The 55,363-nt window shown below is 39.5% G+C and overlaps 3 protein-coding genes and 2 long non-coding RNA genes across 6 annotated transcripts; 4 read left to right on the top strand and 1 right to left on the bottom strand.

Annotated features, from left to right (window-relative positions):
* Nucleotides 1-2,687: 2,687 nt before the first annotated feature.
* On the bottom strand, nucleotides 2,688-50,579 carry LOC111946917 (uncharacterized). Its single transcript, XM_023952268.2, has 2 exons — nucleotides 50,242-50,579; nucleotides 2,688-4,089 (listed from the first exon to the last, which is right to left on the bottom strand). Exons 1-2 carry the CDS (start codon nucleotides 50,537-50,539, stop codon nucleotides 2,819-2,821), a joined length of 1,569 nt encoding a protein of 522 aa, XP_023808036.1. The 5' UTR covers nucleotides 50,540-50,579; the 3' UTR covers nucleotides 2,688-2,818.
* On the top strand, nucleotides 18,643-25,926 carry LOC144989529 (uncharacterized). Its single transcript, XR_013653772.1, has 6 exons — nucleotides 18,643-18,782; nucleotides 19,927-20,047; nucleotides 24,559-24,721; nucleotides 24,936-25,128; nucleotides 25,221-25,298; nucleotides 25,849-25,926. It is a non-coding gene; the product is annotated as an uncharacterized LOC144989529 (long non-coding RNA).
* On the top strand, nucleotides 26,312-26,868 carry LOC144989530 (uncharacterized). The gene is made up of 2 exons (XR_013653773.1): nucleotides 26,312-26,397; nucleotides 26,791-26,868. It is a non-coding gene; the product is annotated as an uncharacterized LOC144989530 (long non-coding RNA).
* LOC144989527 (uncharacterized) lies at nucleotides 33,846-42,849 on the top strand. Of its 2 annotated transcripts, XM_078942141.1 has the most exons (8): nucleotides 33,846-33,931; nucleotides 34,638-34,743; nucleotides 34,905-34,975; nucleotides 35,054-35,080; nucleotides 36,360-37,082; nucleotides 37,164-37,334; nucleotides 40,782-40,874; nucleotides 41,680-42,849. In XM_078942141.1, exons 5-8 carry the CDS (start codon nucleotides 36,470-36,472, stop codon nucleotides 41,910-41,912), a joined length of 1,110 nt encoding a protein of 369 aa, XP_078798267.1. In that variant the 5' UTR covers nucleotides 33,846-33,931; nucleotides 34,638-34,743; nucleotides 34,905-34,975; nucleotides 35,054-35,080; nucleotides 36,360-36,469; the 3' UTR covers nucleotides 41,913-42,849. The 2 variants fall into 2 exon arrangements, with proteins under 2 accessions (XP_078798267.1, XP_078798266.1); XM_078942140.1 differs by lacking the exon at nucleotides 35,054-35,080.
* Nucleotides 50,580-50,829: 250 nt separating the features above from the next.
* Nucleotides 50,830-54,998, top strand: LOC101160702 (uncharacterized). Its single transcript, XM_004083105.5, has 2 exons — nucleotides 50,830-52,403; nucleotides 53,535-54,998. Exons 1-2 carry the CDS (start codon nucleotides 52,232-52,234, stop codon nucleotides 54,374-54,376), a joined length of 1,014 nt encoding a protein of 337 aa, XP_004083153.1. The 5' UTR covers nucleotides 50,830-52,231; the 3' UTR covers nucleotides 54,377-54,998.
* The last annotated feature ends 365 nt before the right edge of the window (nucleotides 54,999-55,363 follow it).

The following is a 55,363-nucleotide window of genomic DNA, read 5'->3' as shown; positions in this document are numbered from 1 at the left end:
ATAGATACGTTCTAAAAAGGAAAGTAAGGAACTCCTTAATGTGGTCCGGGGAGGGGGCTGTCAGGTGTCCTGCCTTAAATGTTCTCCCGCTTTCAAGCCCAGTCAATGTCACGCCCCCAAGAGTCATTTATCTCACTGTGATTGGTTGGTTCGTCAGCTCACGACAATAAAAAAGTGTCAATCACACAAACTGGTGGGCCGCATTAACATTAAACTTTCATATTACGGCGGGGGCCGCAAAATATCATCTTGGGGACCGCAAGTAGCCCGCGGGCCGCAAGTTTGAGACCCCTGCATTAGATAGATAGATGACTTTATTAATCCCACAACGGGGAAATTTCATTTATCTGTGGCAGCAAAAACAACATTCAGAAATAATCTATATAATATGACATCAAAAAAGGACATCACAAATGACATTCATATTAAATAATTAAAAATTATTATGAATATTATCAAAAATGAGATTCATATTAAATAAATAAATAAATATTAAATAAATACAGCTGCAAAAGCGTAAAAAACATGTGGTCTGCAAAACACGTGTTCAACTGTAAAAAACATGCAATTTTTTTTTCCAAATACAGAAATAAGTAATGAAGTTCACACCAAAAACAGACAACTGTTCAGGAGACAAAGTATATACATATAGTGTATACAATATATATATGTGTATACCATCCATCCATACATACATCACTATAAATTTCACTGAGAACAGACTAACATGAACTGAAAAAAAATGTTTTCCATGGAATTCATATGATACTCTAAATTTTTACAACAGTCTTTGTCTTATATATTCTTTACGCAACAATGATCAAAACCAAAAAAAAGAATCAATATATTTAAATCTGTGTAAAGATACTAGTTATAAAGATATTAGTTTCAAGTTTTTGGCAATACTTTGTGTAACCAGATGCTTCAATATTTAGTAAAATGTTTTTTTTTAATATTTAAAGAGTTTTTTAAATGTCCATCATAAGAGGCAGTTGATATTAGATGTATAGAAGAAATAAGATGTAAGTACTGACATCTGAGTAGGTTTCGTTGCTGTTGAATATTGGTATCGAAGGACAACCAAAAATTGGGGAGGACAACCATGTTTACTTGCCAGGTTGTCTGTAGGACAACCATCTTTTCCCCCTTATTTCTAACACTGATATTTATAGAAAAGTATGAAATGTCATTATTCAGTTGCACCCCTTAAAAAAACAGTAAAACAACAACCTGGTTAGTTTGTGAGATAATCTGAGTTTTTTTCTTTTTAAAAATAGGACCAGTAAGCACGCAATGGTCACATTACTGTATCTGCTAATCTGTGTGTCATTGTTTTCTTCCCTTTTCCAATAAGGTGTCAATCTTCAAGTCTTTACCTTCCATTAGGACCCTTAGGTTTGATGTCCGTCATATTCCACTTGTAGCTCATAAATAATTTGAAACAAGGCGTGTCAAGTGAGCAGTTTTATCCACAACCATCTTACATTAAGGAAAACTCTACTAACTGAACAAACGCTTCAAATGGTCACCAAGGCATCCACACACAAAATAACAAAAACAACAATTAATATGAAATTCTGATGTCTGGCTGAAAGGGAAGGATATATTGCCACCTGCTGGACAATAAGTTAAAAGACAAAACCGTAATTCATAATTTCTCCTTTATGATCAGTTGGGTCTTTTGAAAAGGATGCTATCCATATATCACTACCAATATCGAGCCCCTTTCTTGAAAAGGAGACTGCTTTCTTGAAGCTGACTTGTACCCGTTAAGAAAATAACCACAACCAAACAGACTGCAACAGTCAGCAGTTCAGCCCAGCTCAGGATGACACAGACTTAAGTTTTTTGGCGAAAAATGTTTCCAGAAAAATAAATACATTTTGTTTTGTGTTTAGTACAAGATCTTCTAAAATCACCATCAGGCTTTAGTTTACCCAAGGGTCTGCAACCTCAGGCTACAGAGCCACATGTGGCTCTTTTTGCCTCCAGTGACACTGAGACTAACTATAGTTTTACACCCTTGCTGACACCACACCAACTCGAAAGGCTTTGTGTGCTTTACCATCCCTCCAGAACGCAGAGATTTCATATACTGTCAAAAGTTTGATCTTCTCTGATCACACTTTTACTAGTTTCACTAGTTTTTTCATGCTGCACAACAATGTTTATTAGCGATGCAGAAGGGGGTTTCTAGATTTTTTTTTTAATATACCGTATCTGATGAATCTTAAACCAGTAAAGTCATGTTCAGGTTAAAAGGTAAGTTTTAACCTGCATCGTTTCAAACTTGTAGCACAGCATGTCTTCATTCAGATAAATCTAATCCATTATTCATTTGAAAGGAAATCATACAAGCCTTTGTCAAAACTAAAAAACAATTTTACATTTAGGGAAATGTTTTTTTCTTTATATTTCTGTTTTTATTCAAGTCCAAAATAAATTGTATACATTTTAAAAGTAACAACGATAAAAAAGCAGATCAGTATCAAACTTTTCAAACAAAGACTTTGAGAAACAGGACCAGCTCGCACTTCTATTATCAAAGGTTACAGACCCACCTGCCATAGCCGTAAGTTTGACCTTAAAAACCTATAATGTCAGTGTTCGGTCAGAACTCTGGCTGGACTAACTTTCAGCTGTGATTACAAAGATTAGGCACCAACACATTGAATATAATATCACACTTTGACACCATTCATAGTTTGTTTATTTAAGCAGGAAATGTGTTCAAAGATCCATTGAGCTCTTTGCTCCCTGATCTTCACTGTGGCTTTAATAACATCTTATTGTGGATGAGCTCTTAAACAGCATGTCCTTAATTTATGAACACGTCTTGTAGTTGAGTCATGGGATCTGGACTCCAAATCTTTTGCTCTGCATCAGGAGGCAGCAGGTTGCTTTTGCGCATCTGTAACACGTCCTCTGCTGACGCATGTCTCCTCATGTGTTCAGTAAAGTCCTTCCTTCTGCTGAAACTTACAGAACAAACGTCACAAAACATCTCCTCTAGGTGAGTGTTCATGTGCTTCTTCAGACTCGTTCTATGCGTGAAACTTTTACCACATTCCTCACAAGCAAAGGGTTTCTCTCCCGTGTGAATCCTCGTGTGACTTGTCAGAGTTATCTTGAGTGTAAAACTTTTACCACATACTTTGCAGAGGAAAGGTCTTGCTCCTGCGTGCGTCTTAATGTGATTGTCCAGCGTTGACCTTCGGTTGAAACTTTTGTCACATTCTTTGCAGGAGAAGGGCTTTGCGCCGGTGTGAATGGTCATATGGTTCCTGAGAGTGGTGCTCTGGCTGAAGCTTTTGTCGCACTCCTCACAGGAAAAGGGCTTTTGCCCGGTGTGAGTCAGCATGTGGCGTTTCAGGTTACAGCCATGGCGGAAGCTTTTCCCACATTCTTCACAGAATAATGTGGCCTCCGTGTGAATCCTCATGTGGCCGGTCAGATGACAGTTTTCACTGAAACTTTTCCCACATTTGTCGCAGACGAAGAGTTTTGCTGGTTTGTGGGCGAGGACGTGACTTCTGAAGGTAGACCTGAGATGAAAACTTTTACCACACTCTTCACAGCAGTAAGGCATTTCTCCGTTGTGGATTCTTCTGTGGTTGGTCAAAGTTGAAATGCTGGAATACTTTTTTCCACAATCTTTACAAGCAAATTTACTCTTCTTTTTCTTTGAGGTTTTGTCGCAGCTATTTCCTTCAGATGATTTGTCAGAGTCAGGATCACACTGAGGTTCTGATGCTTGAGAGCGTTCTACATTATGGACTGGACTTCTGCTGCTCTGAGGTTCTGCCTCTCCGTCTGTAGTTGATGCTTCCTGCAGGGCTTCTTCTTCATCATCAAACTCATCATTAAAGCTCTGAGTCTGGAACTGCTGATTGTTGAAATCTTCTATGAGCTCATTTTCCTCATGCAAAGTCACCATCACGATGTCGTCTTCCTGCTTCAGACCAAGCTGCTCTTCCTCCTGGCTGACGCTGATCTCTTCCTGTTGCTCCTTAATCCAAGGAAGTTCTGCTTCCTCCTGGTCCTCACTGGACTTTCTCTCCTGGTTCCTCAGATAATACTGTGGGAGAACTGCAGAAACAAACAGAACCTTTTCTGAAGTAGGGCTGTATATCACCAATAATTTCCAGAATCAATTCAAGTTTTGATTCTTTCCATCCTACGATTCGATTTAATTCAATTATGAATTTACACGGTTTACACATATTTGTATAGAAATACATTAATGATCTATATGTTTTGAAGTTACCGTATTTTCACGACTATAAGGCACACTTAAAAGTCATAAATTTTCTTCCGCCAGCAGGGGGCGCCCTATGAGCCGGTGTATGGAGAGAAATTAGACTCAGTCAGATTTGTGCGTGCGTAATTCTTGATTTGTGCGTAAATTAGGATTTGTGTATGCATATTCTTGCTTTGTGCGTGCGTAAATTAGGATTTGTGCATAAATTTGGATTTGTGCGTGATTTGTTACTCACATAATACGTTTTGTGTATAAGTTAAAAAATGTAAAATGAAAAAAGTACAAAATGCAATTTACGTATGCACAAATCAAGATTGCAACAGCTTGAAACTACTTACACACACATCTTTAAAAAACACACACGAATCCCTTGTTACGCACACACAAAGCCAAAGTTACGCACGGATCTACCGTGAGACTGTTTTCACGTCTCACAAATTCGTCCGTAAATGCTGCGTTTAAATACCAGTGGAATGCTCGGTCATTAGAATTTTCCTATCAGCCTTCCCTTCTAAACGTATCCAGACAATGACTCAATCAATACATGAAGACAGTAGATGTTAGTGTTGAACATAGAGGCTACTTACTTCGGGGCGTTGACCACCGAGATGGGCCGCCATTCTTCCCGTGACTCTCTCAGTCTGACTGCCTTTGATTTTTCCGGAAGAAAAAAAAACAGTGCCCCCTACTGGTCGTTCCTGTTACGCATTTTGTGTCAATTCAGTGTCTCGGAGAATAATATACTTTTAATATATATATTAGCGTTTAAAAGTGAACGTCACATTCTCAGATAATAATTTGTATTTTCCTTTAAAGTTTTTTTTAAGTCCTGCTACACCCACTGAAGGAAATACGTTTAGAAGGGAAGGCTGATAGGAAAATTCTAATGACCGAGCATTCCACTGGTATTTAAACGCAGCACTCACGGACGAATTTGTGAGACGTGAAAACAGTCTCACGGTAGATCCGTGCGTAACTTTGGCTTTGTGTGTGTGTAACAAGGGATTCGTGCGTGTTTTTTAAAGATGTGTGTGTGTAAGTAGTTTCAAGCTGTTGTAATCTTGATTTGTGCATACGTAAATTGCATTTTGTATTTTTTTAATTTTATATTTTTTTAACTTATACACAAAACGTATTATGTGAGTAACAAATCACGCACAAATCCAAATTTATGCACAAATCCTAATTTACGCACGCACAAAGCAAGAATATGCATACACAAATCCTAATTTACGCACAAATCAAGAATTACGCACGCACAAATCCGACAGAGTCTAATTTCTCTCCATACCGGTGCGCCTATTGTGTAGTTGTGGGTCGTAGAAGGAGTGAGGGAGGGAGAGAGACGTGAAGGCCACGTGGAACCTCACTGCAGTGCAACCATGGCCGGCCCTCCCTATACGCGAATTACGCAGCCGCGTAGGGCCCCCGTCACCACCAGGGCCCCGAAGTGGCGAAAAAATAAAATAAAAAAAAGACCCAAATCTGGCAACCTATTTCATAGCTGTGAATGTTGTGCAAAAGAAAGTTGCCTGCACTTTAATGATCCCCCTTGTCAACACACCTGAACCAATCTGGCAACCCAAATAATGACGTTACGCCACTCTCAGCAACGATTGGCCAACATCACTGCATTTAAGCCTGGCACAGTGTGCATTTACGAGCGCATTTTGTTTCAATAAAGTTGAGAAAAGAAAAAAAACGAGTGCATTTTGTCACGCTGATCAAAGCGACAACAAGAGCACTTCATGCCGAAGAGACTTTATCCATCAGGAGCTGAAAAAAGATGAACAACTTCAGCATCAATCACAAGGTAAGTTTGGAGGATGATGGGGCCATATTTTTTACATTATCCAGTATTTCTGTGCATTCGCGATTTAAAATACTAATTGATCCGAAGTTCGGTAAAGTTAGAAAGACAGGTGAAGTTTGCACATAAACGACCCCGTTTGTCGTAATTTCCAATGGAAAACTCTAAAATAATTCTGATACCCAAGTTTCCTGGATGAGGTCAGACATGACCTTCCAAAACGGCGAAGAGAAGATTAAATAACGACAATGGTGATGGCTGATAAATGTTTAACTCACGTTATTGTATTGTTTAATTGTTTTGCTAACACATATTTAGTGCGTTCTGCATTTTCCGGTTTATGTCAGTATAGAAACTGCTGTTTATCTGTTATAGACAGTCTGGTAGTCTGACTTTTTCAACAATGTGTCTTAAAATCTTGCATTAGCATGAAATATGGAGAATCAAAACTGCCAAATACATAGGAAATAAAGGTTCTAATTTATTAATGACAAATAAAATGAATGTACTCATTTTAAAATTATGAACATACAAAATAATAGAATAAGAAGTGTATAAATGCTTATATTTCCATTTATACTCAAATTATTATTCACATTTATTATTTATAAATAGGTACATTTCTTTCTCATTTGTATTTCACAGTTTTGGTTTTACATAATGAGGATGTTTTGCACAGTTCCGTGTCAGCCAACATTTTCTTCTGCTCTCAAAAAGTATCAAAAAGTATTGGAGGAGGTGCAGCATCCACATCCCTTCATGTGGCATGTAAAGTAATTTAAAAAACAGTGTCTGCATAACCCCTTTTTTTCCATAAACAGCGGCTGAAGAGTATGGAGCCCCAAACTGTTCTTAATAATAAATAAATATGATCTTGTGCAAATATATAATCAAACAATCTATTTCTCATAAATATATAAAAAGATCATGACATTGTGAAAAACCTGCACACAGATTTTAACTGAACCACTAAACTATTAGTAGTATTCTGCTATAGTTATTTTATTAACTTCATCAATAATTATTGTATAATGATTCTTGTTTTTTAGCTGCAGAGGAAACTCCTGTCACCACATCTTCTGTTGAAAGGGAAAATGTTGATGTTGCTGCTGGTAAGTTCAAATCTACCCAATATGGAACCCAAATCAAACTTATTGTTTCATTATTACTTAAAGGACAGTCATACATTTGTGCACAGACGCACAACAGTGAAGGCACTTCTTTCCAACATTCTGCACTAGATATATCTCATTTATATTACAACAACAGTTGCGTTTTGTTGGTGCTGCTGATCAGTTAGAGGGCCCACAAATTAAATCTCGCTTAGGGCCCCCGGAAGACCAGGGCCGGCACTGAGTGCAACTATCTATATTTTAAAGCCTTCTATGCTCCTTCTACCTCATAACCCTCAAACATTTCAGTACAGGAGTGAGCAGAGAAGCAGCTGGCCCACTGCTTTAAACTGCTGCTTTCGCTAGCGCAAAGGAGAAATGCAGAGACAGACTGGCGCAGTTCTGTGTGTGTGTGTGCGTTTGTTTTCCTGCATTAGCAGGACAAATGATCAGAATACACGCAACACTGGAAGGACATTTTGAATTAGTAGGACAGGGCCAGTGTCCTCCTAATTCTTAAGAAAATCTAAGACTGTAGAAGGGTTCCTATTGGTCTACTAACCCTATAGAACAAAAAAAAACAAAAAAATGAAAAAGACCTCTTAGTACATATATACCCGTTTTTGTGTCTCACCTGTGTATGACTCACTACGCCCCTAGAGGCTGCATGTGGTATAGCAGGACTTCATTAATATTCACACATGTGTGAATATTAATGAGTTATGTCCTGGTAATTATTACACTGTCCTTCTTATTCATGTATGGTGACTGTCAGCTGGAATACTGAGAAATGCTCATAATTAGCCTTTCAATTGTTGTTAAAATGACACATAAAGCTTTATATTATTTTTACATAGGTTTCAAGTATTATTAACTATCACACAAAGGAAATTAAATATACAAAGTGGTTTGAAAAAGTATTCAACACATTGCAAATTCTGTCTTGTTTTGCTTGAATAATGAAGCTTTATTTCTATAGCTCTTTACAATGCCTTTAGGTGAACCAAAGTGCATCGCAATAGAAGAAAAAACAAAGCTTAAAATTAGGAATGTTAAAAACCAAATAAAAACAGCATACAATTACAAAAAGTAGGCAACAATAAAATATATAAAAGACTAACAATAATGCAATAGAGCAAATTGAAGAAAATAAAAAACACCAACTTCTAATCATTAAAAAAAACTTCTAAAAAAGAATGTTTTTAATTTACATTTTGAACTGTTAAGGTCAGATATCATGCACATTTCTGCAGGAATTTTATTCCATAACTGAGGGCAAGATACAAAGGGGAAAGTACATTCACCCCAGCAATTCTGTTTTGACCTGGACACATTAAGCAGATACTGGTTAAAACTCAAGAATGGCCGTGGACAGTTAGCTCAGTTACGTAAACTGTGCCAAAACCACGAAGAGCTTAACATTAAAAGTGTAAACTAAATTCTAAAAAGAACAGGAAGTCAGTGAAGTGACCTGAGTACTGGAGTGATATGTTCATGTCTGGATGTTCTAGTTATCAGTTGTGCTGATGTATTGTGGACTAACTGGAGGCGGTTCAGTACATGCTGGCTGACACCAAAGTCCAGAGAGTTGCAGTAATTTATGCAGGAGGGGATCATGGTGTGAGTAACTATTTCAAGATTACTGCACCAGGAAGGTTTAGCTTTAGTTAAAAGGGGCAAGTGATAAAATCAACTTTTAAAGACAATGTCAATCTGTTTGTCAAATTTAAAACAACTGTCAAATATAACCCCTATATTTCTAACAGCAGTATAGTCTGCTGTAGAGGTGTAGAATAGAATATCCTTGCATATTTATCATCTGCTTTACACAATTTAGCGGAGACAAATAAGAGAAAGCTGCAAAAATATAAAATATAAAATATTCTCATTGATAAACAATGCTCTCTGTTTTTTCTATCTAACTTCTGTGATCTGCTGTGAAATACAGCCAGACGTTCAAGCTCTGCGCGGCATGCGCTCTCGTGCTCGCCTCGTCAGTGACCTACAATCACAGGAAAGGCAAAAGGATTGGCTATAACTTCAAAGTACTGACGAGAGTAGAAGTGATTGACATGTCAATCAAATTAAGCACCAAAATATGGCACCGTTTGTAGGAGTTTATTTCACACACTTGTGCACAACTGCCATTGTTGCTTATCACTGTAGTCACACCGTTTAAACACAAAGCTATGTCATGCTATGGTATACGCCTTGATGCTCCTTCACACACTCAATGGAAATGCTCACTTGAATAGCCTGGACCATACTAAACTGGCCAAGAGAGGACCAGTCCGGTCCGGATTGATCAGAAGAAATGTCACATTTTGCGATGAGCAGAAGTGTAAGGGCTGGCCCCAAAGAGAGCGGAAGGGTTAGCTAAAAAAAAGCTAGCGGGTTACTAAAATATTATCTCAGAATTAGCCCAAAATACCTCAGCATGTTAGCCAAAAAAGCTAACATGTTGCTAAAATAATATCTCAACTCAGAATTAATCCAAAGAACCTAAATATTTCCCAAATTAGCTAAAAAAAACTTACACGTTGCTAAAATCCTAGCTTAACTCATAATTCGCCCAAAAAAAAAGGAAGACAATAGAAAAGCTAGAATACTCATTGCTAAACTTTTATATTAACTTAGAATTAGCTGAACATTTTGATACCCATATTGCATAGGTTTTAAAAGTGCATAAAGTTTTTAAAGGATTTGAAATAATTACTATTCATTTTCATTGAGGTTAGTAAACTGTGAAAAAAAAGACTACTACAGTAAATTATTAGAAGACAACAGCAACAACATCAAGGAAACATGGGGAATAATAAAAAAGAATAAAACAGGCCCACCAGTAACTAATTATTTTGATAATGGACAAATGGAAATCCATGAAATAAATAAAATAGCAAATGAATTTAACAATTATTTTGTAAATCTTGGACCAAACTTGGCAAACTCTATTCCAAACAAACCGGACTATAATATTACTTCAAATATAAAGAATAATTCAAACACCATGCTATTATACCCAGTAACTAATGAAGAAATAAAAAAATGTGTAAAAGGGAGTAAGAACAAAAGGTCTACTGATTGTGACGACCTAGATATGACACTGATAAAAGACATAATTGACTATGTTATACATCCTTTAAGCTATTCTTTATTCTTTATCTTTCACACTCGGAGTCTTTCCAGACAAGATGAAAATTGGCAAGGTCTTACCACTCTACAAAAATGGAGATAAACATGTTTTTTCCAACTACAGGCCAATATCTCTGCTGTCCCAGTTCTCTAAAATACTAGAAAAAAGATATGTAGATAGACTAGACAGATTCCTGAATAAAGAAAATATTAAATGCAACAGTCAATATGGTTTTAGAGCAAAACATTCAACAACAATGGCACTAATGAAATATCAGAATCAATTGACAAAAAGAACCATCGCATTAGCATTTTTATAGACGTCAGAAAAGCATTTGACACAATAAATCACCAGGTTCTCCTTCAAAAACTTAGCAGGTACAGGATCAAAGGGGTGGCCCTAAAATCTAAAAGATCGACAACAATATGTACAAATAAACAACACCAAATCTAATTTATCTCATATCACCTGTGGTGTACCTCAAGGGTCAGTCCTCGGCCCAAACTATTTAATATCTATAAAAACGATTTAAACTCAATATCCCAAAAAATTGATTCCATTTTATTTGCAGACGACACAACCTTTTATTACACGGGAGACAATATTGAACATATGATAGAGGTGGTGCAGATTGAGTTAGGAAAAATTTAATCGTGGTTTGACGGAAATAAACTATCAATAAATAGTGACAATTCATATTATATGATATTTAGTAATAAAAATACAAATACAGTTAAATTAAACATAGATAATATTAATATCAGAAAAGTTAAAGAAGTAAATTTTTTAGGAGTTATTATAGACAAAAAGCCATCTTGGAAACCACAAATTAACAATGTCAAATCCAAAATAGCAAAAGCAATTGCTGTACTACACAAAGTAAAATGGTTCTCAGACAGTAGTTCATAATATATCTATTATATAATTCCTTGATTATGCCATACCTGAACTACTGTATAGAAATTTGGGGTACAACTTATAATAATAATAATAATAATAATAATAATAAACTTTATTTGTATAGCACCTTTCCAGATAAAAATCACAAAGTGCTTCACAGTACAACACGATAAAACAACAGTAAAACACAGTAAAAACACATGTTAAAAAGAAATTAAGAAAAAGCTATTTTAAAAAGATATGTTTTTAGCTGCTTTTTAAAAGAAAACACTGAGTCCACAGATCTGAGGCTGAGAGGAAGAGAGTTCCAGAGGGATGGGGCCACCGTGGCAAAGGCTCTGTCTCCTTTAGTCTTTAAACGGGTTCTCTTAACAGCCAGCAGACCCTGGTCACATGACCTCAGTGACCTGCTGGGAGTGTATGGCTGCACCAGGTCTTTTATGTAGACTGGTGCTTGGTCATTAAGAGCTCTGTATGTTAAGACCAGGATTTTAAAATGCACTCTGTAGTGAATGGGGAGCCAGTGCAGCTGCATTAACAACGGGGTGATGTGTGAGAACTTGGATGAATTGGTTAAAAGCCTAGCAGCAGCGTTCTGGACAATCTGGAGCCGTTCTAGAGATTTTTTACTTAAACATGTGAAGATGGAGTTGCAATAGTCGAGACGGGAGGATATAAAACTGTGAATGAGCATCTCCATCTCAGAACGGGACACAACTGGACTCAATTTTGCAATGTTTTTTAGATGATAAAAACAAGAGCGAACGAGTGACCCGACATGGGAGTCCAGGGATAAAACCGGGTCTAAAGTTACACCTAGGTTCCTGACAGAGGGCTTGATAAAAGAAGCAAGTGAGCCGAGCTCATGGATTATCTTGGGGAGACAACTGTCAGGAGCACAAACTAGGACCTCAGTTTTGGCTTCATTGAGTTGGAGAAAGTTGTGATTCATCCAGCTCTTAACTGAGTCCAGACACTTTTGTAAAGTCTGTATTTTAAAAACATCCTGGGGTTTAAAAGACACATAAAGCTGAATGTCGTCAGCATAAAAGTGATAAGAAATGTCATTAAAAGAACTTAAAATATGCTGTAAAGGCAGCAGATATAAAATAAACAATAAAGGTCCCAAAACTGAGCCTTGGGGCACACCAGAAGTGAGAGGAGCAGAAGAAGACTTAAACTTGGAGAAGACAACAGAGAAAGATCTGCCAGTCAAATATGATGAAAACCAGTTTAAGGCTGATCCGGAGACCCCAACCCAGTTTTTCAGCCTGTCCAAGAGGATGTTATGGTCCACAGTATAAAAACATATATTCATCCAATCTACATATTGCAATAAAAGCAATAAGAATTATTACAAAAAGTAATTATACGGACCTGTCTAATTCATTATTTATTAAATTAAAACTATTAAAACTTTTTGATCTTATAAACTTTAATATTTTGAAATGTATGTATAAAGTAAATATGAAATGCTTTCCTCCTAATTGAATGAAAAGATACATGAAAAAAAGTAAATTTAATCTAAAAGGACATGAGATATTTGTTGAACCAAAACACAGAATACTGCTAAAAGAACGATGTGTATCAATATATGGAGTTGATAAATGGAATAAATTAAGCATAGAAATTAAAAATGCTACAACGGTATCAAGTCTTAAAAACTACATTAAAACCAGTTTAATCAATTAAATAAATGAAAACTAAGACAAATAACAATTACTCATCCCTGAGGTACGGTGTTCATTTCACACTGGTTGATGTAATTATAAGATTTTGTTTTTTTTCTTTCCCAATCTTCTCTTATTGTATACTGAATCAGCCGAATGCTTGTGTGTCTGTATCTTTCTTTTTTTATTGATTGATTTATTGATTGTTAAAGGGCCAGACAAAATAAGTTTTTCCTGTTTCTGTCCCCTTTTCATTTTTTTTCCTTCTCTATCATGCTTGAGTTTACAACTTAAGTTTATATTATATGTTTTTATTAATGAATAAAAATTAAATAAAAAATAAAAATGGCATACCTTGCGAAAAATCATAATTGTAAAAATACAAATACCATTAATAAGGCAAGGCAAGGCAAGTTTATTTGTATAGCACAATTCGTACACAAAGTAATTCAAGGTGCTTCACAAAACAGAAAAATGCATTAAAATCACAATACATCATAGAAATAATCAACGTAAAATTTACTTTAAAAGAAAAGAAAAAATTTGAAAATTGATTTAAAAATAAAGGAAGGAGAGGAAAGAAAAGTGCAGATAGGACCTTTCAGTCATATGCACGGCTAAACAGAAATGTTTTAAGTCTAGATTTGAACATGAACACAGAAGAGGCCTGTCTTACGACTTCAGGGAGTCTGTTCCAGATTTTAGCTGCAGAATATTGAAACGCTGATTCCCCTTGTTTAGTTCTGACTCTGGGTATCAACAGGAGGCCGGCCCCTGAGGTCCTCAGAGTACGAGATGATTCATATGGCACTAACATGTCAGAGATGTACTTTGGTGCTCGGCCATGGAGAGACTTGTACACAAGCAGGGCTGCTTTGAAGTCTATTCTTTGAGGTACAGGGAACCAGTGCAGAGACCTGAGCACAGGACTAATGTGATCATACTTCCTGGTTCTGGTCAGGACTCGAGCAGCAGCATTCTGGATGTACTAAAGCTGTTTTACAGCTCGTTTGGAGAGGCCGGTGAGCAGGCTGTTACAGTAGTCTAACCTACTGGAGACAAATGCATGGATAAATATCTCCAGGTCTGGCTTTGACACTATGTTTTTGATTTTGGCAATGTTTTTCAGATGGTAAAATGCCGCTGATGTTACTGACTTGATATGACTGTTAAAGTTTAGGTCAGAGTCCATGATTACCCCTAGATTTCTGACTTGATTTGAGGGTTTAAGAGACAGAGAATGAAGGTAGCTGCTGACACTTTCTCTTTGTTTCTGTGGGCCAAAAATAATAACTTCGGTCTTGTTTGAGTTTAGCTGGGGAAAGTTGTTCTGCATCCACGCACTGATCTGTTGGAGTCAGTGGCTGAGTGTATCCACCGGCCCATATTCACCTGTTGTCAGTGACACATAGAGCTGAGTATCATCTGCATAGTTGTGATAAGATATGTTATTACTGTGTATTAACTGCCCTAGTGGCAGCATGTAGAGGTTGAACAGAAGGGGTCCCAGGATCGATCCCTGGGGCACACCACAAGTCAAGGCCATGTAGTCTGAGACACAACTCCCAATTTCAACAAAATATTTCCTGTCTTCTAGATAAGACTTGGGCCAACTTAGGGCAGATCCAGAGATGCCAACCCAGTCTTGGAGTCTGTGAAAAAGGATCCCATGATCAACAGTATCAAAGGCAGCACTCAGGTCTAACAGGATTAAGACAGAGACTTTGCCATCATCATTGTTCAGGCGGATGTCGTTGGTTACCTTGATAAGAGCAGTTTCTGTGCTATGATGGGGTCTAAAACCTGACTGTTAAACATCAAATGAATTGTTTAATAAGAGAAAATCAGTGAGCTGTTGGTAGACAACTTTTTCAAGGACTTTTCCTAAAAATGGCAGATTAGAGATAGGTCTGTAATTATTCAGTACAGTGGGATCAAGACCGCTTGTCTTCAGGAGAGGTTTAATGACTGCAGTTTTTAAGACCTCTGGAAATATTCCAGATTGAAGAGACATGTTAACTATTTGAATAATTGGTGGCAACACACTGTTCAGGACAGACTTTAGAAATCTAGTGGGTAACACATCAAGGCAGCATGTAGACGAGCTCAGACGGGTGATGGTCTCTTGGACAGTTTGGTCAGTGACAGGTACAAAGTGAGTCAGCTTAGAGTGAGTAGGTGGCCGTTGGATAGTTATATGTGTTGTGGAGTTGATGGCTTTTTTAATGCCCTGAACCTTGTCATTAAAAAATAAAGCAAACTCATTACATTTTGGTGTGCAAACCAGTTCTATTGGTAGCTGGGTTGGAGGGTTAGTTAATCTGTTTACTGTTCTGAACAGGACACGAGAGTTGCTGCTGCAACTTCCAATGATTTCAGAGAAGTACCTTTCCCTTGTTCTGCATAAGATCTGGTTGTAAGCGTACAACTCCCCCTTATACATTTCATAATGAACCTGGAGTTTTGACTTGCGCCACTTTCGCTAAGGTCTGCGGCACTGTTGTTTCTGTGCCCTGACTAGATCATCGTTCCTCCAGGGAGCTTTCTGTCTATGTTTTCTCAATTTAACCTTCATAGGGGCAATGGCATCCAGAACATTCAAGATGCTAGAAGTAACAGAAATCAGCATTTCATCAACATTGGCACCAGAGACTTTTCAGGGTCTATCATTTCTACAAACTGTGCCCTAGTGCTCTCATTTATTTGTCTCCTTTGGACAACTGCAGGGCCAGGCGGTGGTTTGGGAGCAACAGACAGGTCAAAGAATACACAGAAATGATCAGAGAGGGCAACATCAACCACACTGACGTTGTAAATATTAACCCCCTTTGTGATGAGCAGGTCCAGAGCGTACCCTCTGCTGTGGATGGGGCAACTCACATGGTGAATTAGATCAAAGGTTTCAAGGACAGCATTGAGCTCTTTTGCATTTCTGTCATTGACATTATCAACATAAACATTAAAATCACCTGTAATGACTAGACCATCAAAGTCTGTGCACACAACTGAGAGCATTTCAGTAAAATCATCAATGAAACTTTGGCTGTGCTGAGGAGGTTTGTACATGACTATGCAGAGTAAGGGAGGAGTTTGTTTTAACTCAATCTTAAAGGACACATACTCAAATGATGAAAACACACCAAATGATAGTCTGCGGGTTGCAATATTATCTCTAAACAGTGCAGAAACGCCTCCACGCCTTTTTATTTTCTCGTATTTCCGATTCATGTTTGTAGTTGGGGGGAGTTGATTCAACTAGAACTATGTTTCCTGTGTTTTTGTCAAGCCATGTTTCAGTTAATAACATAAAATCAAGATTAAAAGAAGAGATAAGATTATTGATTTAAAATGATTTGTTGCATAAAGATCTGACATTGAGTGCAGCAAGTTTGAGATTAGTTTCCTTGGGACTGGTCAAAACCTTCTTGCAGGGGATATGAACTAGATTTCTTTGATTGGACAGTCTAACTGCCCTTTTTTGCATTCTACATAGTGCAACTACAGGTATAGCACCAGAAGGAAGTTGTTCATCACAGGGCCCCAGTTTGACATAACCTTTCCTAGGACACTGGGGGCCCGTTTCATCCTAGCTCTGGGGATAGCACGTCTAGAGGTGCGCAGGAGAGGTTGAGTTGAGGGTAGTTTGGGTGATGGACCAGGAGGAGCGGGAGCTGGACGGGATTTGGGTGAACGACGGAGGGGGCGTGTTGGAGGGGCTTTGGATGAAGGACGTGTTGGAGGGACTTTGGGTGAAGGATAAGGAGGGGGCGCTGGAGGGGTAGGAGGAGAGCTCCTGTGTGGTGTGAGGCTCACAGGTGTTAGGGGAGCCATCTTAATTCCTGACTTAATCAGGCTATCAAAATGGCTAGGTAGGGCCATGGGTGAAAGTGGGGGGGACGAAAAGGAAAGTGAGTCTTCACTGGGAGTAAATGTAGCAGGCGGCGCCCACAGCTGGTCAGATGTTGGTATTTCTGGAGCCAAATCTGGTGGTTGTTGTTGTGGTTCTGCAGTTGGGTCCTTAGCTGGCGGTGGTTGTTGTGATGCTGGTGCAGCTGAGTCCTTAGATGGAGGTGGTTGTGGTGCTGGTGCTGCTGGATCCAAGTCATTGACCGGTGCTGGTGGAGGTAATTGTTGTTGCTGTTGTGCTGTGGTTCCTGGGACACTGGCTCGGTCCTTCCTTACTGCCTTGGCCTCTATGCCCCAGAGCGTGGAGGAGGTTCTTCACTAACTCTCTTGCTCCACCTCTGTTCAGGTGTGGGCCTCTTCCCATGAATAGGTCCTTTCGTTTCCAGAATGTATTGAAGTTCTCAATGTAATGGAATCCTCTGGAAGCACACTCTCTGGAGAGCCAATTGTTCAGCTGAAACAGATGGCTAAACTTGAGTGACACCCCATCGATGTTAGGAAGAGATCCACTGATGAATGCTTCAACCTCTACTTTGTCAATACAAGCATAAATGTGCTTAACTTGCTTAATGTTTTGATACAAATATTGGATACGCTTTAAAAGTGAACACATTTTGTAAAGGATTTTTAAAAAATTCCCATAATTTTCAATGAGGCTAGTAAATTAGCATAAATTGACTAAATTTTAAAAACCGTAAAAATTACGAATAACATAAGTACAAGCATAAATGTCTTTAACTTACTGAGTGTTTTGATACCAAAGGGTTTAAAAGGAAACACCGTTTTTAAAGGTTTTTAAAAAGAAAATCCTATTCATTTTCTAGGGAGCTACAATTGGTGTAAATTGTGTAATATCGTAAAGACCGTAAGGTTTTACCAATACCAAAAGACTAAGCATCCTTCTCCTGAGCGTGCTGAACATTTTGATACCAGGATTGCATAAATTGCTAAAAGTGTGCTCAAGATTTTATGTAAAAAAAATACAGAAAAAGATATAAAGAACAATACTAAAGGTAAACAGGGTCACTATTGTGCGAATGCTTTGAAGCATTCACACAATGAAGAATTCAGACCAGCTCCTCCAAGCTAAGGGAATTGGTAATTTTCAATGCCAACCCTGGTTGTGACAAAATAAATAAATACAAATAAAAAACTTTTTTTTAAAACATTTTTTATTTATGTATTTATTTATTTTTGCCCATTGTATTTTGGTTGGCATGCCCAGTATTTCACTTTGAATTTGTTTAGTATTTAGTATAAAAAAATTGTCAGTCATAATCAGTAAATCAGTGCTTCTCAAATAGTACTTTAATACAGGCACTTTAAACTTCTTTTCTGCTTAAGACTAGAACAGGGTTTCTGTGTGACAAAATAAAGTTAATATGATTTGAAATTTGAAAAAGGATTCATTTTTCTTTTTTCTTTTGTTAATGTTAAAAGATACAATTTTAAGTATACTTACACAATTTTTATAGATATTTACCTAATATATATATTGTCACTGCACGAGTGTGTGGGGGGGTGGGGGTTAGGTGGGCGCGAAACATTTTCTTTTTCCTAGGGGGGGCCTGGCAAAAAATAATTGAGAAGCAACTTGAAGAACTGTTTGGGAGCTGAAAGAGAGGGGTCATTTTAGGGAGTGGATAAAAAAAGCCAGTTGTCTATAAAAAGCTGAATTTTTCATCAATACATAACATCATCATTTAGTCTGGCCTTCCATTGGCCAGAAGGCCACCCGTCAAAATTGCAGTCGTGGGAGTTTTAAAGCTTGCAGACTTCTGGGAGACCTGATGGTTCACTAAAGATTCACACTCCACAGCAGTAGGGGGCAGTAGCGGACGTTTGCGCTGGTTGGTACGCACGTGTACGCCTCATCTGATCTGATCAAGAACTTTCGGCTAACGATCCTCGAGCGGAATAATTTCTTCTGCAGCCAGATTCTCTAGCGGAAAGGAATTAATGCAAAACGTATCACCTGACTGTGGACCAGGTAAGAACCATCATTTTAAGTAATGTGTGTTTCTTTTCACTTTCGCGTACTTTCGCCGCCTCTCTTTCGAACTAGCTCGTCCGCTTTTCATTGCGCTCGACCGCCGGCTTACATCTTTGCATTGACTTTCGTTTTGTGGTGTGAATTGCTTTGGTTTAATGTCGTATCACCTGACTGTGGACCAGGTAAGAAACATCCTTTCAAGTAATGTTTGTTGTTTTTCACTTTCGCGGACTTTCGCCGCCTCTCTTTCGAACTAGCTTGTCCGCTTTTCATTGCTGCAGCCAGGACCGCCGGCTTACATCTTTGCATTGACTTTCGTTTTGTGATGTTACCGAATGGCTTTGGTTTAATGTGTACCTTTTAAAAACCATTAAATTCATCAAGTGCTCTTTAAATAGTGCGGTTTTCTGTGTTCGGTGTTCATCTGTATGACTGGGGTTTTAACTTTTAGGTAAATACTGAGGTTCTTGTCAACTAGCTAATATCAATAATGATTGATTGGTATATTTCAAGCGTAAAAAATACAGGACAAAACACAATTATTTCAAACTCATCACAGAAACAATTAAATGCATTGATTAGAAAAAAATAAAACACACTTATGTCACATATGGTTCATTCATTTTTTGTGATAATTAACTAAAGTTAGTAGAGTTTGATTGCTTGAAAAGGAGTGGGAAGAAGCAAACTTATAAAATCCCACGCCTACTTAATTACTTAATTTACTGTTTTGCATAATTATGTAATCCGGTCAGTGCAACCTTTATGGCATGATTGTCTTTACAGGACTTTGTGGTGCTGGTTAGACATCCCTAAAATAAGTGTCTCACGGTGACTCTTGTCCCAATAGCAGTCGCTTAAGCCATTAAGGTTTTTAAGAAAAAGCTCAAAACTAATCTTTTTAGCGTAGCTTTTACTTGGTTCTTACATGCCCACATGATTTTATTGTATATTTTACTTGCGGGATGTGCATGTTGCTGGATTTTGATGTTTTTATGTATTTGTTTGTTTTTATTTTATTTATTTATGAATGCTTTTTCGTATTACTGTTATTTATGTTACTGTGGAAAGCACTTTGAGATGCTTGAAAGCAGGAAAAGCACTATATAAATAAATCTGAATTAACACATAGTCTTTGCAGGAGATGGCAGCACAGAGGCCACAGAGGGCTAGAAGAAATCCCAGACAAGATGCTTTGTATTATTGCTCCTTGGGTGAAGATAAGGAAGGATTTGATATTAGATACATTGATTCATTTAAAGGTGAGCCACTGAAGTATTTATGCAATTTTTATTCAATGTTTGAAATCAACATGAAAAACACATAATTTAGGTTCTTCTGTCATAGAGCATTATTTGCAGTATGTGATATTGATCCCAAATCAGATCCTCAATTAAGTTTTATCTAGATTATTTTTGGCATGGTCATTGTGTATTAGTTAAGTGTTTCATTTATATTGCGCAACCTAATTCACACACACTCCCAAAAAAAATCTACAATCAGAAAACTGAATTAAATAGACTATTCAGTTCCCACTATACAGGGCTCCAGACTAACTTTTTTTCACTAGGAGCACTGTGGCCCCCAACTAAAATTTTAGGGGCACAACCAGAAAATTTAGGGGGCATACCTTAAATCAACATTCTAACCAAATCTACTAATCTCCACTGTATTACGAATAAATACTTTAATAATAGATGCCGAAATTACAATGCGCTGTTTCAAATTCATTGTCACATTTTATTCTGCACTTTTAAAGATGCAACAAGCTAAACTGACAGCACCATCGCTGTCATGACAGTACAAATAGCAAACAAAATACCATAAATTTAGAATAAAAAAGTTTTTAGCAGCAAAGTGATTACCGTAGTAACCTTTTAGTCATTTCACAGTTTCAAACAATACTTAAATGTATGTACACATTAGAGGATGGAAATTCATGTTGGCGACACCAAATAGACTTTATCAGCGAATTTAGAGCAAGGAAGTGAAGACTTTAACCACTTCTGATTGGTCAGACTGATGACATGTGATTAAGATCCCAAGAATGATTGGTGGAAACAGTTAAAGGGGCGGAACTTTTCCTGACACAGCTGAAGCTGGGGCTAAATCGTGGTATTGTCATTCTTATCAAAATGTATTTAATAGAATCAAATAAACACAAAGAAAAAAGTATTTTACGATCTTTCATATTCCTAACTACTCAGTGTTTTATCAGGGCCTGTAGGGATGAACAAAGAACTGAAATCCTGGAGATGGAAAATGTTGTTAAATCAGTTAATGAGGGCAATTTACCACGGCACACTTGACCATCTCCCACGGCACACTAGTGTGCCGCGGCACACTGGTTGAAAAACACTGCATTATGGGACATGTGTCCTGATGGGTTTTTTGTAGTTCACTGATCAATTAAAATAATTTAAAATACCAACTGATTAAAAAAAGGCTACATACATTACAAAACATTAAAATAATTATAAAAGGTGCAATATCACAGATCATATTTAGGGGGAGAAGCATATTAAAACTAAATTAACTAAAGACAAATAATTTCAAGAAATATGACACCAGGAATCATCACTTTCTCCATCGTCTGACGTCACCTGAATAACAGCAGAGTTCTGACCTGCAGACAACTTGACCTCAACTTTCACCGCAGCTGATATCAGCTGAAGAAGGATATGGATCTGAATCTAATGTCTGCAGACATAACATCGAAGAGAACTATAAACTCTGTTTTGAACCCAGGAGATCAGCTGTTATCAGTAAAAGAAGAAATGCCAACCTTGGACAATTCGACAGTTTATGGACCCTTTTTATTTTTCCCCAACAGTATTACTTTATTATAAAAAAAAATATATATATATATATATATAAAAAGAGTAAAACAAATGATTAATCACTTTTGAAAATTTTTAAATTGATTGACTTTTGATGATATTACTTCACTAGCTCCTAAAATTGATAAATTGATTCAAAAATCTTTCCTAATGTAGCATAACTTTGCACATGTTTTTAACTTTTGATACTTGATGAAATTTTGCCATGAAAATTCCTGAAACAGTGTTGTCTATTTTACTGGTATAGTATTATTTTTTAAAGCATATGAATGACTTTTAAAAGTAACATAATTTGCATATATTTCAGATGCTGCATTTGCCATGTTAATTTCTAAAATAGTTATTTTTGACGTAGTACTTAAGTAATTCATCTTTGGCATGTGCTTTATTGATACCTTATGATTCTTAATTCTGTCTGATAAAACCTAGGAACCGGATATTGATAAATCATGTAATAAAATGGTTATAGTATAACGGGGTGGAATTATATAAGTTCGCTTCCTTCCACTCCCTTTCAAGCAATATTTATTAATTATGTCTAATTATCCTAAGTTTGATTAGTTACTGTATGAATGTATAACTGATGATTATATTGCTTCTGTGTATAACTTCTATTTGATTGCTTGAAATAAACCATTTCAAATAAAAAAAAATCAAATCAAATCAAAATTGAATGTTAAGGACAACTCCTAATTCCTGTTGTCCTTCAGTCTTGCTGCAGCTTTGCCCTCATGTCCCCCCCCCCCCCCCCCCCCCAGGGCACTGGTTCATCTTAAACACGTCTATTGTTGCACTTTCCCCGCCGGTTTTTTAAATCATGTTGTCGCTCACACGTGTTTAATGCTAGAGCCCCGTTAGCTGTCACGCATGAACGTGTGGGACATTTATTCTCCTCAGCTGACCATCTCCCGCGGGAGTGGTGTGCTGCCGTAACAGCCGTGCATGATGAGAGCCGTGGTTTGCTTTGCGAGTTAGAGACCCCTGCTGTAGACTGGCACTGGTACACTAGCCGCAGGTCAGAAGAACGAATCAATAGTTTGCTTGCTCATAGCTCAGACGCACATATCAGGTTGTGATGATATTTGTCTCTGTTTCCTTCCCACAGATGTTAACGCGCACTCGATTATCTCTAGGCCCCTCCCCCTCCACGCATTTTAGCCACTTACAGTAACTTTCCCTATTCTTCTCACACGCATTGCAGGGGTTGACATAGCCCAGAAATTTGCACTGGCCCACAGGGCCAGTAGTTTTTGAAACTTACTGGCCCTGCCTGAAAGTTACTGGCCCGACACCGCGCATAGCGGGACCCGCCGCTCCGCAGGTGCTTGCAACTTTAGGGGGGTCCGGGGGCATGCCCCCCCGGAAACTTTTAATATGGTACAATTTGGTGCATTCTGGTGACATCACTTATTTCTACACTTTTCAATGACTGAAAATAGACCATATCAAACTTAAATCTGCTCTAGTCTGTTTCAGATGTTTTGAAGAGAGCACTGCAGTGTAGTAGGTAACACTAGTTCAGAAGTTTTCATGGTGCTTCTAACGGCAAATATCGCAATAAATCATAAACCTTAAATGTGTTAAAACAATCTAATGGCAGCTTGAACCATTTAACGAATCAAATAAATCCCTTAATGCATTTGACCAATCGGATGGACGCCTTCACATTGTTGACCAATCAGATGGAGCACCGTTATGTTAGATGTTTGTAACCTATGTCAACGTGGGTCATTTGGAGTATAATTTTTAAACTGGGAATGGTTATTTGGTTATTTTGCTGTTTGTTTATATACCGCAAATTATATCGTTATCGCAATTTTAATCTTTGATATCGCATATCGCGAGTTTTCCTCATATTGTGCAGGTCTGAGATCATTCAGCTAACTAGAAATACTTACTGCTTACAGTGTTGTACAGAAAAACAAAATTAAGTAGTTTAACATTCTACTGCATTTGAGTCTGAGATTCCGGTATTTGGAGTTGCCTTTGATTCTTTGACATTCAGCTTAAAGCTTAGTGCATACAGTTTCATCTTCAATGCATTCATTAAATATCTTGCTGTCCATACTACTAATTATACCCACTACTCCATCAAACATATTCCTATCTATTCCTGCCATGTCTTCCACATCTCTGACATGCTTCAGTCTCTCTTCAGTGACGGTGTCGGATTTATAATCAAATGTAATAATAACCCACTGGCTTGTGCCTTCGTTGTTGCTGTTTAACATTGTTTTGTATTGAATTGTTACATTCAATAAAGTTTGAAAAAAAAAAGTAGTGAGCGCGTGCCGCGTGGTGCTCGGCAGTGAAAGCCGCGCGCGCGCAGGCGGGAGAGAAGGAGAAGTGATCAAAGGTTTCCCATAGAAACCCTTGAAGTCTGAACACAGGACTAGCAGAAAAACTACATTATGAAGACGAGGTAAATCTACACGTTTTCGCAAAATTTACTTTATTGAAAAAGGTGAAGAATATATAAACCGTTAGATATTTTAGTGGCCCGAGCGGACAAGTGAAAAGTAAAGTCTTGTGGTCCGCACTGCTCGAAAAACAGGACCGGGCCAGCGGACAAATGGCTATGTCGAGCCCTGCATTGGCCGCCTCAGGCATCCCTCAATGACACTCGAGTGTGCGCTCGCATGTGCTCCAGTCTCATGAGTATTCGCGCGAGTGTGTCTGTCCGTCCGTCTGTCCGTCCTCGCGTCTCATTGATTATTTCATTGATGATTGATGTGCCCCTTCCACGTTTAATGTATACAAAATACGGAGGGCGGGGGAGGCAAATTTACTGGTGGCACATGTGCGACTGGGTGTAAAATTCAGTCGCACACTCTCAAATTTTGGTCGCAGTCTGGAGCCCTGCTCTATGATAACTTTGCATTGTTTCTTTTTTTATTACTCTCCTTTCTTTGTGATGTGTTTGTTACTTGTAGGTCGAGGTGTGTTCAGCTCCCGGCCCTTTCAAAAGGGAGATTTCCTTCTTGAATACAGAGGACAGCTCATATCAAAAAAGGAACAAGAAAGCAGACTGAAAGTTTACCATGACGCCCTGAAGGTTTTTATGTTTGATTTCCAGTTCAATGGAAAGTTGTTATGGTATGTATCTTCTTTTTTAATGGTAATGTCATCTCTACTCTCTTACTGGTAAAAAGTAGTTTTAGTGATGAAATACAGTCTAAGACAAGGTTATACATTTGTAATGTTCCATGGAAGTTTTAGGTTGTAGCAGGAATGTTATTTCGTCTTAAATACTCAATGTGCTCAATAACTTCCCTATGTAGCATAACTTATTGTCTGCTTCATATTTTAGTATTGATGCTGCTAGAGAGGACGGGTCACTTGGAAGACTAATAAATGATGATGAAGTGAGCCCAAACAGCAAAATGACCATTACCAGAGTGAATGGAGAACCCCATCTCTGTTTATTTGCAATCAAGGATATTGGTCCTGGAGAAGAAATCACCTATAATTATGGTGACTCCGAATGGCCATGGAGAATCAAGGTATCTGTAAAGTTATTGTTATGCTTTAAAATAATGTATAATTCTATATTTAAATTAAAGAATATGATTTACTCTTCATCCTTTCATCTCAGAAATCCAAAGAAAAGCCAAGTCAATCAGCAGAAGAGAATCCATCAACTTCCAGGTCCTCTCCAGACGACACATCGCAGGTAAATTTCAGTATAAATATCTATTTAGCAATTGTAGAAACATTTAGGTATTAAAATATTGAGTAGTATGAAGGTACATGGATCACTGGTAACATCGACCATAAAGGATGCCTGTATTTGATAAAAATTCCTTGGTGGTAGGCAGGCGCCTGTGTTTGGCAGCGGAGCCGCCACCAGTGTGTGAATGTGTGTGTGACTGGGTGAATGGGTCTGTGACTGTAAAGCACTTTGTCCTTGTAGGAAGAAAGGCGCTATACAAGTATACGCCATATACCATTTACCATTTACTTTAGAAGCATGAACAGGACAAAGCAGGTTGTCCCATTAAGCGCTCATACACACGTGTCCTGTGTAATACTCAACTGGACAGGTTCTGACATTAGCGGGACATAGTGTTAAAACTAGTATACTGGAATTGAAGTTGTCCTAATGATCACTCTTACACACATGTCCTGTGTAATACTCAACTGGACAGGTCCAGGTTTTAGCAGGACTATTTGCTCAGTGTTTAAGCAAAGAATCTAATTCAGCCTCCATCCTTTCATCTCAGAAATCCAAAGAAAAGCCAAGTCAATCAGCAGAAGAGAATCCACCCACTTCCAGGTCCTATCCAGACGACACACCGCAGGTAAATTTCAGTTTAAATACCTATTTAGTAATTGTAGAAACATTTAGGCATGTTAATATTGAGTAGTATGAAGGTACATGGATCACTGGTAACATCTACAGTAAAGGATGCCTGTATTTGATACAAATTCCTTTAGAAGCATGAACAGGACAAAGCAGGTTGTCCCATTAAGCGCTCATACACACGTGTCCTGTGTAATACTCAACTGGACAGGTTCTGACATTAGCGGGACATAGTGTTAAAACTAGTATACTGGAATTGAAGTTGTCCTAATGATCACTCTTACACACATGTCCTGTGTAATACTCAACTGGACAGGTCCAGGTTTTAGCAGGACTATTTGCTCAGTGTTTAAGCAAAGAATCTAATTCAGCCTCCATCCTTTCATCTCAGAAATCCAAAGAAAAGCCAAGTCAATCAGCAGAAGAGAATCCACCCACTTCCAGGTTCTATCCAGACGACACACCGCAGGTAAATTTCAGTTTAAATACCTATTTAGTAATTGTAGAAACATTTAGGCATGTTAATATTGAGTAGTATGAAGGTACATGGATCACTGGTAACATCTACAGTAAAGGATGCCTGTATTTGATACAAATTCCTTTAGAAGCATGAACAGGACAAAGCAGGTTGTCCCATTAAGCGCTCATACACACGTGTCCTGTGTAATACTCAACTGGACAGGTTCTGACATTAGCAGGACATAGTGTTAAAACTAGTATACTGGAATTGAAGTTGTCCTAATGATCACTCTTACACACATGTCCTGTGTAATACTCAACTGGACAGGTCCAGGTTTTAGCAGGACTATTTGCTCAGTGTTTAAGCAAAGAATCTAATTCAGCCTCCATCCTTTCATCTCAGAAATCCAAAGAAAAGCCAAGTCAATCAGCAGAAGAGAATCCACCCACTTCCAGGTCCTATCCAGACGACACACCGCAGGTAAATTTCAGTTTAAATACCTATTTAGTAATTGTAGAAACATTTAGGCATGTTAATATTGAGTAGTATGAAGGTACATGGATCACTGGTAACATCTACAGTAAAGGATGCCTGTATTTGATACAAATTCCTTTAGAAGCATGAACAGGACAAAGCAGGTTGTCCCATTAAGCGCTCATACACACGTGTCCTGTGTAATACTCAACTGGACAGGTTCTGACATTAGCGGGACATAGTGTTAAAACTAGTATACTGGAATTGAAGTTGTCCTAATGATCACTCTTACACACATGTCCTGTGTAATACTCAACTGGACAGGTCCAGGTTTTAGCAGGACTATTTGCTCAGTGTTTAAGCAAAGAATCTAATTCAGCCTCCATCCTTTCATCTCAGAAATCCAAAGAAAAGCCAAGTCAATCAGCAGAAGAGAATCCACCCACTTCCAGGTTCTATCCAGACGACACACCGCAGGTAAATTTCAGTTTAAATACCTATTTAGTAATTGTAGAAACATTTAGGCATGTTAATATTGAGTAGTATGAAGGTACATGGATCACTGGTAACATCTACAGTAAAGGATGCCTGTATTTGATACAAATTCCTTTAGAAGCATGAACAGGACAAAGCAGGTTGTCCCATTAAGCGCTCATACACACGTGTCCTGTGTAATACTCAACTGGACAGGTTCTGACATTAGCAGGACATAGTGTTAAAACTAGTATACTGGAATTGAAGTTGTCCTAATGATCACTCTTACACACATGTCCTGTGTAATACTCAACTGGACAGGTCCAGGTTTTAGCAGGACTATTTGCTCAGTGTTTAAGCAAAGAATCTAATTCAGCCTCCATCCTTTCATCTCAGAAATCCAAAGAAAAGCCAAGTCAATCAGCAGAAGAGAATCCACCCACTTCCAGGTCCTATCCAGACGACACACCGCAGGTAAATTTCAGTTTAAATACCTATTTAGTAATTGTAGAAACATTTAGGCATGTTAATATTGAGTAGTATGAAGGTACATGGATCACTGGTAACATCTACAGAAAAGGATGCCTGTATTTGATACAAATTCCTTTAGAAGCATGAACAGGACAAAGCAGGTTGTCCCATTAAGCGCTCATACACACGTGTCCTGTGTAATACTCAACTGGACAGGTTCTGACATTAGCAGGACATAGTGTTAAATCTAGTATACTGGAATTGAAGTTGTCTTAATGATCACTCTTACACACATGTCCTGTGTAATACTCAACTGGACAGGTCCAGGTTTTAGCAGGACTATGTGCTCAGTGTTTAAGCAAAGAATCTAATTCAGCCTCCATCCTTTCATCTCAGAAATCCAAAGAAAAGCCAAGTCAATCAGCAGAAGAGAATCCACCCACTTCCGGGTCCTATCCAGACGACACACCGCAGGTAAATTTCAGTTTAAATACCTATTTAGTAATTGTAGAAACATTTAGGCATGTTAATATTGAGTAGTATGAAGGTACATGGATCACTGGTAACATCTACAGTAAAGGATGCCTGTATTTGATACAAATTCCTTTAGAAGAATGAACAGGACAAAGCAGGTTGTCCCATTAAGCGCTCATACACACGTGTCCTGTGTAATACTCAACTGGACAGGTTCTGACATTAGCTGGACATAGTGTTAAAACTAGTATACTGGAAGTGAAGTTGTCCTAATGATCACTCTTACACACATGTCCTGTGTAATACTCAACTGGACAGGTCCAGGTTTTAGCAGGACTATGTGCTCAGTGTTTAAGCAAAGAATCTAATTCAGCCTCCATCCTTTCATCTCAGAAATCCAAAGAAAAGCCAAGTCAATCAGCAGAAGAGAATCCACCCACTTCCGGGTCCTATCCAGACGACACACCGCAGGTAAATTTCAGTTTAAATACCTATTTAGTAATTGTAGAAACATTTAGGCATGTTAATATTGAGTAGTATGAAGGTACATGGATCACTGGTAACATCTACAGAAAAGGATGCCTGTATTTGATACAAATTCCTTTAGAAGCATGAACAGGACAAAGCAGGTTGTCCCATTAAGCGCTCATACACACGTGTCCTGTGTAATACTCAACTGGACAGGTTCTGACATTAGCAGGACATAGTGTTAAAACTAGTATACTGGAATTGAAGTTGTCTTAATGATCACTCTTACACACATGTCCTGTGTAATACTCAACTGGACAGGTCCAGGTTTTAGCAGGACTATGTGCTCAGTGTTTAAGCAAAGAATCTAATTCAGCCTCCATCCTTTCATCTCAGAAATCCAAAGAAAAGCCAAGTCAATCAGCAGAAGAGAATCCACCCACTTCCGGGTCCTATCCAGACGACACACCGCAGGTAAATTTCAGTTTAAATACCTATTTAGTAATTGTAGAAACATTTAGGCATGTTAATATTGAGTAGTATGAAGGTACATGGATCACTGGTAACATCTACAGTAAAGGATGCCTGTATTTGATACAAATTCCTTTAGAAGAATGAACAGGACAAAGCAGGTTGTCCCATTAAGCGCTCATACACACGTGTCCTGTGTAATACTCAACTGGACAGGTTCTGACATTAGCTGGACATAGTGTTAAAACTAGTATACTGGAAGTGAAGTTGTCCTAATGATCACTCTTACACACATGTCCTGTGTAATACTCAACTGGACAGGTCCAGGTTTTAGCAGGACTATGTGCTCAGTGTTTAAGCAAAGAATCTAATTCAGCCTCCATCCTTTCATCTCAGAAATCCAAAGAAAAGCCAAGTCAATCAGCAGAAGAGAATCCACCCACTTCCGGGTCCTATCCAGACGACACACCGCAGGTAAATTTCAGTTTAAATACCTATTTAGTAATTGTAGAAACATTTAGGCATGTTAATATTGAGTAGTATGAAGGTACATGGATCACTGGTAACATCTACAGAAAAGGATGCCTGTATTTGATACAAATTCCTTTAGAAGCATGAACAGGACAAAGCAGGTTGTCCCATTAAGCGCTCATACACACGTGTCCTGTGTAATACTCAACTGGACAGGTTCTGACATTAGCTGGACATAGTGTTAAAACTAGTATACTGGAAGTGAAGTTGTCCTAATGATCACTCTTACACACATGTCCTGTGTAATACTCAACTGGACAGGTCCAGGTTTTAGCAGGACTATGTGCTCAGTGTTTAAGCAAAGAATCTAATTCAGCCTCCATCCTTTCATCTCAGAAATCCAAAGAAAAGCCAAGTCAATCAGCAGAAGAGAATCCACCCACTTCCGGGTCCTATCCAGACGACACACCGCAGGTAAATTTCAGTTTAAATACCTATTTAGTAATTGTAGAAACATTTAGGCATGTTAATATTGAGTAGTATGAAGGTACATGGATCACTGGTAACATCTACAGTAAAGGATGCCTGTATTTGATACAAATTCCTTTAGAAGAATGAACAGGACAAAGCAGGTTGTCCCATTAAGCGCTCATACACACGTGTCCTGTGTAATACTCAACTGGACAGGTTCTGACATTAGCTGGACATAGTGTTAAAACTAGTATACTGGAAGTGAAGTTGTCCTAATGATCACTCTTACACACATGTCCTGTGTAATACTCAACTGGACAGGTCCAGGTTTTAGCAGGACTATGTGCTCAGTGTTTAAGCAAAGAATCTAATTCAGCCTCCATCCTTTCATCTCAGAAATCCAAAGAAAAGCCAAGTCAATCAGCAGAAGAGAATCCACCCACTTCCGGGTCCTATCCAGACGACACACCGCAGGTAAATTTCAGTTTAAATACCTATTTAGTAATTGTAGAAACATTTAGGCATGTTAATATTGAGTAGTATGAAGGTACATGGATCACTGGTAACATCTACAGTAAAGGATGCCTGTATTTGATACAAATTCCTTTAGAAGAATGAACAGGACAAAGCAGGTTGTCCCATTAAGCGCTCATACACACGTGTCCTGTGTAATACTCAACTGGACAGGTTCTGACATTAGCTGGACATAGTGTTAAAACTAGTATACTGGAAGTGAAGTTGTCCTAATGATCACTCTTACACACATGTCCTGTGTAATACTCAACTGGACAGGTCCAGGTTTTAGCAGGACTATTTGCTCAGTGTTTAAGCAAAGAATCTAATTCAGCCTCCATCCTTTCATCTCAGAAATCCAAAGAAAAGCCAAGTCAATCAGCAGAAGAGAATCCACCCACTTCCGGGTCCTATCCAGACGACACACCGCAGGTAAATTTCAGTTTAAATACCTATTTAGTAATTGTAGAAACATTTAGGCATTTAAATATTGAGTAGTATGAAGGTACATGGATCACTGGTAACATCTACAGTAAATGATGCCTGTATTTGATACAAATTCCTTTAGAAGCATGAACAGGACAAAGCAGGTTGTCCCATTAAGCGCTCATACACACGTGTCCTGTGTAATACTCAACTGGACAGGTTCTGACATTAGCAGGACATAGTGTTAAAACTAGTATACTGGAATTGAAGTTGTCTTAATGATCACTCTTACACACATGTCCTGTGTAATACTCAACTGGACAGGTCCAGGTTTTAGCAGGACTATGTGCTCAGTGTTTAAGCAAAGAATCTAATTCAGCCTCCATCCTTTCATCTCAGAAATCCAAAGAAAAGCCAAGTCAATCAGCAGAAGAGAATCCACCCACTTCCGGGTCCTATCCAGACGACACACCGCAGGTAAATTTCAGTTTAAATACCTATTTAGTAATTGTAGAAACATTTAGGCATTTAAATATTGAGTAGTATGAAGGTACATGGATCACTGGTAACATCTACAGTAAAGGATGCCTGTATTTGATACAAATTCCTTTAGAAGCATGAACAGGACAAAGCAGGTTGTCCCATTAAGCGCTCATACACACGTGTCCTGTGTAATACTCAACTGGACAGGTTCTGACATTAGCTGGACATAGTGTTAAAACTAGTATACTGGAAGTGAAGTTGTCCTAATGATCACTCTTACACACATGTCCTGTGTAATACTCAACTGGACAGGTCCAGGTTTTAGCAGGACTATTTGCTCAGTGTTTAAGCAAAGAATCTAATTCAGCCTCCATCCTTTCATCTCAGAAATCCAAAGAAAAGCCAAGTCAATCAGCAGAAGAGAATCCACCCACTTCCGGGTCCTATCCAGACGACACACCGCAGGTAAATTTCAGTTTAAATACCTATTTAGTAATTGTAGAAACATTTAGGCATTTAAATATTGAGTAGTATGAAGGTACATGGATCACTGGTAACATCTACAGTAAATGATGCCTGTATTTGATACAAATTCCTTTAGAAGCATGAACAGGACAAAGCAGGTTGTCCCATTAAGCGCTCATACACACGTGTCCTGTGTAATACTCAACTGGACAGGTTCTGACATTAGCAGGACATAGTGTTAAAACTAGTATACTGGAATTGAAGTTGTCTTAATGATCACTCTTACACACATGTCCTGTGTAATACTCAACTGGACAGGTCCAGGTTTTAGCAGGACTATGTGCTCAGTGTTTAAGCAAAGAATCTAATTCAGCCTCCATCCTTTCATCTCAGAAATCCAAAGAAAAGCCAAGTCAATCAGCAGAAGAGAATCCACCCACTTCCGGGTCCTATCCAGACGACACACCGCAGGTAAATTTCAGTTTAAATACCTATTTAGTAATTGTAGAAACATTTAGGCATTTAAATATTGAGTAGTATGAAGGTACATGGATCACTGGTAACATCTACAGTAAAGGATGCCTGTATTTGATACAAATTCCTTTAGAAGCATGAACAGGACAAAGCAGGTTGTCCCATTAAGCGCTCATACACACGTGTCCTGTGTAATACTCAACTGGACAGGTTCTGACATTAGCAGGACATAGTGTTAAAACTAGTATACTGGAAGTGAAGTTGTCCTAATGATCACTCTTACACACATGTCCTGTGTAATACTCAACTGGACAGGTCCAGGTTTTAGCAGGACTGTGCTCAGTGTTTAAGCAAAGAATCTAATTCAGCCTCCATCCTTTCATCTCAGAAATCCAAAGAAAAGCCAAGTCAATCAGCAGAAGAGAATCCACCCACTTCCGGGTCCTATCCAGACGACACACCGCAGGTAAATTTCAGTTTAAATACCTATTTAGTAATTGTAGAAACATTTAAGCATGTTAATATTGAGTAGTATGAAGGTACATGGATCACTGGTAACATCTACAGTAAAGGATGCCTGTATTTGATACAAATTCCTTTAGAAGCATGAACAGGACAAAGCAGGTTGTCCCATTAAGCGCTCATACACACGTGTCCTGTGTAATACTCAACTGGACAGGTTCTGACATTAGCAGGACATAGTGTTAAAACTAGTATACTGGAATTGAAGTTGTCCTAATGATCACTCTTACACACATGTCCTGTGTAATACTCAACTGGACAGGTCCAGGTTTTAGCAGGACTATTTGCTCAGTGTTTAAGCAAAGAATCTAATTCAGCCTCCATCCTTTCATCTCAGAAATCCAAAGAAAAGCCAAGTCAATCAGCAGAAGAGAATCCACCCACTTCCGGGTCCTATCCAGACGACACACCGCAGGTAAATTTCAGTTTAAATACCTATTTAGTAATTGTAGAAACATTTAGGCATGTTAATATTGAGTAGTATGAAGGTACATGGATCACTGGTAACATCTACAGTAAAGGATGCCTGTATTTGATACAAATTCCTTTAGAAGAATGAACAGGACAAAGCAGGTTGTCCCATTAAGCGCTCATACACACGTGTCCTGTGTAATACTCAACTGGACAGGTTCTGACATTAGCAGGACATAGTGTTAAAACTAGTATACTGAAAGTGAAGTTGTCCTAATGATCACTCTTACACACATGTCCTGTGTAATACTCAACTGGACAGGTCCAGGTTTTAGCAGGACTATGTGCTCAGTGTTTAAGCAAAGAATCTAATTCAGCCTCCATCCTTTCATCTCAGAAATCCAAAGAAAAGCCAAGTCAATCAGCAGAAGAGAATCCACCCACTTCCGGGTCCTATGCAGACGACACACCGCAGGTAAATTTCAGTTTAAATACCTATTTAGTAATTGTAGAAACATTTAGGCATTTAAATATTGAGTAGTATGAAGGTACATGGATCACTGGATTTACTGAATTACGGCCAGTAAATTCTGGGCATTGTTTCCACTCAGTTATGCTTTGGTCCCTCTGAGTGATGTGTTTTCACGGCCCATGCATGATGAAGACGGCCAGCGCGTCATATTGGGTCACCGTAGTGCGACCACTTAGCTTAGCCACATTAATGGAAAACTGCATGTTTTTTTTGCTGAATTAGTATTGAGAAATACCTAATTGGAAAGTATAGACATTGAGACTCTTTGTTCAGCGTTAAATTGAATTTTTTTCCTTTCATGAAATACTAAGACATGTCACGCCATAGATGTTCTTTTGTCAAAAGTTGGTAAAATAACATGACTTTGGCAATGTTTTAGTAGCTTCATTTCCATTAACCACAGAATTGCACAAATTGGATTTTTTTTATAAAGAAATGAACTTATAGGTAACACCATTTTGAAAACACTTGCATTTATCCAAAAAAAAAAACCTTTTGTGTTTTGAGGTGTTGATTTTATCTTTTTAATATCAAACAAGTTTCTCAAACACTTCTGTGTCTGGCTTTTTGAATTTTTTTGAACAATTGTGTAGCTTTGCTCTCCCCAGTGCTGTGACATCACACAAATGCTGTTGGTTTTTGTCTACAGGACTGTGATCATGATTTAGTCGCTGACGAAATGTCACCTTTGGAGAAATGTGTCATATGTGGAGGACCTTTTACTCCTCTGAAATGGAGTGGTGTGAGATGTGAAGGTAATTTTTTGCTTAACAATGTAAAGATATGTACATTTCTGGTTTGAATGTGATTCTATTGGGGCATCATAAAAACATCTATTGCTATGGTATATCTTTTTGAGCTTTTACAAGTGCAAATTAACTGTATTCATTTTATGTACTTTTAATTTTCTGTGTAGTTTGCAACCAGACCTGGCACAAAAGGTGTTACAATATTCACATGGTGGACATCTCAGAACCTCAATCACTGGTACGTTTTTATTTGTTCTTTTCAGTGAAATGTCTTCCAAATCCATAAAGTTTACTTTTTGTTTTTAATTGTGGGCAGGTTTTAAATGAACAAAGCTCAAGTGAGGTGGGTTCATCAGAAGAGGAATACGTGCCTGATTCCACAGCTGATTCAGACAGCTCATTTGTCAATAAATCAGAGATTTTAAGCATAAATCGCAAACGAGTACAGATCTCGGAGGTTTCAACCAGTCAGTCTGCTTCCAAAAAGAAAAGATTTCACCAAGAAGATTCTGTAGAGGGAGAAAGACTGAGTTCTTCTGAAGCTGCAGGGTCATTATCTCAAGATGAACTCAGAAAAAGACGATTTGAAAAATCTGATGCGACTTCAAATGAAAGAAATGCTCGCAATGAATGCATGACTGATAGCTATAATGCTCGGCCTGAAGATTTACCCAAGTCATCCCTCTTACTCAGAAACAGAAACTACTGCTATATTTGTGGAAAGCTACAGACAAAGTTTACACGCCATTTGAAAAGGCATGAGAAAAAATATGCTGATGTTGCCCAAGTTTTAAGTCTTCCCAAGAAGTCCAAAAAGCGCTTGGAAATGCTTGCTAAGCTGCGCAACAAGGGAAACTATGACCATAACTCAGAGGTCTTAGCAAGTGGCATAGGAACATTAAAACCAAAACGCACATCAAAGAAAAACTACAAAGAAAAAGACTATATTCACTGCATTTACTGTCAGGCATTATATCTCAGAAGAGATCTGTGGAGACATGTTCGGAAATGTTCTTCCAAACCAGGAAAAGCCACTTCAGAGGGACATGACAAAAGAGTCTTGTCTTTGGCCTCTATGAATGAGTCAGCTCTTTGTCAGCAAGTTTCCCCAGGTGTTTGGAAAATATTAGCTGTCATGAAAGATGATGACATAACATCCACTGTGCGAAGTGACTTCTCTATTCTCCAGCTTGCCCAGTCACTCTTTAACAAACATGGACAAGATCCCACCAAATTTGACTACATTCGTCAGAAACTCAGAGAATGTGGAAGACTTCTGCTTGTACTTCGGAAAGAATTTTCAATTAACACCTTTGAGGATGCTGTCAGGCCTGCAAATTTTGATGTGGTTATTACAGCTGTCAAGAAAGTGTCTGGCTATGATGGAGAAAAGAACTGCTACTCTACTCCAAGCCTTGCCCTGAAGTTGGGCCACTCATTGCAGAAAGTTAATGACATTTTACATTGTCGAGCACTTATGGCTCAAGACAGTACACTGATCAAGTCGACCCAAAGTTTCAAAACCCTCTTTTCTACAAAGTGGTCTGAATTCATTTCCCATACTGCACTGTCAACACTAAACGAGCGTCACTTTAACAAGCCTTCCACTCTTCCCTTCACAGAAGATGTTCAATGTCTTCATAGACATCTGGAGAAGATTACTGACGAAGCACTGAAGGACTTGGAGGAGCATAGTTCACCCAAATCATACAGTGAACTTTGCAAAGTCACCATGGCAAAAGTAATACTGTTCAACAGAAGACGAGGGGGAGAAGTTTCAAAGATGACATTATGTGGCTTTCAGGGGAGAGACTCAAGTGCCCTCCACAAGGATATTGCATTTGGACTTACAAAATTTGAACGTCACCTTTGTCAACACTTCAGTCGCGTGGAATTGAGGGGTAAACGTGGTCGAAAGGTTGCAGTGTTACTTTCACCGGACATGGTGAGTGCAATAACACGGCTGACTGAGAAGAGAGCAGACTGTGGTGTACTGGCAGAAAACCCCTTTCTTTTTGCCAGGCCTAAATGTCTGACTCCTTACAGAGGACAGGACTGTTTAAGGCTTTATGCAGCAGAATGTGGGGCTAAAAACCCAGAGCTCCTCAGGTCGACTCAGTTGCGCAAACATGTTGCAACTTTGTCTCAGATCCTGAATCTCAAGAATCACGAGTTGGATCAAGTTGCCAACTTTCTTGGTCACGATATTCGCGTTCATCGTGAATATTATAGACTTCCAGAGGCTACTACACAGCTGGCTAAGATATCTAAACTACTCATTGCCATGGAGAAAGGGTCTCTTAAAAACCTACAAGGCAAAACACTGGAAGAGATTGAAATCGAAGGTGAAGTTGCATTTAAGCTAAGAGTTGGACCTTTCCAGAACTTGAACTGAACTATATCTTAACACAATTTAATTTTACTAGATAAGCTAGAGTTGACAGAGTCAAGTGGAGAGAGCGACAGCGACACAGAGGCCGACGCCGCCGTTGAAGAGGCCGACGCCGCCGTTGAAGAGGCCGACGTCGCCGTTGAAGAGACCAACGCCACTGTTGAAGAGGGCGAGGTTGAAGAAAATCTCTCAAATCCAAAGGCTGGTAAGCACAAAATGATTTTTCTTGAAATTGTTCTGTTCATGAAACCACATGACTAATAAACGTCATCACAGAGTCTCTGGGAAGTGAGAGGATGTGGACACCTGTTCGTTAAATTAAATTCAATTTTATTTATACCACAAAAGATTTGCCTCATTGGGCTGAATGCAAGTAATTATAAAGAGGCACAAGGTTTTTCATAACATATAAACAATATCTACAAACTAAAGACTGAATACATTTGGTCATCCCTGTCCTTAGACAGTCATTCCTGGTAAGGAAAAACTCCTAAAAAAATGTAAAAAAAATCTGATTCAGGAAAAAAAAAGCAGAAACTTCAGGAATGCCCACGTGAGGGCGAGATCCTATCCCAGGACAGACATGCGATTTACCAGGACTGTTATAGAGGAATTAGCTTATCTAACTCTCCAACTATGTATTTGAAAGAGTTCCGTCAGATATGGCTGAGGGATCGGTGGGGACAATGCCCTCAGCCCAACTTTATCTTTAGAAATAGCACACAGTGATTTTATGTCTGTGTAAATTATGAGTTCAGGTTTTAATCTTGGAAATCAAACTCAGGATTTAAAGGGTACATTAATTGTTTAGTCACATAACATAACATTTGTTTATAAACAATACGTGGTGCAATCCTGGACCATTTCACTGTACAAAAGACCATATGCTGCAGAGACTGTGAGCTTTTAGCAGTTGGCATCCGGCCGTATTATCTACCTCGGGAGTTTACGAACGTCCTTGCCGTCTGTGTTTACATCCCGCCCAGAGCGCGCAAAGACAGCCATTGAGGTAGTGGTCCAAACGGTTTCAGAGCTGCAAACGAGGCACCCACAGGCTCTCGTGGTCGTCTCAGGGGACTTCAATCACGTCTCCCTGGATGCCCCACCATCAACGATGCATCAGTGCGTGAACTGTCCCACTCGCAGCGACAGGACAATCGATTTGTTTTATGTCAACATCAAAGATGCCTATCAGGCCACGCCCCTCCCTGCCCTCGGCAAATCAGACCAAAATCTGATTTCCTTACAGCCCACATACACGCCTTTAGTGAAGAGGCAGCCTGCAGCAACAAAGAGCGTGAGGAGGTGGACACCTGAGGCTGAGGGGGAACTCAGAGACTGCTTTGGATGCACAGACTGGAGCGCCCTGCTGGACCCGAATGGAGTGACATCGAAGGAGCATCCCAATGTATAACAGACTATATGAACTTCTGCATGTAGACTGTTGTGCTCACAAAACTGTCCATTGTTATGCAAATAACAAACCCTGGATAACAAGGACAGTGAAAGTGGTTTTAAATAAAAAGAGCATTCCTCAAAAAGGATCAGGAGGAAATTAAAAGGGTCCAGATAGACCCGAGGAGCTGCCTGAAAGATGCAAAAAAACACCTATAAGGACAGAGTGGAGAAGAAACTGGAGAACAATAACATCAGGGAGGTGTGGCGATGAATGAAAACCATTACAGGCTGCAACAGAACACAGTAGTTGGGGGAAGTGCTGAAAAAGCCAATGTATGGAATACCTATTTTAATAGATTTCACACCCCCCCCCCACACCCAATTCCAACACCAGCCCTGTCTTGCACCACACCCATCACCGTGCCCTTCTCACTGCCTGTCCTCATCCCTTAGCCAGAGGAGGGCCAGCTCCTCAGACTGCTCCTTCCTCCATCAACCATGATCCATCTCTTCCAGTGTCCTCGCCATGTGATCCATGCCTTCCACCTGCAGAATGTGTTTCCCACCACATCACAGATCATCCTGTGCAGAGGGAACTGCAGAGACTGAACATGAGGAAAGCCCTGGGTCCAGACAGTGTGTCCCAGACTCCTGAAAACGTGTGTATACGAGCTTGGGGCTCCTCTTCAGCATCTGTTTAACCTGAGCCTGGACCTGGGACAGGTGCCATCTCTGTGGAAGAACTCATGTATCGTTCCACTCCCCAAAGTCAAGCACCCAAAGGAGAACAAAGACTACCGGCCTGTAGCACTGACTTCACACGTGATGAAGATCTTTGAGAGGTTGGTGCTGCAGCAGCTGACGTCACAGGTCCAGCATGTCCAAGATCCACTGCAGTTTGCGTACCAGGAGAGAGTGGGGGTGGAGGATGCGGTCCTCTACCTGCTACACCATACCTACTCACACCTGGAGGAAGGAGGTGGTGCAGTGAAAAAACTGTTTTTGATTTCTCCTGGGCCTTTAACGCCATTCATCCTCACCTACTGCAGGAAAAATGAACCAAGATGGCAGTACAACCACCCTTGGTTTTTTGGATCATGGACTACCTCACTAACAGGCTGCAATACGTCTGCATGGGGGGATCGTTCTCCAGTACCCTCCGCTGCAGCGTGGGGGCACTGCAGGGGACAGTGCCATCTCCTCTCCTCTTCACGCTGTATACATCTGATTTCCACTACAACACCGCAACCTGCGACTTGCAGAAGTTCTCAGACGATACAGCTGTTGTGGCCTACATAAAAAGAGAAGAGGACAGCGAGTACAGGCAGCTGGTGGAGGACTTTGTGGGCGGGTGCAGGAAAAACCAGCTGCAGCTGAACCTCCAGAAGACCAAAGAAATGGTTCTGGACTTCAGGAGGAAAGCTGCAACACCTCAACAGCTGCACATAGAGGGAGACAGCTTGGAGAGGGTGCAAACCTACAAATACTTGGCGGTCGTATTGGACCACAAGCTGGACTGGACCGCCAACACAGATCAGCTCTACAAAAAGAATCAGTCCAGGCTGTACTTTCTCCGGAGGCTGCGCTTGTTCAATATCTGCACAAAGCTGCTGCAGGTGTTTTCTCAGTCTGTGGTGGCGAGTGCTCTCCTCGATTCTGCTATTTGCTGGAGCAGCACCAGCAAGAAGAACATCTGCCGGCTCAACAAAATCATCAAGAGCTCTGTGGTGGGGCTGAAGCTGGCTCCTGTGGAGGAGGTGGCTGAACTCTGACCGTCTTCAGGTCCATCATGAGGCATCCCTCACATCCACTACATGAGGCCTTCACCAGCAGGAGGAGTACATTCAGCAGCAGACTGCTGTCCCAGCGCTGCTCCACGGACAGACTGAAGAACTCTTTTGTTCCTCGCGCCATCTTGCAATACAACTCTTTAGCTGAACCTCTTAGAAGCGTTTAATTATTTTTATATCATTAATTCTTAATCTATTTAATGTATTGATATTTAACTTATTTATTCCTGTATTTTTAATGTATTTTTATTCTTAAATCCACCACTCATATTGCTTTTATGTCCTTTTATGTGTGTATGTTTTTATGATTGTCAGCAGATGACCAAATTTAAATTTCCTAAGGTATTTAATAATCCCTTATCTATCTGTCTATCCATTTTGTGCATCACAATATGAGAAACATGCTTTCAACAAATAAATGCTTACTGGGAAGTATTTTTATTAATACTATTTTACTTTTTCAGCACAAAGTCAAAACAAAGATGAGAAGGACAAGGAACTTAAGGCATTAAAATGGAAGCGGAGGAAGCCTGACGGAAAGAAACAAAAACAATCTGGTAAGTGCAGCCACCCGTACATAAGTCACATGCGCACACAAGTAAAACTGAATTATGATCAACATTAAACATAATTCAAAGTCCAAAAGACTAATAGTATTTTTTTATGTTTCTCCCCTCACACTGCTTCATCATTCTGAGTAAGGATATGCCTTTTGTACAAATAGTATTGATGACAACTAATCCACAAATTGACAGAAAATTAATTTAGAAAGTGACTGAATATCTCTTTTTTTCCACTCGTTACACTCTTTTAAGACTGACGGAATTATACCTATAATTGGAATACTAAGAATGTTCACATAAGATGTAACTGTAAAACCACATATAGTGGGATTTGTATCTAAGGCTTAATCCAAATTTTTCCCATCTCCTTACCCCTCCATTTGAAGGGGCTTTTGAAGTGGTGTCCGAAATATATTTTTTTATTTTCTACCCTCCATGTGGGGGGAAACTGACCCCTCCCTTGCGAAGGGGTTCCGCTGTGCTGTGCAAGCACTTTTCTTAATGTGGGTGCGCTCTGAAGCACAGAAGTTTAAATGTAAATTAAAGTAATGACTTTGTTGTAGCATGACCCTTTTGAAGTTAGACAACCGCTGTTATGTATATTTGAGCAGTGGAAGCGCTGCGCTATTGCAAGCTGACTATCGACTAATGGTGACGTCCAAGTTTTGAGACACTAGTTTCATTAGTGTCTGTTTGGAGTGCTACATTTATGATGTGGGGAGAAGGGAAGAATTTAGATTGGGCCTAAAAATCTCCTAAAATGGGTGTCTAATTTCAAACTGTGTTTTATCTTTTTTAGCTGCTGAGCAAGAAAAGAAACGAATGAAGCAAATAAAACGACCCTGGTCCAAAGAGGAAGTAAACGCTGTCATGAGACACTTCAAGGACCATATAATGAAGGGAAAACTTGCTTCCATGATAGAATGTGGGCAGTGCAAAAAGGCAGAGAATCCTGTTCTTGACAACCGTACCCTACAGAACATCAGAGACTTTGTGAGAAATCGTGGTATTACCATGAAAAACAAAAAGTAACCCAGCGAACATTTCCATATGGCCCATATGGTTTACCTTTGGGCTGAATATCTGGGCCCCGGGTGGGTTTGTCCACGAGTTCCGTGGTGACCCCATCTGTGTTTGCACACACTGGCTTAGAAGGAAACTCAGTGGTCTGAGTTCCCAACGCTAACTAGCTGCTCTGTGGAAAGCATTGTGTGCCAACAACCTGCCTTACGGATAGTGTAGCGAGTTAGCGAGCTACACTGTCTAGCGAGCCAGATTACTCAGTGCCCATTCAAGCTAGTGTGGGCAAACACAGATGGGGCCACTGTGGAACCTGTGAACAAACCCACCTGGGGCTCAACAATTCAGCCCAAAGGTAAGCCATGTGGGGCTCACATTCAAATGTTTGCTAAATGAAGATTTTTGATATATAGTATATAGAAGTATGAATAAGCAGTTAAGGCTTAAATTTTGTTTTTTTGTTCAGTTGTCAAAAGGTTATTTCTTTATTTGCCTTTACATTAGAAAGAATATAATTTTGAAGTAAGGACTTATGGCTATGTAGTTTTTTTCTGAAAACTATCTTTTACATTAGACAGAACATTAACAATAAATAAGCACTAGATTTTTGAATGTTTTTCCATTTAAAACTGCATATTCTTGTCACCTTTTTGACAAGACTAAGTTTTTTTCAACATTTTTGCTGTATTTGCTTTTCATTTCACAAATAGAACTGTCATAAGCATTTAAATGTACTTTTTTATGTTTATAAAAACAATGATTACAGTGAACTACACAGTATAAAAGTTCAATAAAAGGATTTTTGGGTGGGAGGACCCATCAAGGTCGTTGGGTCCTTTGAAGTCACGTTTTAGACATGTTTGTGTGTTTGTATACTGTGGACCTCATAAATACTCTTTTTGTCAGAGGCGGGGCTAATGGAGCTCATTAAAGTGTCCTGGTAATGTTGTGTTTTGTCATATATTATTATTTCTTGTTGTAATAACTTTTTTCAAATTTTGAACTGGGTTATGTGAAGTACCGCCACAAATAGATTTTTTGAGATACTGTTTGTCCTTAGAAATCAAGCAGAAAGGGGTGTCCCCATAATGTAGTAACAAACGTGTTTGAAAAAACTGTCCTTTTAATCCACCAATACCAGTATGTGTGTGTGTGTGTGTGTGTGTGTGTCTGCTGAACGGAGCAGGTTTTCGCCAGGCAAATGAAGAAAGGAGACCCGCAAGTCTGTGTGTGTGTCTCTGTGTGTGTGCTGGAAGCAGCTCCGTTTTCTAGCCTATATAAAGGAAGAGAGGAGACGGCACACGCAGCGTCTGTGTGTGTGCCGTGTGTTTAGCGCTTGTACAGAGGAAGGGAGCGCTGCAAGTGAGCGACCATTCAGTTTGTGATCAGTTAGGGAGAACAGTAACAAGATAAAAATGTTTCCTCTAAAAAAATCAGAGACTGGATGTTTTATTAACCCATTCTAGAAGCGCTGAGGGTCTGAACGGGGCGTTAACGTGCGCGCGCCTTAACACCCGGTGCGCCTTTTCTATGCCTTTTCTATGTGTCAAAGACGGAAAAATCCTCCGTGACTGAGACCGCGCCCTAACATCCGGTGCGCCCTATGGTCGTGAAAATACTGTATATGTATTAATCTTATAGTTCACATACTGCAAAATGTATTAGTGAAATAATAAACCATGAGATTTTTAACACCATAAATGTAGCTACAACAAAAGTGTTCCGATCTTTAACATTGTAAAAGCTCTAAAATGGCTCATACTACAAAAATGTTCTGCCTCTCCTAGGCCGCATTTACACTGCATGGTTCAAGTGACCCGATTCTGATTTTTTCCTCTCATGTGGCACAGATCGGATATGACCGGTGAACGTGTAAGCAGGACAAAAGCTCATGGATTCTGAATGTCTCAGATCAGATTCAGGCCTCATTCATATGTGGAAATAAATCAGATACGAATCGGATACGTGCGTTTGCGTGTGCCATGTAAGCAGACAAATCGGATATTCCCCAGTAAATGCAAGTCGTGTCCTGTGACGTCAACTCAGGACACCACCAACTGAGATCACATGACTTATTAAGGTGCTTTTGTGCGCTGATTTTGCTGTTCGAGGACAGCTGGAGCCCCATCAGCTGTTACCTTTCAGCCTCAGGCTTCAGACCGTAGTCGGAAACCACTGTTATTTCCGATCCGGTCCCGGTCGGAACGCAAACGGTAACTAATCAAGCGGGACACCGTTGCTCTGGAACAGGCTAGAAGCCGTTTATTTCTTTGCTTGGATCAAACTGTTAGTAAAGCACAACGTCTGCAAACACTTCCTCGTTCAAAACTCAGAGAGAGCACATAAGCCGGCCGAGCAGCCCCCCTTTTTCCTCTCCCGCGCATCCCCTCTCCTGCCTCATCCAGGAGCGCCCAAGGCACACAAAAGAAACGCAAGAAGGGGAGGGTTTCGCCATACTAAACGTTTGCCGTTTGGACCAACACGCATCTTCTAAATGTGCTTTTATTACTGTTATGATTATTATTAAGGGCCTACTCGCTCATCATTTTTTAAGTCCATGCGGTCAGTGCTCAGGTCCGCGGAAGGCAGAAATGCTGCTACGTCACGTAGTCCTCAGAAGTTCTACGTTTGATAGTTTCAGCATTGTATAGTGTAAATGCAAAAATCGGTTACGGGTCACTTTTAAAAGATGATGTAAGCGGGCCATCAAAAAAATCGGATATAGTCAGAAAATCAGATTTGGGCATCAAGACCTGCAGTGTAAATGCAGCCCTAGAGGGTGTTTCAGTTTGGTCACTAGGAGGAGCTTGCGCCATAGCATTACAAGATTTAAGCAAAAACTGCTTTAGACCACAAATGGGTTTCTTTAAAAAATGTTTCCTTAAAAGAGCTTGGAAAATTCAAGTCTGTGAGTATAGATGTAAAGCTGTTCATTTAGTCAGCAATGTATATTTTTATTTAAAAGTCACTGTGGCAATGTACAGAAACTAAATTAGAAAAAATGTGTATCTGTCTAAATATTTATGGTCCTGACTGTAGGTTGAATGGGCGTTAGCATTAGCCGTCCTATGGGAAATTCCATTGTACACTAGCAACAAGCTAACGGACTTCGGTTATTTGTTAGGTCACTGGAAAAGAAAGTGCATAAAAGATCAATCTGTTACTTTAATGGATCAATTATTGATCTATTTAGCTTGGATCGATTCAGATCAATTTTAATCAACCCAGCCCTAATTTTATGTTCAAGATGGATCTTGTGCTAAAGGCTGTGTCACACAGCCACTACATTTTGCACATTTTCCATGAATTAAATTTCTGGTTTTCGTGATGCATAATATATGTAATCCATAAGTGGTTGTTGCGTTCGTCATTCGTCGATGTGCGCAGATGTCCGTAGAGGGTTTTGGCTGACGTTCAAATTACGTAATTGATGCATGAATCACTAATTAATGCATGTAAGCAGCGCAATAATTACGCACATTTTCATGTTCTTTGCATGGTTTATACATATTTCTTACTTGGTTTTTGCATAGTTCATTCTGAGCATTTTTATTTATCTTTTTTTTGTTTTTGTTTATTCATGTTTTATTTATGCTTCCTTACTCTGTGATGTATAAAAATGAGAGCATTTTAATTCCATACCTTTAGTTTTTTTGTTTGTTTATATATTCATATTTTTTTAATCTTCATTTGGTGTGTTCTTGTGTTTTATTGCACTACAGCAGTGTTTGTTTAGACAAACAGCTCAGTTCTCCAGGACTTCTTTTAAACAAGTATTTAAATCACTTTAGTAAAAAAGAAAAATTATGAGTTCCTCCTCCTGCAATTTATTCTAGTTTTAGACAACAAATGACAAATGTTACACTTTAACTAAAAATAAAAAAAATTGCAAATTAGAAAAAGAAAATACATTAAAAAAAACAACAACTATTGAATGTAACCTTAACAGAACAATCATAATTCAAACCTTTTGGGAGCAAAATAATTCAGTGAAACTCTGCGGTTACACCCCTCTGCGACCCTATAATAAATATAGCTGTAGAATTTATGCAGGTTACTTGCGTTAAATTCAAAGTATGGGATATGGAATCTGTCAATGAGAAACATGTTCATAACAACAAAGTCGTGCCTAAATTAATGTTTTGCAGAAAAAAATATGAATACTACATTTAGTTTTATGTTTAACATGTCTGTTGCTGAATACGATTTTTCTTTGTTTTGAAAGCCACTCACTCACTCTCAAAAATACATCACGGATCACAGGATAACGCATAAAGTCCCAAAACATCAATCGTTCAAATTTGGTCATGTGTATTGAAGTTCATTTATTAAAATAAAATAGAACCTTTTGGAATGTTAATGATCTCATAATGGGGAAATTATCTTGTTACTACAGGGCTCCAGACTGCGACCAGATAGTCGCATTTTGCGACCAAAATTTGAGAGTGTGCGACTGAATTTTACATCCAGTCGCACATGTGCGACCAGTAAATTTGCCTCCCCCACCCTCCGTATTTTTTTATACATTAAACGTGGAAAAGGAACGTCAATGATCAATGAAATGAGCAATGACATGATCAATGAGACGTGAGCGCACACGCACGCAAACACACACACACTCGCACACATACTCATGAGACGCGAGCACACACTCGGGGGAGGGGCCTAGAGATAATCGATTGCGCGTAAACATCTGTGGAAATATCATCACAACCTGATATGTGCGTGCGTCTAAGCTATGAGCAAGCGAACTATTGATTCGTTCTTCCGACCTGCGGCTAGTGTACACCTTTTCATTGTCGTGCGCGGGGCTGACAAAGCAACCAATAACAGTGGGGTAAATGACTATTGGGGGCTTGACATTGACTGGGCTTGAAAGCAGGAGAACATGTAAGGCAGGACACCTGACAGCCCCTTCCCCGGACCACATTAAGGAGTTTCTTAATTTCCTTTTTAGAACGTATCTATTCGATCGTAATTTTCTAAATACATGCAGTCCGTGCTGAACTTTTCTCTGGGCCGCACGGAGCCGGAGGAGGGTTACGGTTATGGTGACGGTTTGGCGCGCGGCGGCACGGCTGTCACTGCAGCACACCGCTCCCGCGGGAGATGGTCAGCTGAGGAGACAGACCTACATCCGTGACAGCTAACGGAGCTTGAACATTAAACACGTGCGAGCAACAACAAGATTTAGTCTTAGACGCACTTAAATCACGTGTGGAAAATGCAACGATAGACGTGTTTGAGGTGGTGGTGGGGGGGGGGGGGGGGAGCAAATCTGCTGCGAGACTGAGTGAGAACAAGAAGTTGGAGTTGTCCTTAACATTCAATTAAGTTTTAATATGCCTCTTCCCCTTAGTATGATCTGTGTTATTATATATTTTATATTGATTTGATTGTTTTGTAATGTATGTAGCCTTTTTTTAATCAATTCGTATTTTAAACTATTTTAATTGATCACTCAACTACAAAAACCCATCAGGACACATGTCCCATAATGCATTGTTTTGTAGTCATCAGGGCAGCTTTCAGTCAGCACATTACTAAATATCCAGCTGTGTTAGCTTAGGTTGGGCCTTGCTCCCGCCCCTTTCTCGTGATATTTTTGTGATGATTGACAGGTGATGTTGGAGCAAAAAGATCACATCACACACCAGGTGATCTGCTCAGCCACCTGGGTGATCTCAAACACGCTTATTGTGCATCTTGGCTGCACTTAAATGTATGGTATTTTTTTTACTATTTGTACTGTCATGACAGCGATGGTGCTGTCAGTTTACCTTGTTGCATCACTGTATTATTAGTAATACAGTGGAAATCAGTAGATTTGGTTAGCATGTTGATTTACGGTATGCGCCCCTAAATTTTCTGGTTGTGCCCCTAAAATTTTCATTTAGGGGCCACAGTGCTCCTAGTGAAAAAAGTTAGTCTGGAGCCCTGTACTATAGCTCAGCTGAAAATGGAATAAAAATAATAATACAGCAATCTCCGGCAGTATTTAGTCTGTGACGGGCGTCAACAGCTGACTGTGAGAACCAGGGGTCACAAAATGGCAGTCTGCAGTCCGAGGGCCGCGGTCAGGAAAAATGCATGCCGTACACAAACTTTGATTCTTTCATTCATTCCTCTTCTTCCGTTTGTTCCCTTTCGGGGCTGCCAGAGCCTATCCCAGCCACTTATGGGTGAAAGCAGGGGGCACCCTGGACAGGTCGCCAGTCTGTTTCACTCTCACATTCACACCTTGGGACAATTTAGATGAACCAATTAACCTATGAAGTAGGGTTGTGCCGATGGAGAGACACCATCGTGATGCCACGCCCCCGCCACGCTGCGAGTCGACACCATAAGCCGCGGTCACATGTGAAAAATATCTTGACCGGATCAATGGTCGGATTATAATCCAACCGTGTACATGGTTCCAGAAAAATGTTTTCAGAATATAAAAAACGTTCACATTGGTCACACTTTCGGTCGGAATAAATCATTCGCACGTGCGCAGTAGGGTTTGAAAAAGCGGAAGCGGATATCAGTTCCGCCGAGCGGCTATTTTTTTCTCAAACTTTATTGAATGTAACAATTCAATACAAAATGTTGCCGAGCGGCTTTATTCATTGATATGTTAGCTCGGTAATATACGAGACGATCTTCTAAACGTGCTTTTAATAATGTTACGATTATTATGAAACGCCTGTTCGCTCATCGTTTTATTTTTAATCCGTGTGGTCATGGCTTTTTCTGTTGAAAAACGGAGCCGGAAAGAAGCCAGAATTAGCAGAATGCTAACACGGGCTAACAACATTAGCTTTGGGTGGTGCTGCAAACTGCATCTTGGCTGCTAGAGCTGCGGAACGGATCGCAGTTCTAAATCTCCATACCGCTCATGTAACAAAGCCCCCCCTTCCACTCAAACACAAAGCTGTCAGTCCGCGCTCCGCCGGTCCACTTGACTGATTAAGTGCGGGAGCGGACTACTTCTTTTCTTTTCTTCTTCTTCCCTCAGTTTATACTGCGGATGAGTCATTAGTTGGGAAATAAAAATACATAAAGTAATAAAGTAAAATAAAGAATAGCAATTATATAAGACCGAAATATTAAAAATAGCCCCCCCCCCCACGACGATATCATCGTCCATCCCGATGGTTGACAGCAAACATCGTCAACGGCCAATTTAAGGGACATCGCCCAACCCTACTATGAAGCATGTTTTTGGAAAGAAGGAGAAAGCCGAAGTTCCCAGAGAAAACCCACGCATGCACAGGAGAACATGCAAACTCCACACAGAGGGGTCCCCCAGCTGGGACTTGAACCAGGAGCCTTCTTGCTGTGAGGCAAGAGCTCCAACAACTGCACCACTGCGCAGTCCTTTTGATTCTTTCCACTTTTTTTATTTTGTTTACCACATCCGCCTGTCGTAACTCGTCCCGTGACATAAAGGAACTGCTCTCTCGGAGCCATAGACTGTAAAAACAATGGACGAATCGAGGTGTGACGTCACTCTTGCAAAATGGCGCCAAATCCCTCAGCAATAGCTTCCTGATTTGGGCATTGCTATGTTGAAACCAGTCGTCAGTGATTGGTCCAAGCTGCTCAGAGTCATCGTATCTATGGCGACAGTAGGTTGCCATAGATACTATCACTCAGAGCGACTCGGAGTACATTAATAATCTATAAGTTTCAAAGTTATAGTTCACATTACTCAGAACAAACTATTGGTATAGTTGGCTGCCAGTTAGCCTACTTCTTCTCCAAGTTAGCTTTCTTGATTTAATTATTTTCCATTCATTTTCTTGACCCACTATATCCGTTTCGGTCACGGTGCTGCCGAAGCAGTTTCCAGCTACTGTTGGGCTAAGGCGAGGTACATCTAGCAGCATTGAGAGACTGGGTGCTTTTCAAGCTCAAGAGTGGCTTTTATTCTGAGTTTGCGGGCAAAAATTTCTTTAGGCGAATAAACATTTTGGGATCAGTTCAGAAGTTTTTACTACTTATTAAATGCAAGTGCATTTAATAAATGTAATCTTTTCCAAGTAATAATAATGTAAAAAAAACAAACAAACAAAAAATGTGATTTCAAGACAACAATATAACGGCTGCAGAGGGCCCCCATCTCATTGTTCACCCGGTGACCCCAAACTGCTAAGTCTGCCACTGCCTGTGACCACGTGACATATTTGGGACTGTTCGTTAAAAGGGGAAAATTTCATATTCTAGACAAGTTAGTCTTATTCAAAGCAATGTAAAACTAAATGTTGAATTCATATTTTTGCCAAGTTAATTTGAGCATCTTTGTCTTCATGTATATGTTTCTCCCAGACAGATTCCTTACCCCATACGGACATACCTGTACTGCTTCCCAGCTGTAAACGTGACTTCATCATCATGACATCTAGCAGTCTTCGCTGACGTTCCACCTCCCCCTCCAGCTTACAGATGGTTTGCTCCACGTGAGTGAAGATTTCTTCCGCAGCGGCGGTTAACCGCTCACCGATAAACTTTCGGAGAGACTGAACTGAAGACATTTTCACTGCAGCTGCTCTAGTATTCACATCAAACTCCATCGTCCTCTGCAGAGAAGCTAACACAGCTAGCGCTCCTTTTCTGTTTACATACCCATCATGCAACGCTGCTACAGCCTGCATTTAGAAAACAACCATTGGTTGCTCTTGGAGAGCGGCTGAGCACCATTTGCAATTACTATTTTACATCCTTTCAAGCTCTTAATTTAAAATCATGATATTGTTCCTCAGAGGCCGTTTAAAAATCAAACTTCAGGTTTAGGTAAAGTCCTGATGCTTTTGCTTTTGGGGTCACGGGGCTGCCAGAGCCTATCCTGGCCACTGGTGGGCGAAGGCAGGGGACACTCTGGACTGTTCGCCAGTCTGTCGCAGGGCCACTCAATTACACATTTAATTAATCTTAAATTAACTCCTCATTTAGGCTCTCTGGTTTTAAACTTGAGAGTTTGGTGATTTCAAAGATAATTTCTTACGTTTAGATTTTGCCTGGATGCTGCCATGTCTTCACTAATATTTAGAAACCTCAAATTTTAAGAGTTCCCAGTTCGAGCTGCAAGCCTTTTCCAGTTGCGCTTTATCCCAGTAAAGTTGAATGAGTCTCTTAATCACCGATTGAACACGTTCATGTTTTAATAATGCGCTGTTCAGTGTCCAGTAGATATAACAGATATTTTGGGACCCATTTTCATCAGGAAAAAGTTTTATTTTGATTGTTAAAGCTTTGTGGTCAGTTAGTGGTGTTAAAATGTCTGCAGAAACATTCTCTTTTTCTACATCAGAATCAGAATTACTTTATTGATCCCACATGTGGGAAATGTGTTAGTTACCGTAGCAAATGACAGCATTGTAAACATAAGAGAAAGAAAGAATAATATAAAAAACAAAAAAAGAAACATAAATGTAAACAATTAGGTGCTATAATATAAAAAGCTATTTACAGACAGTGCAGGTAAAAAGATGTGCAAAACCAAAAATGTGCAAAAAAGCAACTCATCCTCACAATAAGACAAATAAAGTGACCATTTGTATAACAATCAGTGTACAAGACGTCCCCCTTAAAATTACTCCTCATGCAACATACCCCTGCAGAGAATTCTGTGCCATGTAAAAAAAACAAAAGTCGTCCCTCCATTGAGCTTTCCCAAAACTTAAATCCTTAGCAAGCGAATGAGATTCCCTGAAAAAATTCAAAATCAGTTTTTTGCTGTCTATGTGAATCCCTGTGTAACCATGGCTGTGACCAAATTCCTTCATTACTCACTACATAGTGCACTTTATAGTGCGTTTGCCAATTTGTAGTGTTGTCCTATTCCAAAATTTAGTGCCCTAGAAACTTCTCAGAAGTCTCTGCCAGAAACCAGTGTGCATTGTTGCTCATTAGATTGGTGAATATGGACTACAATGCATTGCGTTGCAAAAAACTGTTTGAAAACATTTTTTTAATAAACCATCAACGTTTTCATCATTAGAACACAGTGGATTCATATACCGTTGTTGTAAATGACATCTATTAGAATTTCACTTTGTGAAATCAAATATGTCATATTTATATATTTATAAAAAGTAGTGACTACGGTGTCCGAATTGCATCAAGCATCGGAGGACTAGACAGTCCCGCACTATATCGTTTCACATAACCCATAATTTCAGCGCCAGCTCTATTGTTTCTATTTCTACGTATGACGCTCAGCCAACGCGCGAGCTTGCCACAATGCATTATGGGAAGTAAACACAAAGAGGTGCTAGCAGCGTTAGCTTCTCTTCGAAAGTCCGCGGTGTCTTTGTAAAGCTTTGCGTGGGTTTCCGTTAGTGAAAATGTCTTCACTTCAGTCTCTCAGAGAGTTCATCAGTGAGCGGTTGACCGCTGCTGCGGAAGAAATCTGCACGCATTTTGAAGGAACCATTGTCCAGTTCGAAGCGGAGCTAAGCCGCCAGCGAAGGCTGCTGGACATCGTGTTGAAGCCGCAGATTCTGCCCCAAACCACAGGTTTGTTCACCTAAGTCCTTACAGACAATAAACCGGAAATCAGGAATATGGCTCCTCCCTTTGCTTTAAGGTGGAATTCAGGTGACCTCCGGCATAACAAATATTTTACCTTCTTTACTTCTGCAAAGATGCTGGTGCTCGGACTGTACTCACAAAGAACAAAGAGTTTAAGTTGCAGCTTTGTTTAGCTATGAGACTAGTCTGAATAATGGATTAACATGTAATCATTTTTAGTAATTAATTGTTTGCTTCGTATATTTACGATTAGTTAAAAACTAACAAGTGAGGGAAGAGGCCACACCAAGTATTTCATACAGATGAAGTTGATCTTAGCTCATTATTGAACCTTCATCTAAATAATTTTACAAAAGAAAACATTGAAGCTAAGTCACTTTAAAGACCCACTCTGATGATGCCGTTTTTATAACCTGTTCTTGTAGCATTTTTCTGATGACGGAGGACATATATATATATATAAATAAGACTAAGATAAAATTTGTATTTCTTTGTTCAAATCGTTGTAAATCAGGAGCAGATGAAGACATGCAGTTTAAAAAAGATTGTATTTGTTAGAAACAGACTGGACGGGCTCCATGCTCCACTCCATGCTGATCATCCACATTCAGACAAATAGGTCCTTGAACGTCTTTGTTTTCCTCGTCTGAGCTGGAAACTTCATCCGCTCTGCAGAAACTAAAAGAACGCTTGGAAAATAGATGATCGGAGGGGAACTTTAAGGAAATTTGACTAAAATAGGAATGAGCTATCTTTTGAGCACCCCCATCCAATGGCATCACCCATTCAGAACAATGCAATGTTGGAGTAAAAATAGAATGACATTTATATGGGTGCTGTTTATGTTCAATATTATAGATAAAAAAGCAAAGTATTTATTAAATGTAAAAATGTTCCAGTACATTCTGGGTGTTTCTACTTATGTTTTGCAACAGTTTTTTTTTTACATTTATTCTCTGCATGTTAAACATGTTTTTCTGATGTGCTGCTGCCCCCTAGTGGCAGAAAGATGAAATTCACTATGAAGTTAGACAGAGAGGCACTAATATAACATTTGGATGGTAAAGATACCTCCACAGGTTTAAAAGTTGATCTTGTGTTTCTTTGTTTCTGCAGCTCTCCCTCAGTATTATCTGAGGAACCAGGAGAGGAAGTCCAGTGAGGACCAGGAGGAAGCAGAACTTCCACAGATTAAAGAGCAAGAGGATGAGATCAGCATCAGCCAGGAGGAAGATCAGCTTGGTCTGAAGCAGGAGGATGATATTGTGATGGTGACTCCTTTGTATGAGGAAAATGAGCTCATAGAAGAAGATTTCAACAATCAGCAGCTCCAGACTCAGAGCTTTATTGATGGTCAGGATGAAGAAGAAGAAGAAGAACAAGAAGAAGAAGACCAGCAGGAAGCATCAACATCAACCACAGATGGAGAGATAGAACCTCAAAACAGCAGAAGCGACAGACTGGGAAGAAATATCAAAGTGGAGGACAGCCCTCACATGTTAACAAGTCCGTGTGATCCCCGCTTTGAGATGATGGCGGAAAACGCCGACATTTTTGGAAAAACCTTCAAGAAGAGGATTCTATTGAAGAAGCAGAAAACCAAAACGTTTTTCTGCAAACTGTGTGGAAAAAGTTTGACCACTGCGAAGAGTTTGAGGCGCCACATCACAATCCACACCGGAGAGAGGCCTTTCTTCTGCATCCAGTGCCACAAAAGTTTCAGCCACAGCTCCTACCTCCGGAGCCACATGAGAACGCACTCCGGAGCGAGGCCGTTTCCCTGTAGCGTCTGCGGCAAAACTTTCACCAGACGCTCTCATCTCAACCGGCACACCATCATCCACACGGGGGAAAAGCCCTTCTCCTGCCACGTCTGCTTCCAGAGTTTCAGCAGAAGAGAGCATCTGACCGGTCATGTGAGAAAACACGCCGGCACAGAAGATGACATCAGCAGATAGCTGCTTTTTACAATCTCTTTTTGGCGCTCTGGGCAGGTCACAGGGGTTTGTCGCTGATGGTGTGACCTTTTTTGTTGTTCATCTTCCTCTTGGCCATCAGGTGTAATCCTCAGAACAGTTTCCATGTCCTTGATTGCATCCCCATGACGACAGCCTCTCTGCCGCTTCCCAAGGATGTCACAGTGGTTACGACAGACATAGACGTTTAGCACCACAGCGTGGGATTCTGCTTCTTAAGCTGCGTTTACACCAAAGGCGGTTTGCGTGTCAGGGGCATCCAGTTTTATGTTGAGTCAACAAACAAACGTGATCAGAGGTCGGCCACAGCGTGAATCGCGTTTGGCGTGAACGCAGCACTACACAAACGTGAACATTTCCTGCAAGCCCTTAAACTCATGCTAATACTTAAAAGCAGCTGGTGAAAATATATGAACTGCTCCTATCTGTAGTAGTTAAAATCTTAATTTCAGGCAGAATTTCATAACTTCTTATAAGCTGATAGAAAACTATTTTTATTTGTGGAAGTTTTGTCTTCTTTTTTTCTTGTAGAGCTTCAAAGCTGCCTCTGTGTTACTGTTGCATGTAATGTTTTTTAAAGAAAAAATAAAATATTTTTTTATGATTTTGTGTTGGAAATTCTTCCATCTTCAGCCTTATTTCCTCTCAGCACTGCGGTTTCTGCCCTCCGTCAGCTCACCTGCATCTTTGAGTCCCTAATGACTAACGATTCATATCATAATTAGTGGTTGACGATCCGATTCATAGTCGATTTCGGTTCATTCTAAATGATTCCATTCACTGACCTAAAATGGATCCAGGACATCTTTCCATCTAATCCATTTTTTTTTTATTTTGAAATGATTTCATTTGGGTTAAAGTTGATTCAATTAATAACTTCCCTTAGACAGATTGATTTGGTTGGATCGTAGGAATATAAATCGATTCATCGATTAATCAATTGTTACACCCCAGCAATGACTGCAGACT

Source organism: Oryzias latipes, chromosome 23 (assembly GCF_053564925.1).
Source record: "Oryzias latipes strain Hd-rR chromosome 23, Olatipes_Hd-rR_3.1".
NCBI lineage: Eukaryota > Metazoa > Chordata > Actinopteri > Beloniformes > Adrianichthyidae > Oryzias > Oryzias latipes.
This window is presented reverse-complemented; position numbering and strand designations above follow the sequence as displayed.

What these genes read in the sequence shown, in the direction of transcription:
- LOC144989527 (XM_078942140.1), top strand. Translation starts at nt 36,470, where the DNA reads ATGGCAAAAGTAATACTGTTCAACAGAAGACGAGGGGGAGAAGTTTCA. An exon ending in TCTCTCAAATCCAAAGGCTG is followed by an intron (nt 37,335 to 40,781) that starts GTAAGCACAAAA and finishes TTACTTTTTCAG; the next exon opens with CACAAAGTCAAAACAAAGAT. An exon ending in AAAGAAACAAAAACAATCTG is followed by an intron (nt 40,875 to 41,679) that starts GTAAGTGCAGCC and finishes TATCTTTTTTAG; the next exon opens with CTGCTGAGCAAGAAAAGAAA.
- LOC111946917 (XM_023952268.2), bottom strand. Translation starts at nt 50,539, where the DNA reads ATGCAGGCTGTAGCAGCGTTGCATGATGGGTATGTAAACAGAAAAGGA. An exon ending in ACAGCTGGGAAGCAGTACAG is followed by an intron (nt 4,090 to 50,241) that starts GTATGTCCGTAT and finishes TTGTTTCTGCAG; the next exon opens with TTCTCCCACAGTATTATCTG.
- LOC101160702 (XM_004083105.5), top strand. Translation starts at nt 52,232, where the DNA reads ATGTCTTCACTTCAGTCTCTCAGAGAGTTCATCAGTGAGCGGTTGACC. An exon ending in GATTCTGCCCCAAACCACAG is followed by an intron (nt 52,404 to 53,534) that starts GTTTGTTCACCT and finishes TTGTTTCTGCAG; the next exon opens with CTCTCCCTCAGTATTATCTG.